Consider the following 72,089-nt stretch of genomic DNA (forward strand, 5'->3'; position numbering starts at 1 on the left):
TTTTTTTTTCTCTTTAAAAACATGGTGCTATAAAAATAAGAGAGAAGAAAAGAGTGGGCATATACCTTAACTAATTTTTAGCCTCTCTATAGAAAGGTTGTCGTATCCGAAGTCCTTCACATTTTTATTTCCACATTAATTCAAGAAATTGTCTCTCTATGTTAATATAGGCATGATTTTTAGGAATAATATTTTATCGGAGCAATTGTCATGGGTAGGTGAACCGTGAACACCTTAATACTTATAGTTCGGCCAATAAATTAATGTACATAAATGATGCTTTTAATAAAAAGGTTCATTATATCCATTATTAAATATAATGAATATTATAAATATCCATCAATCAATAAATAAATAAATGAATACTAGTACTAAACTTGTCAAATTCATGATGAAGTCCACAAATTTTTAGGGTATCAATCACGTGAAATTATGCCATGAGAAAAAAAAAAGTGTAAACAAGGAGTACTAAAATTTAAAGTAGACAACAATATTTAATAATGTTGAGAGCGCATGTATAAATTCGAAATTTGAAAATATTATAACGTCCCTCCAAACCTAAATATGCGAAATACAAAAAAGTCAATTATTGAATTTTGGGGTAATGATCAAATAAATTATTTATAGATAGACTCCAACAAATAACTAAAAACCAAACCCTGAAATGTGTAAATCGTCATCCAAACAGTGGCGCGTGCTGTGTAGGAAACATTGTGGGCCCCATCCACTAACAGTTTACGATTTGTGACAATTATTTTATTTTGTAAGTAAATTTAAATTTCAAACTCATTTTATTCTTACAGGACCAAACTTCAACGGTCAGGCAATCCTTAAATCTAATCAAATTTCAGATAATTACAAGTCGGTTTCTCGGTCTTGAACAAATTGGAAGCATCTTCATTAGACTTCGCTTTCACGGAAACAACAGATTGTGAGTGTGTTTTATGCGGGAAGCTTGTCGGTTGCAGACTGCCTTTTCGACTTTGATTTGGTGGTTTCATGACTTCTGAGTTTTTTAGAGCAATGCAATCTCGGTTTTTGTGAGTGAGACGAGGAAAAATGCTGTCTTTATCGACAGCGCGGAGCTCATTGGAGGAAATGCTGGACTCTCTCCGCCGAGAAGAAGAGACCCAGACGCCCAGGGACTTGCCGCCGCCGCTGCCTCCCAGGCCAAAGCCGACGTCTCGTGCTCGCCTTCCGTCGGCCAAGAGGCCGTTGCCTACGAGTAAAGAAGAAATGGAAGTGGAAGATGGGGAGAAATGCAATGGACACGTGGCACCGGGATCTGTCTCGGATGATGCCAAAGGGCGTCCCATCAATAAGGTAGACGATTTTGATCCAATTTGTTTCTGGTTGCTGATATTCTTTAATGCAAAAGGAAATTGAAGACTTTGGGTTTTATATGATGCAACAAATAAGCAGATGTTTTGATTATATTCTTAGACTTATTTTTTTTTACAATTGTGTTGGCATGCTTGAATTTCATCTTGATGCTTGCTGGTGACTACTTTCATGGCATAATTTGGTAAGATTTGGCATTTTTATCTTGCCCAAATGCTCAGCATTTTTCAGTTTACAACTAGAATTTTCCTCTCAGCTACTCATTGTTAGTGGTGATGTATGATTTTAGAAGCTTCGTGTTTGGTGTCGGCGACATGATGACCGCTGGGAATCCGGTCAGATAAAATCAAACCTGGGGGAGAAAGCTTTGGTTCTGCTAACGGACGGAAGTGTTAGTTCATTTGCTCTTTCATCTCTTCACTGCTTTTGTTGAATTTTTCACTCATTGCTTTATCACTATAGGCTGTGACAGTTCCCACACAAGACCTTCTACCAGCCAATCCGCTAATACTTGACGAAGTTGATGATCTTGCACAACTAAGTTATTTGAACGAGCCTTCTGTTCTCCACAATCTTCAGTGTAGATATTCACAAGATAATATATATGTAATTCTCTATTTGAAATCCTTTTCGTTTTATTTGTTTATAAAGATTGCCTCGAACCTAAACAATTTTCTTGTCTTTGCTTTACGTAGAGTAAGGCAGGCCCTGTATTACTATCGGTCAATCCGTTTAAAAATGTCCAGCTATATGGGGATGATATAGTTACTGCTTACAGAAAGAAGCTTTTGGACAGTCCTCATGTTTATGCTATTGCTGATGCAGCATACAATGCAATGATAGCAGGTGCTATATAAAACCTTAAATACTCGAGAAAAATACTTGCCTTGTTAACATTGGTTTGGCAAGTTGCTAATGTTCACTTTCCGTTTTGCTAACTTTTTTATATTTGCAGATGAAGTAAATCAGTCTATAGTTATCAGGTTAGCTGCAGTTTTTGTAACGATCTTCTTCCTTTGCTTGCTCCATGCTGTAGCTTTGTTTCTAATAGTTTTTGTTTGATTAACTTTATAGTGGAGAAAGTGGCTCTGGAAAGACTGAGACGGCTAAGATTGCAATGCAGTATTTGGCAGCTCTTGGTGGAGGTGGTGCTGGAATAGAATCTAAAGTCGTGCAAACAAGCTGTATACTGGAGGCTTTTGGTAATGCCAAAACAGCCAGGAACAACAACTCCAGCCGATTTGTGAGTTCTCTCTGAATTTCTTTCTTACTAGTACTTGAAAGGGTTCATGTGCTAGTGTTTTGCAATCAATGTAGGAAAACCTTGTTTGGTAACATCCCATATCCGTGCAGGGAAAATTAATTGAAATAAACTTCAATGCTGCTGGGACAATATGTGGTGCTAAAATACAGACCTGTAAGCATGCTTTTAATGATCGAGTTGAACGTTGAAAAGATATTATTTTTGTCTATTCTTAGTCATATTTTTCTGATGTGGCTTTGCTATTTTGCGCATGCCCAATGTCAAATTCTTCGATTCTGAACAGTCCTCCTTGAAAAGGTCAGTATGCTTATCAAATCATTGAGTTTGTTCCCTAGTCTGCATATTTACAATGGACTGGAATTGACATTATTCCATGTTGGTTGGACCAGTCAAGAGTTGTTCAGTTGTCCGAAGGAGAGCGGTCCTATCACATTTTTTATCAGCTCTGCTCTGGTGTGCCTTCTGGTCTCCGAGGTTCGTACTCAGATTTTCCCCAAACTTCAGTTTTAGACCTTTGTCTGTTACTTTTTCTCCTATGAGAAAAGTACAAATATTTTTGGACTTGGTGATGCACAACTCATTGCACTTTTTCCTGAATAAAAAATTCATTTATTGCCTAGAACACATTTATAAGTTTTCTGGAAATATTATGACCGGAAGCCATGGTTATTTTTTCAGGTAGGCTGAGGTTAAGAAGTGCTTCTGAATACAAATATCTCAATCAGAGTGACTGTTTGCAGATTCCCAACATTGATGATGCACAGAAGTTTCATCATCTTATGGTAAATGACTGGTCTTGCTTGCATATGTGCTGTATATTGATTAGCTACTCCCATTTGTTTTTTGTCTAACATTGTTGCCTTAGAACTTTCTAATCTATTCAGTATATTCCTTATCTGAGCATAATTTATTAATTCCGGCATATGTTTTCTCTCCTTAGGGAGCCTTAGATTCTATCAGAATATGTAAAGAAGACCAGGAACATGCCTTCGAGATGATTGCTGCAGTTTTGTGGCTTGGAAACATATCATTTCTTGTAACTGACAATCAAAAGCACATTGAGGTTGTTTCTGATGAAGGTATCTGCATGTTCTAATTCATTTTCCTAATCCTCTTTTATTAGTCATCATCTTTTCAAAACTTCGGTTTTTGTTATATATTTTCCAATATATGTAGGGAGTAAAAAGCTAGGGGTGCACCTAGATGCAAAAGACATTCTACAACATCAAGATAAGGTTTATGATTATCTTTTGACTTAACAATCTGAATTAATTTCCCTATCTACAGCTGTTACAAATGCTGCTGCCTTGATGGGCTGTAGTGAGCAAGACTTGATACTTACAATGTCAACCCGGAGAGTACGAGCTGGAAAGGATGAGGTCACCAAATCTTTGACACTTGAACAGGTTCATAATTTTGAAGATCAATAGTTACTTGCATAATTTACATGATGATTTGATTGCAAAACCATCACTCTTATGATATGTTGATTTTCCCTCATATTTAGGCAATTGACACAAGAGATGCATTAGCAATGTTTATTTATGTGAGCTTGTTCGACTGGCTTGTGGAGCAGATGAACTTGTCACTTTCCACGGGGAAAGATAATATGGGGCGTTCAATAAGCATTCTTGATATGTATGGATTTGAGTCACTTAAGGTATGCAATGGTTGATATTTTCCTCAACATATATTATGGTGCAATATGTACCACTTTAAATAATGTGTTTTTACTAACCCACTTTAAGTAATCTTACTTGGAGTCTTTGATTGCTTTTTTGCACCAGAAGAATAGCTTTGAACAGTTTTGCATCAATTATGCTGACGAGCGGCTCCAGCACCATTTCAATCAACATCTCTTCAAACTTGAGCAAGAAGTAAGCATCATACATAAAAGTACTTCATACATTTATTTTCTTCTGTCTTTACTTCACAAAATAGAGCCTGCAAGGATTACAATTTGTGAATTTATAAGTGAATTCTTCTGCCTTAATTATCTGAGTGATAAATCAACTTATTGCTGACTGTTTTGATTGCAATTTTGTTAATGGTGCTGGTGAAACATATTTACACTTACAGGAGTATGAGTTAGATGGAATTGACTGGAAAAGGGTAGATTTTGAAGACAACCAAGATTGTGTGGATCTTTTTGAGAAGGTACTCAGCGTTCTTATTGTTGTACAGGTTTTCCTTTTCAATGCAACATTTTGATTGGCGTAGTTCTGTTTATTGTTGCTTGAACAGACACCTATTGGATTCATATCTATATTGGATGAATTATCAAATCTTCCCAAAGCTACCGATTTAACATTTGCCGCTAAACTTAAGCATCACTTCAGTACTAACCGTTGGTTTAAAGGAGAAAGAGGTGGAACATTCAGCATTCGGCATCATGCCGGGGAGGTTAGTTTACTTGTCATTGTACTTTTGAGGAATGTCTGTACACAGCCAATAATTTAGCTAGAGCAAGTGAACCTCAAGTAGATTTAGACTTTGACTGTTGTTGTTCTGCGGTAGTACCTGTCCATCATCGATCTTACTATGTTAGTAATCAATTACTAGTAGATTTGGAACTACAAATAGTGTTCATGTATGATAGAAACTATCAATTTTTACCATTTGATTCTGACTTTTTGTATCGTTTCGGAACATTTATTGATCCGTACATGCTAGTTGTGCTAGTTATGTACAATTGTTTGAGACCATAGTGTGGGTGTCTTTGTGACTTGTGATAGATAATCCTTGTCATAGTGATGGAAAACTCTTGCTGATCTGTTACACATGCCACTTGATTCTGAATATAGAAATTGTTAACATTTATGTTAAATAAAGTTTATTCTTGCTTAATTATATTGATGTGAGCTTTGTACCATAGGTTCTTTACGAGACGGGAAAATTCTTGGAAAAGAATCGGGATCCTATACATTCTGAAATTATTGAGCTACTCTCATCCTGCACTGGACGACTTCCTCAATTTTTTGCTGCTCTACTTAAGCAATCCAAGAACCTGAGCAGTGCATCGACACAGTCAGGGATGTCAGTGTGTAAGAAGCAAAGTGTTGCCACTAAATTCAAGGTGATAAGGCTTGTTCTTTCTTTCAGTCTTCTAGCAATCTCATCATAATCCTGACACATTATGAAAAAAGGAAATAAAATAGGAGAAATTGATGGTATTCTATCAAAGCATGATGTTTTGCCTTTTATTAAAACAGTGGTTTTCAGTTTAATATGATCTCTTATATTTGTACTAATTAGAAACATGTACTTCTCACCATATATGCTCTGCTAAATTTATTGTTACTTTTGCACTGTACTGCAGGGGCAGCTGTTCAAATTAATACAACATCTAGACAGCACAAAACAACATTTTATTCGTTGCATAAGACCAAATAACAAGCAGATTCCTGGTGCATTTGAAAAAGACATTGCCCTGGAGCAGCTTCGTAGCTGTGGGATTCGGCAAGTTGTCAGGATTTCAAAGTCTGGATATCCGGTGCGGATTAGTCATCAAGAGTTTATACGAAGGTGAAGCATCGAATCTTAATTTCCATTCACTCTGTGATTACTGTGTAGTGTTTTGAAGACATGCTGGTGTGAATTTCAGGTATGTGTCCCTACTCGGGGAACCTAAGGATTGTCAAGATCCGTTGAGTTTGTCAATTGCCATTCTGCAGAAGTTTGGGATCGTGCCAGAGATGTACCAAGTTGGTTATACAAAGTTATACTTTCGAAAAAGTCAGGTGATTTTGTCTGTGCTTTTAGTATCTGTTGCACTTCATTGGCTGTTTGTCTTCAGTATTACATCGACAACGCAGCATTTCTGTGCATTGCTTCCGGAACCTGATCATCATTTTGTATTAAATTTCCTGATATTCTGCTGTGGTGGTGGAACAACAGATTGATGTCTTGGAAGATGTTAGAAAACAAGTTATCCAAGGTACTCTTGAGGTGCAGAAGTGTTTCAGTGGGCACCACGCTTGCCAGGATTTCCGTAAACTCAAGGAAGAAGTAGTGACATTGCAATCATGTAAGGCCAGCACCTACTGCTAGTTCCATTTATTGAATCATCATCTCACTTGTACCCTTGGTGATGATCAAATGTATGCAGATATTCGCGGTGAAATTGCTAGAAAGGAGTATGGTGCGTTACTCGGGTCCCAAAAGCAGGTTATCCGTGGGGGATCAGAGGAGCAGTTTATGGCAATTGCACGAATACAGTCTGGTAAACTTCTGTTTTAGGAATAGCTGATGCGTTACAATCTGGTGCCCTCCTAATACAGTTAATTGGCTTGTGCAGTAATTCGTGGATGGTTGGCCCGTAAACAATTTAATCACCTCCGGAACTCTAAACAGTCATATGTTGAAGAGCTACGGAAGCGTGTGTTGGTGGCAGAAGCGACAGTTGGACAGAAGGAAACAGAAAATATGGCTTTAAGAGAGCAGGTGGTGCAATATGAAGCGCGATGGTCCGAATATGAATCCAAGATGAAATCCATGGAGGAGATGTGGCAAAAGCAAATAACATCTCTACAAGTGAGTTTGTTTAGCAAGTTATTTACACGTAGATTGGTTGACATAATATTCGTTTCGTTCAAACGGAAAAACTATTAGTCCAATGAAGCAACGGGAAATGAAGGTTGAATTTAGTATTCAGGGCCTGTTTATTTTGGGGCCATATTAAGTATATAAATGAGTTTTTGAATGATTCCCCTTTTATATCAATCAATAGAAATTGATAAGCCTGCACTATTTCTTGGCAGATGAGCTTGGCTGCAGCCAAGAAGAGTCTTATTGCTGAAAATGCTACAAAGCCAGCAAGAAGGCTCGATGAAGCGCAGTCGCCTCAATTTTATGAATCCGAGGACACATCTAGAACTCACACGCCGGGTGGTAGCTCCCCAGTCAGACGCGCCAACAATGGCGTCGATGAGTTGCCTTCTCGAGACACGAACGCAAGCCTGAACCCTGTGAGCCATCTCACCCAAGAGTTCGAGGAGAGAAGCCGTGCATTCAATGATGCAGTTGTGGAGGTCAAGTCAGACCAGTCGCCTATACACGCGATAGAGGAATTCCGGAGGCTGAGAGACAGGTTCGAAGCGTGGAAGAAGGACTACAAGGCGAGGTTGAAGGAAGCAAAGGCGAAAGTGTACAAGCTGGGGAGAATCGAAGCAGAGAAACACAGAATGAAATGGTGGGGGAGGAAAAGTAAGAGATGAAGCACCCATGCATCTGTATATATCCAATTTTGTTGATGCATTGTAAGTCTAAATCTCTCTCTCTTCTATTCTTGTATAGTATTAGCAATTTAATTAATGTTTACTTTCTCCTTATGTTGAAATAATGGAATAGAACTAAACATTAATGCACTCAAATACATATTAATGTACAACACATTATATCTATACATTATATGCTTGATTATGATCCTGGGACAAATTTGGTGGCGTAGACCCAAGCATTGTTAGCAACAGGGTTGTCGAGATGATCCAGAAGGTTCTCGAGAGGTCCTTTTCCTGTGACGATAGCTTGCACGAAGAATCCGAACATGGAGAACATGGCTAGCCTTCCGTTCTTGATCTCCTTGACCTTCAGCTCGGCAAAGGTGACTGGGTCGTCGGCCAGGCCGAGCGGGTCGAAGTACTGGCCACCGGGGTAGAGGTCGTTGCCCTCTCCAACCCCGTCAAGGCCGTTGATTCTGAATCCCTCCACGAGTCCCATGAGTACAACCTGGAACCCAAGAATTGCCAGAATGCTCTGAGCATGGACCAGATTCGGGTTGCCTAAATAGTCTAGCCCGCCCTCGGAGAAGATTTGTGCACCGGCCTTGAACCACACTGGCTCCTTGAACTTCACACTCACCCATCTTTGAAGAACCTCCGGTGTGATGCATCCTAGAGCTCCAAGCATGGCCCATCTTCCATGAATAACCTATAGCATGGGTTTCTCAAGATTAACTTTGGAAACGATACAGGTTTTAATTCTAAATTAGTAAAGTAAGAGAGAAGAATAGAAAAAGTAGTGGAATTAGTGTTACTGCATTGAGGAGCCCATTTTCTAAAATGGAAAGTTACTATTTTTAGAAAATGGACCAAAAAAGGGAAGAATTTCTGTTTTTAGGAAACAAAGAAGTAAGTAAAGATAGTGTGATGGGTAAAGACTACCTCAAGCGCCCTGTTCTTGACGAAGGCCTCGGGATCGGCAGACAAACCGGCAGTGTCCCATCCGTAGTCACCGGGGAATTCTCCGTTGAGGTAGGAAGGAGTCTGAGCTGAGAAGGGTCCCAAGTACTTGACACGGTCCGGTCCGTACCACAAGTCATTACCCTGTTGGACACAATCATATCATCATTAGCAACAAAGCAAATGCATAAGTTTATTATAATAACATTGTTGTGATTATTACCATGGTGTATTTGGCATTGCCCATTGAGACAGCATCTCTAAGAGGATTGGCATTTTTGGTTTGGCCCAAGAATGGGGTTGCTTTCACAAGGGTAGTGGAGCTAGCCATTGATGCCATTTATTTGAGATTATTTTTGTCTGTGCTTGGAGCTGAAGTTGGAGGTTGCTTTTATGTAAAGAGAGAGAGTGTGTGGAGAGATGAGTGGTGAAGATTGTATGTGAAAAAATGTGGCTGGTGGGAGTTCAAGTGGAAAACCCAGCCAATCGCATGCCCATTAAGGATTTCATGTATCTTGGCATCATATCCTCTCTATCCGAAATTTATTTATTGAAATAGGAGTTTGTTTATTCATTGCCATCTCGCATAATAATTCCTAATTCATAAATGTGGCAAACTTTTGAGCATCTGCAACGGTCGAGGAGAAAAAAATACATGTCTTGTCCCGCCGAGACAGGATGCGGGGAAGACGGCGAGACGCGTTTCAAGTGTCTTCACTCAAATATGATTACCGATTTTTTCTTTTTGTATGTTTCATTTATTTTATCGTCTAATTTATTCCAAAATCATTCATATATACCTTATTCATCACATAATTTTTTACATCAAAAAAATTCTCACACTCAATTTTCTCTTTAATTTCCATTCTCAATTCAAGTGTGATTGACGCTGAGTAAATAGCTCGGTTGATTGTTTTAGCGGAGCAACATAGTAAAGGGTATTACGAGAAGTTGAGAACCTTACTGCTCCTCCTCTTGCATAAAGAAGTCGCCGCTACATCCATCGTGGACAGAAAGAAGCCGCCCAAATTAGGCTCATTCGAGATTATTTTTTCGAGCAACCACAATGGGGAGATGAATACTTTCGAGTATATTTCAGCATGTGCCGAGAATGATTTTTGCTCATCGTAAATACGTTGGCGGCCAGTAACGAGAATTTAATATATTAAGATACCATAGAGTGGACAAATTTCTCGGTGGAAGATTGAAAATGGTCAACCTTGGTTGCTCGTGCTCTTGTCGTGGAATCCTTGATTTTCTTTAGTTTTTCTCTCTAAAGTTTAGTGTCTCTAAATCTCTAATAATGATCTTGGGAGTCTTTTTATAATTGAGAGATTGAGTGAATTTTAGCTTGAATTTGCATTTTTTTTTTGGGCATAAAATCTCACCCATTTAGTGGTCAATTGAGTTTGCAGTGTCAAACCCATTGGTCCTTTGGCTTTGCTCTGTAGGATACGACATGCCTAGCGAATCGCTTACTTGGTTTTGGACATATTCTTGATTTCTCATAGTTTGCTGAGTTGGCAGAGCCAAATCCAATGATCCACTAGTTCAGTTCTGGTCGATCGGTGATTCGGTGCCATTTGAGACTTTGAGTGGTTCAATAAGTTCGTGTGATGAACCCAGTGGTCCGCTTGCTTCGTTCAATGCTATTTTAGTCGCTTTTTTTTTAAACTTTAATCTTTGTCCTTTTTTTTTCTTTTTCCTTGAGCAACCAAAACACCTGCAAAATGAGTCTATTATCTTTAAAAAAAAAATTAATTCATATTGCAATTGCTTTCACGAATGATTTTATGTGACTCTTATTATGGACATATCGAAATGATTAAATGTGACCCTTATTATGGGACGAATGGAGTATGTTAAAAGATGAGGCTGAATTTGAGTAAAACTGCATTGTAACTTTTGGGGTTAGAATCTAAAAAAACTAACATGACAGTTGAAAAATGAGTTTGTAGCTAAATTCTGAGACCAACTGCTTTAATGTTAGGAATTTTGTTCAAAAATAGCATCTATTGATAAAATAAATACTCTCTTCGTTCATGAAAAAATATCTCATTTTGCTATTTTTGGATGCTCTCGATTTAAAGTCTCATTTTTTTTTAATTTTTATTTTAGGTAAATGGATACCGTCATTCCATTAACTTATTACATTTATATTTTATTATAAAATTAATATATAAAAATAGAATTTATATTTAATTAACTTATTTTTATTTTTTTTAATAAAGTTAAATAATTTTTTAAAACTCGTGTTGAGTGAGAATGATATTATAAATGATGGATGAAAGGTGTACTGGTAAACGAACAGATGTTTTAAATAAAAGTATAAAAGTTCTGGGTAGTATGGTGAAGGTGGTGAGATTTATATGATTAATAGCATATGGTTAAGATTCCACTGTCACACCACCCACCTTCCCTTTTCAAACTATTAACGTGTCACCCACTTCCACCATCAACTAATCGTGATACACTAATTTTTCTAAATAAATTAAAACAAAATTGATCACAATCGACCATACCAGGTCCAGCACATCAACAGAATTTATCCATAATTACTTTGATGATCAATCCGAATAAATTTCACCTAAGAATCGAATATTTCCACAATCCATATTAAATGCAAATATTTCATTCGTAACATATTTTTTCAATAATTACTATCACCCTCACTAAATTAATACAATATGCATTAATAAAAATAAAAATATTATCAAAATTTAACGACATTTGAAATTATAGCAATGTTTATAGCTAACAAAAGTAATTAAATTTAAATACGGCTAGCCGTAATCCCCACATTTGTCTCGCCACCTCTCTATTTCTCGTTCATCTCCACCTCCATATTCCTACGACTCTTTCCCTTCCCTTCAGTTTCCCCCAAAACCCAAAACACCAATCCCTAAAAAAAAAAAAAAAAAAAAAATTGGTTTCGATCGGGGACGACATTATACACAATGGCGCCCCGTCTCCTGAGCTGTTTCCGGCGCCGATCCGATCACGATCGCGACAGCGAGAAGGCGGCGACGGTGGACGTGGCGGCGGAGGAGCAGCGCAGAGGCGGTGCGGTGCTGGTGGAGCTTTTCTCGTCGCAGGGGTGCGCGAGCTCGCCGGAGGCGGAGCTGCTGTTCTCGCGGCTGGGGCGGGGCGACTTCGCGGTGGAGGCGCCGCTGATTCTGCTGGCGTATCACGTCGACATTTGGGATTATATGGGGTGGAAGGATCCCTTCGGATCGAGCCAATGGACCGTGCGCCAAAAGGCCTACGTGGAGTCCCTTCACCTCGACACGATGTTCACCCCCCAAATCGTTGTTCAGGGTCACGCGCAGTGTATCGCCAATGATGAGGAGGCTATGCTCTCCTGCATCGCCTCTGCCCCAAGATTCCCTGCTCCAACCTTCCAGGTTTGAAATTCAATTCAATCGCAGTCAATTCTACCTCTCAAGAATCCCATTGTTATTGTCAACCTTGCTCTATTGATATGAATTACTCTATTAATTATGATTAAGATCAAATAGTATCAAGCATCAAACTACACTCTTCCACTTCAATTTAGGTATTCCGTCCATTTCACTAATTTTGGATTGACATTTGATCACTAATCTTCATTATCAGAAGGTGTTTCATTAATTGTATATTAGAGGATATTAATTGTGCCCTAAATCTAGAAATTTGTCATTTTAATATTCCCTCGTCTCTCACTAATTGACACGTTTAATTTGGCACATATTTTAAGAAATATATTGGAAAGCGAGTGGAAAAAGTTAGTGAGATGTGAATCTTACTTATATTGCTACTTCGTCCCAAAATATGAGTGACATGGTGTGGGCACATATTTTAAGAAATGTAAATAAAATTGAGTTGAAGTTAATATGAGTGACATGGTGTGGGCATATATTTTAAGAAATGTAAATAAAATAGAGTTGAATATAAGTTAGTGGCCTATGAGTCCCACTTATTTATATTAGTTGTATAATAAAATGTGAGTGAAATAAGTTGGTAGAGTGTGAAACCTACTTACCATTTTTGTTAAAATTGAAATGTGACTCTTATTGTGGGACAGACCGAAATAGTAAAATGTGAATCTTATTATGGGACGAAAGTAGTACATTTATAAAAATGTGAGTGAATTGAATTAGTCATGGAATGTAGGGTTCTTACCAAAAGTAGTACGGTACTTAAAAAGTAAGGTGTCAATTAATCGGGGATAGATGAAAAAGTAAATTGGTGTCAATTAATGGAGGACGGAGGGTTTATGTATTTGAATATGGTTTAGTGTTAAGTCATGGTGATGATGCAATGAATTAACAACTTCAGGCGAGTTTCGAGAAGCCAACACTGGAGACATTGCAAGTGACACTAACAGGGGCTCTGCGATCAAAGGTGGATCATGAAGGTGTGAATGTCATGGTTGCTCTCTACGAGTCCGGCATGGTCACCGACTGCTACGAGGGCGTCAACAAGGGCCGCGTCCTCGCCAACGACTACATCGTCCGACGCCTCGACAAGCTCTGCTCCGTCAAAGACATATCCGCCAGGAAAACTCTCGCGGGGACCCTCAATTTTTCTCTTTGGGAAGGCTTCAATGCTGCCAAATGTGGGCTTGCCCTATTCGTCGAAGCCCCGTCTCATCGCATTCTTGGCTCGCAGAGATTTAAGTTGCCGGAGAAGCTTTGAGATTTACCTTTTTTTTTTGGATTATTGCGAGATTGTCGATTCTAAATGATGAAATGAAATGCACGCACAGATATGTGTAATGTATGTTCTTGGATTGAGAGTTGGTATTGTATTTTGCAAAGACAATATCTATCTATGCCAAGCTTTGTGGGGTGCTGTTTGTCTAGGGTTTTGCATGGATGGTGGTTAGATTGCTTTCATACTATTAGTTTCTAACTCTATTTTTATCTTATTTTTCCTAAATACAGGAACAAGTTTAAAGATATGTATTTCCATCTTTTGGGAGTGGTTATTCTAACTATTCCTTATTTGGTTAATTTCTATACAAAATGATTGCAAAATTTCCAAAGTATTGCTTCATAAGAAAGAGGTTTTTTATAATGTCGTTTGGGAGTGGGAGAGGAAAGAAGAAGACATACATTACACATTATACGCTACAACATTTATTTTTCAAGAAGATTTAGGATTAATGTAAGGCTTTATGTTTATATAACAATTCGTGCTTATTGCGTAAGAATGGAAATTTTAATTTCTGCCAACACTAGAAGATATTTACATGAAACAAACACAGGGACCAAACCTATTACATACATTTTATCTCACATACAATTACATAGCCATTATTTTACTTTTACCCTACGCATTGAGAACTTCCTCAGTCGTGCACAACTTCCACCGGACAGAAAAATCGATCAGACATCAAATGAAAATTAGCAAAAATCACATCGAGTCTACTGCTTCAACTTGCTGCCTAGCAAGATATTTCTCCCTTCGTTCTTTCTGAGAGAGATAGATGAGCAGAAGAGTTAGAAGGGATTCTACAGCCTTGTGATACATGGAACTTTTTTTTCATGGTGATATGGCAACATAAGTATACAATAACAACTCACCCATTCGTCTATAACAAGACCTTCGCCTATCACTTTTGGACCTGCATCTGCTGGGGGCTTTTTGCGGGTCTCTGTTGCAGCATCAGCCTCAGCCAATTGGCGCTTTAGCTTATCAAGTGCCTATATCATGCATAATGTCATGGTCTTAAACAACGGAAAGATAACAAGGCTTTCATTTATTAATGCTTACAGGATTGGGGCGCTCTGGATCTAGGAAAACCACCTGCATCACACGCTCAACTATCACTTCATCCCTTTGCTCTTCAAACTGCACAAAAATCTCAAATTGCAAGTTAAAAAGATCTAGGATTTGCCAATGCTACAGATTAAACTGAACTTATGCAAATAAATTGAGAAAACTAGCCAAATATGAGACGAGGGGGTTTCTAATGCACTAGACAGTTAGTGATACTCCTAAGTGCAATATTATAACCCTACTAGATAAAAGAATACATTTGCATTTTATGGTCTCTCATCTGTTAAACCTAAGTGCTTAGCTAAATTAACCTTCCAGACAAACTGCACCACCTCTGATTGAAAGATTTGGATTTATGGTTCAATGTATGTATATGGTTGTTTGCATGAATTCGTGTTGTAATGAAATCTCTAATCATGTAAGTTGTAACTTGTAACACCCAATTCCACTTTGAGTTTTTTAATCACCATGGACCATGATGTAAACTGGAGTCCTTTGAAGTTTGAACTCCATCCCTTAAAATTAAATCTTCACAATGAAACACAATATTAGTACTACATCACAAAATGTAATGATACCCATAGTACTACATCACAAAATGTAATGATACCCATAGTACTACATCACAAAATGTAATGATACTATAAGACTTACCAGTTCAGGCACATAATCTATTCCTTGTTTCACCTTAAGACTCATGATTTTGAACTTAACTTTGCGCTTCTGATTCTTTTCATTGTTTTCAGGAAGCTCCATAAACTTGAATACTGCCACGGAAAATTTATCTTAGATACAAGTATCAAGTTGCACAAGGAAACCATAAGAAAGCTTTTCTGCTCTTTCAATTCCAATTGAAATTGATATTGTCCACCTATATAGCAATGAAGGACCACAAAAGTTACCAGTAGCTATTAGGCCTTCTCCAGGAGCAAGGATGCCTCCAGGCGGTCGCATATAACAACTTTTCGGTGCAGTAGTTTGAAACTAATGGAGAAAAAAGAGTTTGTCAAGCCACTTTTACATCATTAGATCACACACAGATATTGCATATCATTGACATTCAGAGGCCAACACGAACACGATGAGTATGCGATGCCAACGAACAATAAAGTAAATACGAGTATTGAAGGTTCGATAATCTTATTTCAGACGAAATGAACTAAATAACTAAGCAATATGCAAGCCGTATCTCATCCAACAATAGCACAATCGACACTAAATTTTACGGAATTTCAAGTAAAATTGGAATGATCAAAACCAGGCCAAAATTACCTTGAAAGCAACGTGAGACTTGCTGGAATTCTTAATCCGAACAGCGCTCCTCCCCTGCTTCCCCGGTTCGTCTTCAGCATTCAAATTAGTTCAATTAGAGTTAAACAGAGAGAGAATAACGGAAACCGCGAATCAATCAATCAAATCAAAACAAAATTCTCATTCAAAATCAAACTTGAGAAGTGAAACAGAGTCAACCGCAACTCACAGGGGAAGTAAAGTTTGCTGGAAGGATCGAGGCGGAGCCTCCGCCGCCCAGGGATGAGCGATCTGGCGACAGAGGAGACCGTAGAGGAGGAGCGGGCGTTGGCCGAGGCGACGCCGTTTTGGTGACTATTATGATGATTCTGCGACTGAGGTTGAAGATTCTGAGTGGAAGATGGAGAAGGAGGAGACGCCGATGAGCGCCAGAGAGGGCAAATCAGCCACTTGTTGTGGCGACGGTCAGCTATCGCCATTCGCGACAAAAACCACCGCAATTCGCCAACGGATTACGTTTCGAGTTCCGATTTTGGGGTGTGGAATATTAGTTGACTCAATTGCAGAGTTGTGTTTGTTTGTAGAAAAGTCAATACAATGAGAGCATTTATATATTATACGCGTCTCAATATTGTTTCAATTTAATTTCTATAATCAAGCCAATTATGCTAAAAGTCGTTTAATCATTCGCAACATTTTAAGAAGTCTTAAGATTATATAAATGTTGATAAAGATTCAACTAACTCTCTTTTCTAAATATACCTATTTTTCTGAAATTATAATATAACAATAATCTATCGTATGAGACCATTATCAGCTTATCACCATGTGGGATCTTAACTTTGATATTTAAATTTTAAGCGATGTCTAATTGTGATGCATTTATTATGGAGTATTAATTTTTAACTAAGAATAAAACTTTTGGGCAGTGGTTATGAGATTTGTCACTTTGGCATTAAATAGTGTGCACAAAATAACTATTTTTAGAATAATTTGTTGAATTCACTTGATGGTCGGAATTTAATAATTTCTGATCTAATAATGCTAGTTGCATTTAAATTAGCATCCGATCAAAAAACACACAGCTACAAGTATTTATATTTTTAGGTGAAATAGTGACATTGATATAGTACTACAAAGAGATGAAATAGAAATGAGTGTATTTTTGAGGTGGACGCGCAAGTTCGGACGTCAAATGCGTGTTCAAAAACGTTTTATTGAGAGTTGGCATCCGCTCAGACTCACGCGTTTGTTTTTTTAGCCGCAATTATTTTTAAATACGATTAAATTGAAATTTCCTACAATCCAAGAGGCTTGAAATATTTGGCTTTTTATGGTGTGTGTTATGAGTTATGACTTTTATTAAAGTGAAAACAGTAGCTTGATTTTGTTACATACTTTTTATGGTGTATACTCCTTAGAGTATCCACGATAGAAATAGATCAGCCATTGGTCAGCTATTCTTTCTTTCTGTCACGTCAGCAGCACTAAAAATTCACCTGTCACATTAGATTTAGGTCAGCCATAGGCCAGCCGCAATAAAAATAATTAAAAAAAAACTACATTTACGGAATTAAATTTACGATTAAATTGCGGAATTAAATTTACGAGACATATACGGGAAAATTCATTAATTGCATTAAAAAAATTACATTCATTTAAAAAAATAAATTACAAAATAAAGAAAAAAAACTATCGGCGTGCAGTCTTCCGTGCCCACAACTCTTCAATTATATCCTTTTAGAGTTGAATATGAGCATCCACTTGGCGCATGTCGGCATATTCCTTGAGGCGGCCGACTTCATCGAGAGGTATCCCATGTCGTACGCTAGGGGTGGCCGTTCCGTGGCTTGGATCGGCTTCATCGTCATTGGCCCAACTAGTCAGTTGTACGCCTTCGTCTTCGACGATCATGTTGTGCATGATAATGCAGACGTACATTATTTGGGAAACGCATTTGACATCCCACAAACGCGTTGGATCCTTAATTGCCGCCCATCGAAACTGGAGCACACCAAATGCGCGCTCCACATCCTTGCGCGCCGACTCCTATCGTTCCGCAAAGTAGGCCTTCTTGTCATCTGCCGCGTGCCTGATTGTCTTCACAAAGACAGGCCACCTAGGGTATATCTCATCCGCCAAGTAGTAGCCCATATCATGCCGGTTGCCGTTGGCCACAAATGAGACGGCTGGACCGATGCCCTGACACTTCTCGTTGAAGAGGGGCGACGAGTTGAGAACGTTGAGGTCGTTGTTCGACCCGGCTACCCCAAAATACGCATACCAGATCCACAACCGGTAATCAGCTACGGCCTCGAGGATCATTGTGGGATTCTTTGACTTGTAGCCGGTCGTGTAGGTCCCCTTCCAGGCAGTCGGACAGTTCTTCCACTCCCAATGCATACAATCTATGCTGCCTAACATCTCGGGGAACCCATGCTGCTCCTCGTGCATCTGCATCAGATTCTGACAATCTTAGGGGGTAGGGCTTCGAAGGTACTCCTCACCGAAAATTTGAATCACGCCCTGACAGAAAAACTTCAGACATTGCAGAGAAGTCGTCTCACCGATGTGGAGGTACTCATCCCACATGTCTGTCGCGCCTCCGTAGGCCAACTGCCTGATTGCCGCCGTGCACTTTTGGATAGGGGTGTGGCCGGGTCTGCATGCCGCATCGTGCCTGAAGCAGAAATAAAGATATCGACGCTCCAAAGCGTAAACGATACGCATAAACAACCCCCTGCACATTCTAAAACGCCGCCTGAACATGGTTACTAGAAACCGCGGGTCCGGAGCGAAGTAGTCGTCATATAGGCGCTGATGTGCAGCTACGTGATCCCGATCAATCACTGCTCGGCGGTGGACAACCAGTGGAGGGCGAGGTACCGCCTGCTGTTCCACCCTTCGCATGTACCGCTCCATCTCGCGGTTCATGTAGGCCTCCATAGCTGTTGGAGATTTAGGGATTACAAGAAGGAATACCAGAAGAACTGAACGAAAATTACAACGGAAAATTTGAAACTAATGAACCGTAAAAGGAAATAGCCGAGTCGAGGAGGCCTCTTTCCGCAAGACGAGATACGCCCCGGTAGTGCTCTTCGGATTGGCGTTTCGTCCCCAAAGATAAAACGGCTACGTCTCTGATGAAGCAGCACCGCTATCAGCAGAGCTCCGGCGAACTGGATGGAGGAGAGGGCAGAGCTTCGACAGAAGAACAATGCAGAGGGAGAAGAGAGTGTATGATGCAGAGTGTATTCTAGTTTTCTGATGTAGAGAATGCTAGAATGGCTAGCCTATTTATAGGCTCAGTCCACTGCAGGGGGTCAACGACCATAATGGCCGTCATTAATGGTAGACCGTAACGATCGTCGGTTACGAGCTGTAACGTTCGGGCGTTACGTGCTCAGAGCTAGAGAGGCTAAGTCTAGAAGCTTCTAGATTCATTCACGATGTGGACTATCACGTGTCAGCCACGTTGGCTTACCGCGTCATACTGACGAGGTGGCATCCCGCTTGGCTCGCTGACGTGGAAACGGTGGTGGTCTAAAAAGAACTAGACCCACTAGACTTGGGCTAAGCCCGCAACTAGGCCCAAGCACCAAGCCCACGACCAGGCCCAAAGAACAGCCCAAAGACCACCCAAAGACCAATTGTCAAGATCCAAGTCCAAGGACAAGGACAAGGACAAGGACAAGGGCACGGGCACGGGCACGGTACGGACCAATTGCCAAGATCCAAGTCCAAGTCCAAGGACAAGGACAAGGGCACGGGCACGGGCACGAGCACGAGCACGGGCGCCGGCGCGGGCTCGGGCTCGCGGCACGCGGCTCGCGGCGGGGCGGGCGGCGCGCGCGTGTGGGCTCTCACAGCCCATCTTAGTCCACTATAATTATTACATGTAATAATCCTTCTTATTAAATACTAGTTTAATAAGGTTGAAACTTTCAATGTGGGATAATTAACTCTCTTAATTATTCCCTAATCTCCTCTCATAGCTCATTAAGTTTGCAATTTTTGCACAACTTTAAATAATTATTTCTCACTCACCGGGAATCGGATTTGAGAAAATAAATATACCACGGTCATCTACTCCGAACGTAGATCGACGCTATATCATTTAATTTTACAAAATTAAATGTCTCGTTGAAATTATAATTGGTTAAAGTCCATTGACCGGGCATAGATTCCAACAATCCCCCACATGAGTGGAAATAGCCAAATGCAAATGCATGCAGACACAAGCTCAACCCTCGAGAGGTATATAAGCATAAGGATAGGTAGCTTTTAGCTTTGAACCTTCCATAGTCAACGCCATCGGATACACAGGCGGCCTAGTAGCGCGATGCTTTGAACTAGTCCCCCACGGCGTGCACCGAGACAATGGTGTTAACACTTAAACACCTCAACCTCATCCGTTCTCACGTTTTGTGTCCTTTGCGGCCTTGGACACCACTTTGGATTCATAAGTGTGTAATTTGAAGCGGCCACACTTCACACTTACATATGTGATTTCTACTCAAGTATCTTGCCCTACTCGGTCTCTTTGAGAACTCAATCTCCTTGAGATCCTTAGAAATCATTAAAAGTCATAGACTTATCCTCACCACAAGGCAAGTTTTCAAACACTCTCTTGCTCTCTAGGGAATAGATATCGATGAGTGTTTCTCACGAACTCTCATAGCTTAGTTTTCCCATTGAACCAAGTTCTTGGGATCTCCAGTCATCATGGTTGGGTTACCACTATGACAATTCTTTAGTTTGTGGATTTCAAACCCATTCCCTCTAGCAACTTATTCATCTGATCACGGTTTAACCCTTTGGTTAGCGGATCCGCTAGATTATCTATTGACTTCACATAGTCAATGGTAATCACGCCTGTTGTGATCAAATGTCTTACGGTATTATGTCGTCGACGAATGTGTCGAGACTTACCGTTATAGAAGCCATTATTTGCCCTCCCGATAGCGGCTTGGCTATCACAGTGAATCAACACTGGAGGCACTGGCTTGCACCAACCTGGAATATCCTCAAGGAAGTTCTTAAGCCATTCGGCTTCTTCCCCAGCTTTATCTAAAGCTATGAATTCTGATTCCATAGTTGAACGGGCTATACATGTCTGTTTCGTGGATTTCCACGAGACAGCACCACCCCCAATAGTAAAGACGTATCCACTTGTTGAAAGTGAGTCCTTATTGTCGGATATCCAATTCGCATCACAGTACCCTTCAAGTACCGGGGGGTATCTCGAAAAGTGTAGCCCATGATTTTGAGTATGTTTTAGATATCTCAAAACCCTTACCAGAGCTCTCCAATGCTCTTTGCTTGGATTACTCGTGTAGCGACTCAACTTGTTCACGGCACAGGCAATGTCCGGTCGAGTGCAATTAGTTAAGTACATAATGCACCCAATGACCCGTGCATATTCTTCTTGTGCAACGGGTTCGCCCTTGTTTTTGCTCAAGTGAACATTGAGTTCAATTGGAGTCTTAATCGGCGCGCCATCATAGGCATTGAATTTCTTCAATATTTTCTCAACATAATGAGATTGGGTTAAGATGATTCCATCGGATGTTCTTAGAATTTTCATTCCAAGAATTACATCGGCTAGACCCATGTCTTTCATGTCAAAGTTTCTCTTTAACATGACTTTTGTCTCGTTAATCACTTGAGTGGTACTCCCCATGATTAACATGTCATCAACGTAGAGACACACTATAACGTACCCATTATTAGTGCTCTTAATATAGACACATTTGTCACACTCGTTGATTTTAAACCCATTTGATAACATCACATTATCAAACTTCAAGTGTCATTGCAACGGCGCTTGTTTTAATCCATAGAGGGACTTAACCAGTTTGCATACCTTCTTCTCTTGTCCGGGCACTACAAACCCTTCGGGTTGTTCCATATAGATTTCATCCTCTAGTTCACCATTTAGAAACGCAGTCTTAACATCCATTTGATGAATCTCAAGATTGTGCAATGCAGCAATCGCGAGAAGCACTCGGATAGATGTAATCCTCGTTACAGGTGAATAGGTATCGAAGAAGTCATGTCCTTCCTTTTGTTTAAAACCCTTTACAACCAAACGGGCTTTATACTTATCCACTGTTCCATCGGCCTTAAATTTTCTTTTAAGCGCCCATTTGCACCCTAAAGGTTTGGCACCTTCGGGCAAATCAACCAACACCCAAGTGTGGTTTAGCAAAATTGAATCAATTTCACTTTGAACAGCTTCTCTCCAATGTAACCCGCCTGGGCCACCGAATGCTACTTTTATTGACGTTGGCTCTTCATCCAACATAAAAGCGATGTAGTCAGGACCAAACGTTTTTGGTGTTCTGACCCTACTACCACGTCTTAGTACTGCATCACTTGGATCATGCCTCACTCGCTTGCGCGATTTAGGCTCTTCATCCGCGGATTTAGAACTAGTGGCCTCATCTTCAATTCTTATCTCAGAATTGATTGGGACTTCTTCTTTGTCCTTGCAAGGAAATGTATTTTCGAGAAATACGGCATTCCTTGACTCGATTGTTGTTCCTACTGTAATAGTCGATATTTCAGACTTGTGAACAACAAATCTATATGCACTACTGTTAAGTGCATATCCAATGAAGATACAATCGACTGTTTTAGGGCCAATTGTAACTTCTTTGGGCGGGGGAACCATCACCTTGGCCAAACACCCCCACACTTTGAGGTATTTGTAGGATGGTTTCCTACCTTTCCACAATTCATAAGGAGTGATATCTTTTCCTTTGAGTGGAATTTTGTTTAGGATATAGTTGGCTGTCAAAATAGCCTCCCCCCACATGTTCTGGGGTAATCCTGAACTTAGTAGTAACGCATTCATCATCTCTTTTAGAGTTCGATTTTTGCGTTCCGCTACACCATTAGATTGTGGTGAGTATGGAGCAGTTGTTTGATGAATTATACCACTTGCGTTGCATAACTCCTCAAACGGGGCTACATACTCGCCTCCTCTATCACTTCGAATCGCTTTGATTTTACAACCAAGTTGATTCTCAACTTCGTTCTTATAATTTTTGAACGCTTCGATTGCTTCATCTTTACTTCTTAAAAGATAAATATAGCAATATCTTGTGCAATCATCTATAAAAGTGATAAAGTACTTTTTACCACCTCTAGTTTGCACCATCTTTAAATCACATACATCTGTGTGAATTAATTCAAGGGGTTTTGTTTTTCGTTCAACTGAGTGAAACGGTAACTTAGTCATTTTTGCCTCAAGACATATTTCACATTTGTCTTGGGTATCTACTTCAATTGCCTTTAGTAAATCTAAATTTACTAATCTTTTTACGGCTTTTGAATTTACATGTCCCAATCTACAATGCCACAAATTTGAAGACTCGGTCAAATAAGAGGAAGTAGATGCTTTATTATTATTGTTAGCCAAAGGCTTTGGAACAAGGCGCGTAGCCACACTAAGCTTGAAAAGTCCGTCGGTTATATAACCTTTTCCGAGGGACTTCCCAAACTTGTACAAGACAAACCTATCAGACTCGAATACAAGTTTAAACCCCTTATTAACTAGTATTGATCCTGACACTAGGTTCTTGCGGATGTCCGGGACATGTAGTACATCCTTCAATGTGATCGTGACTCCAGATGTCATCATGAGTATCACATTGCCAATGCCGAGGACCTCGGACGATGCTTGATTCCCCATGTTGATCTTCCTCCCTTCAACAGCAGTGTAGGAGGCAAACTTGCTCCTATCGGAGCAAACATGAGCAGTGGCGCCGGTGTCGATGTACCAACCGCCCTTGTTGTCAACAATGTTGACTTCTTCAGTGACCACGGCAACGAGGTCATCTTCATTCCAGTCCTTGAAGTCTTTCTCAACGACGTGGGCTGCCGGCTTCTTCTTCTTGCTGCGGCAGTCTTTGGCAAAGTGGCCAACTTTGCCACACTTGTAGCACTCGCCTTCAAATTTCTTTGCAGGCTGCTTTCCCTTCCCTTTGTCTTTCTGATTTGGGCGGGAGCGTTTGTTGGAGGGTCCGCCCAGCTCCAACAAGTTGGCTTTGGCGTCAAGTGGGCTAAAGCCCTTAGCCTTTTGATCGATCTTGCGCACATCCGCTTCAATGCGCAGCTTCACGATCAAGTCTTCAAGACTCATCTTCTTTCGCTTGTGCTTGAGATAGTGCTTGAAGTCCTTCCAACTAGGAGGAAGCTTCTCAATGAGTATGCACCGCACAAAGTTGTCGGGCAAATTCATCCCTTCAGCCAGGAGTCCGTGGATGATCATTTGGAACTCTTGAACTTGTTCCATGACCGGTCTAGAGTCGACCATTTTGTAGTCCATGAACTTGGATACTACAACATGTTCCGTACCGGCAGCATTGTCTACACTATACTTCTTTTCTAGGCTTTCCCACATCTCTTTTGATGTGGTTATAAGGGAGTATACATTGTACAAACTATCATCTAATGCACTTAGAATAAAATTTTTACAAAGATAATCTCCTTTGCGCCATGCTTCATAGTCCGCCATGACCTCAACACTTGTCTCTTGATCACTTGGCGCAGGCGGCTCGTTCTCCGTGAGGAAGTTGGCGATGCCCAATGTTGTCAAGTAGAACAACATCTTTTGGTACCACCTCTTGAAGTCAGCTCCTCCAAACTTAGGTGGTTTTTCGGCGGGTGGCATCATTCTTGGTGCCAAAGGTGCCGCACTTGGTCCTTGGAAGGAACCAATTCCGTTGCCCCCGAAGGAGCCAACAACATGGTTGGGCATAGAGCCCCCACCATTCATGTTGGGCGTAGAGCCCGCCATGGTCGTACCAGATCCGAAGGAACCGGTACCCGTGTTGGACCCGAAGGCCCCAACACTCGATCCATTGAAGGATCCGAAGGAACCACTAAAAGTGGAACCAACCGACCCACTAGAGGATGATCCAACAGTGGGCCCAAAGGGGTTCGTAAACCCCCATGACAAGGTAGACGAAGAGGTGAACCCAGGGGTAGGGACCATTGTGGGGATTGGTCCGGTGTTCGCCATGGTGGAGGAGATGATGGCGGCGGTGGTGGCCGGATTGGTGGCAGCGGCGGTGTTGGATTCAGTCGACATCTCCAGCAAAGGTGATTATAGTTTCGAAAGGTTTAGGTTCAGTTTTAGGTCCAGATCCCTTCAAAAGCAAGTTATCTCGTCTTGCGATTGTTGGAGATTTAGGGATTACAAGAAGGAATACAAGAAGAACTGAAACGAAAATTACAACGGAAAATTCGAAACTAATGAACCGTAAAAGGAAATAGCCGAGTCGAGGAGGCCTCTTTCCGCAAGACGAGATACGCCCTGGTAGTGCTCTTTGGATTGGCGTTTCGTCCCCAAAGATAAAACGGCTACGTCTCTGATGAAGCAGCACCGCTATCAGCAGAGCTCCGGCGAACTGGATGGAGGAGAGGGCAGAGCTTCGACAGAAGAACAATGCAGAGGGAGAATAGAGTGTATGATGCAGAGTGTATTCTAGTTTTCTGATGTAGAGAATGCTAGAATGACTAGCCTATTTATAGGCTCAGTCCACTGCAGGGGGTCAACGGCCATAATGGCCGTCATTAATGGTAGACCGTAACGGTCGTCGGTTACGAGCTGTAACGTTCGGGCGTTACGTGCTCAGAGCTAGAGAGGCTGAGTCTAGAAGCTTCTAGATTCATTCACGACGTGGACTATCACGTGTCAGCCACGTTGGCTTACCGCGTCATACTGACGTGGAAACGGTGGTGGTCTAAAAAGAACTAGACCCACTAGACTTGGGCTAAGCCCGCAACTAGGCCCAAGCACCAAGCCCACGACCAGACCCAAAGAACAGCCCAAAGACCACCCAAAGACCAATTGCCAAGATCCAAGGACAAGGACAAGGACAAGGGCACGGGCACGAGCACGAGCACGGGCGCGGGCGCTGGCGCGGGCTCGGGCTCGCGGCTCGCGGCACGCGGCTCGCGGCGGGGCGGGCGGCGCGCGCGTGCGCGCGCGTGTGGGCTCTTACAGCCCATCTTAGTCCACTATAATTATTACATGTAATAATCCTTTTTATTAAATAGTACTAGTTTAATAAGGTTGAAACTTTCAATGTGTGATAATTAACTCTCTTAATTATTCCCTAATCTCCTCTCATAGCTCATTAAGTTTGCAATTTTTGCACAACTTTAAATAATTATTTCTCATTCACCGGGAATTGGATTTGAGAAAATAAATATACCACGGTCATCTACTCCGAACGTAGATCGACGCTATATCATTTAATTTTACAAAATTAAATGTCTCGTTGAAATTATAATTGGTCAAAGTCCATTGACCGGGCATAGATTCCAATAATAGCCTCGTTCATCTGCCGTTCGTACTCCTCAGCATCCCCACCACTACCACACCACCACCGCTACCACCCGCGTTACTCATCCCTCGATGTTGCTCTTGTACAGAAATTTAGAGAGAGAGAAAACTCGTTAAAACAAGTGGTGCAAATGAAAATGAAACTAAAATCGCGTATATATAGATTTTCAAAAAAAATATTTAAAAAAAAAAACGAAAATTGGCGTTGGCCGATCGGCACGCCACAATGGCGGCCAGCGCCCTCTAATCGGCTAGCCCACACCGATTTTTACGCCGATTCGCCGCTGGCCGACTGCAATGGTTCGGCTAGCGACGCGAATCGGCTAGCCGACCGTGGATGCTCTTAAATTGAAAATAGAGGCTTGATTTTGTTACATCTCTTAACAGTGAAAGGTTTTTTTTTCCCCCAAAATATCCCTCCTACAGTCCTACTAATAGATAGAACTAATTTTGCATATCAATGGTCATCGCGCTAAATGGTAGTAGAAAATTGACAAAATGATTTGCTCAAATATTCCAAAAATATATCCAGAGGCACGTTAAACTGAAAATTGTCCCTCAAAATTTAACCATGAATGATCATACATAGGTCATCAAATTTAACTAGTGGATGGTCCAAATTAGGTGGCAGAATCTCTATTTTAATATATATTCAAGCGGAGAGGTAAAATTGAAAATGAAACAACACGGAATATATGTATTTGAATATTGATTGTGAATATGTTGATTGTATGTTATAGATATTTTGATTCTAAGTTATGGTTGTGTTGACTGTATTAATTTTACATCAAACTTCACAATCAATATAGTGTAGAAAATTGACAAAATGATTTGCTCAAATATTACAAAAATATATCCAGAGGCACGTTAAACTGAAAATTGTCCCTCAAAATCCATTTAGAATATATTGAAATTTCAATCTGAATATGTTATAAAGCCAATCAGCATATATTAGATATCCAGTTAGCATATAGTAGAAACTGAATCAGTATGTATTAGAAATTCCACCAACATATATTACAAAATCAATCAATATATTAGTCTCTGTGTCCAATAATAGATGACAAGAAATTTTAGTAGATATATTTTGTGTGTTAAATGGAGAGAAGAAATAATATATTAATTTAATGTGAGAGGAAATTTTTTTCAATATAAAAAGTATAACATGTTTTATGGGAAAAAAAAAAATGTGACATCTATTATGGGACAGTGGAAATATATTACAAACTTAATTAGCATATTGTAAAACCTCAATGAATATCGAGGAAGAGTAATAGGAATATATTTATTAGTAGTTTTCCACTTTTCCTTATATAAATGGCACGTGATGTTAGAGTTTGTATAAAGTAAAAAAACATGTTTTGGAATGAATGTACATGTAATAAACTCTTTACTTATTTTTAATCATATTTATGAGAATGAATATTTTTTTTCAATGTGTTTTGCATAGGATATGCAAAATGAGTCTAAGGCTTCTGCATACTTGACAAGTGAGCGGCGTTCATAGTAGGCAGCTTGTCGGTTCTTGTAGAAGGAAAACAATTTCACAACTTTTGACCATCTATCGTGAAAGGTTGCGACGTCAGTCAATATTTCCTTACCTTAGAAAATGATAACGTTAATGTGGTATAGCACTGAATGATTTCAACTATGAGATAAGTTTTTTATGCTATTTACTGAAAGACAAGATCTTGGTCGATCGTTTCTTAACCATTGTTGACATAACATTGTACAATAAAATTTGAGAACTACTTTGACTCATCAAATAGTGAGGATCTTTCGTTACCCAAGAATCTTGATATGGGTAGTGATCATTATTATCTAGGAGGTGCTAGTAGTGTTATTGCAATGCAACATGTGCTAGGAGAGTACAGATTGATAATATCCTCAAGAGGTGTTTAGGAGAAGTTTTATTCTGAACCTGGCCAATATGGAATTTATTTCATGAATAAAAAGGAATTTCTAAACAGGGTCACTCTTGGGAAAATATATGTAGATAGCAGACTCGAATATTATATGGATATTTCTATCTTCAACACGGAAAATGATATATTTAAAGAGGAAATGCCAAATTACTCATAAATTTGGTTTGGAGGGGCAGTCAGTATTATATATTTAATGGATGATACTAATATTTAAGTTTGAGCTTAAATTAAATCAAGGAACCAGCTAAATTGTGGCCCAAGTCCAGTCCATCCTAGATTCCCTGATCTGACCAACAAATGACTTCATATAAAAGGGGACAAGCCTAAAAAAAAAGAGAGAGAGAGTTGAGCGCATGATCACGCCTCTCTCTCTCTCCCTCCCTGAGATTTTTTAAAATTTCTAGGGTTTTTCCCTAGGTTTCTCTGTCTTCAATTCTTGTCCGGAGCTTGAGGAATTGATAAATTTTGCCGGCTCGAAGGTCAATTTTGAGTCGAGGGAACAGATCAGAAGACCCATGATTGAGATCAAGTTTATACGACAAAATTAAAGTAATGACTGAATTCAGTTCATGAACTCTACGGCACGTTGTATATGATTAAATGCATGAATTGATTTATTATATGAGCAAACAATCATCTAGAATAGATATTCCGCTGCGATTCCGACAAATAATACATTGTATGAGAAACCCAAGCATAATACAATATATTAAAAATTCTATGGGAATACATCAATTTACACGATTACTAAATGTTACACCTGATAAGAGTGTGGAATTCTTATATTTATTCGTTTATTTTTGGCTTATTGATTTTATATTCTTGTTCTTATTTTTCATTTTTTCAAAAATTCATTTTCACTTAATCTTGAATTGGATTTGCACTGTGCTTATTCCCACCATCAATCACCGATCAACAAAATTATAAATAGGTTGTATTACATATTTAAGATAATAGGTAAATTTAGTGAGAATGAATATATCGTGAAAAATGAGAAATGTAGTATAAAATTCGTGAACAAGCACGTAAATAATCGAATAAGAGATAAATAAATAAATAAATAAGTAGTACTAGTAAGGAACTAAGAATTGAACCTAAATGCTGCAATCATTCAGTAATATGTCGACCAAAAATTTATATATATGATCGAAATCGATGAAATAATTACATACAATGGTATCTATCGTAGTGATGTGTATGTTTTACATCAACTTGAAAGTATCCATTATTAGAAATAGCGACATATGAAAATATTAAAAAAAATAAGATAAGAGACTTTAAGAATTCCACAAACTACTTTCCTTTACATAGGCCACATCGTGCAGATCTTCTTCTCGGAATAAATTTAATTCAACTATATTATTATTGCATTCTATTTGGCAATTAATAAACTTTAATTACTAATTAATACTAAAAACATTTAATTAAACTATAATTCATTGTGAATTTCTAATTAACTAGCTGCTCGTGTGGACTGTCGTTTTATGTTAGCATCATACAAAGTACTCGTTCGATGATTGTAGAATCCACCATCAACACATAATACTTCCTTCATTCCTTCATCTCTCTATAGTAGAGGCGTTTCATTTTGAGCATTCATTTTGAAAAATTATACTCCCTCCGTCCCAGAAAGATTGTCTCAGTTCATTTTTTTGCACTTATTTTGCAAAAAAAATAATAAATAGGTAAAGTTGAAAGAGAGTAAAATAAGAGAAAGAATAATGTAGGTAAGACCATTCTCTACATTATTCTCTCTTTTACTTCACTTTCTCTTACTTTAACTATTTATTATTATTTTTGCAAAATAAGTATGAAAAAAAGAAATGGGACAATTTTTCTGGGACGGAAGGAGTACATAAACAGTTAAAGTGAAGAGAGAATAAAGTAAAAGATATATTGATAAAAGTTATATCTATAATATTTTAGCTTTTATTTTACTTTCTCTCTATTTTAACTATTTATTATACTCATTTTTCTAAAACGCGTTATGAAAATGAAATGAATCTACTGCGTCGGAACGGAGGAGTAGTATTTGGTTCTAAGAAAATGTCAATTATTGCAGATGAGGCTTTCTAAATAAATGACTAAAAGTAGTATTTAATTTGTGGATGAGGCTAATTTAAGTATGGTGAAAAGATATTGGTCGGTTAGTTAGTTGGTGTGAGTTAGTTAGGTGGTAGGAATTAATTAGGTATTTAATGAAATTCGACAGCTGATACACTTATTCATTGCTTGGTTAGTCAAATAATAATATGGCGCGGCTTTGTAGTAGTAGTATTTGATAAATGGCCAACTTAGTTGGTAAAATTGAAATATTGAATAAAACTTTTGTTCCTACTCAATGACACAATGACGAAAATATTCAATTCTTTTATCTACTGCTATAATTATGAAAGAGGACAACATATAATTTATTGGGACACACTTCCATACGCGTAAGAGTGAGAAATTACATTATTGCAATGACATTGATTAGAAACCATTTATTGGGCCTGATAAGACGGGCTGATATATTTTTGTGTTGGGTTTTAGTAGGCTAAAAACTTAAGTTTAGATTGAGAGTGTAGATTTATAGTGTAGTACTCCTAGAGACGAAATCAAATACGAATTCTATATATTGTACTACAAAGGTTGGGTGAGGTCCACTGACCCTCCAGAATCTTGCATCCGACTGGGTGAATTTGGCCAAGTTGTCCACCTGGCCGGGTGGGTCATGCCGATTCTAGTTTTTACTCATTTTAAGCCCAATTTTTGATCTTTTATGTTTATTTCTCATTCTTAGTATAAATAGACTTTTGTGCCTCAATTGTAATAGTATTAGTTTAGATGAATGATATTTGTAAGACTATTTTGAGCAAACTCTCTCCTTTTGGGATTTATCCAGATGAAAGATATTTTGTTAACGTGTAAGTAGCTCTAATAATACACTAAAACCTAAAATGAGATAGGTAATTAGCTTTAGTTGTATGCCAGAATCAATCTCATTTTTTATTTTTGAGGAAAAAAATAACTATTTTTAGGTTTACACTAAACCTAAACCAAAAACTTTTTCAAATTTTGAGGAAAAAGAACATAATATAGAGAAAATTCGTTTAAATTTGAGTTTAGTGTAAATAGTTGAAGTAAAATCATATTTGACGTGACATTTACTAAAATAAATTTGAATTTTTAGTTTAAATGATCGGAGACGTTCTTAGAGATGGAAAATAAACTCAAAATAGAACTACGGATTGAAAAATTGCAGAAAAGAAAGAGAGAAACTATTAATGATCTGAACGAATGCATAGACAACATATTAGACTTATCATCTGGCTTAGTGAAATCAGAGAGATGGTGGATATTAATTTATACTATCTGAAAACAAGCTTGGGCTAACTTGTTTTTAGTGGACCAGCAACTGAAGCCCATAAATTGAGAGCCACAATTTGGGGAATATATTGGACATTGAATTATTGGACATTTCTTTGGAATATATTTTGAGATATTTATATATTATGTGTCTAGAGGAGATACACGAGCCCAACCGTGACCAAGAGGAGATACACGAGCCCACCCGTGACCAAGAGGAGATACACGAGCCCACCAAGGAACCACAGGGCGAGGCGCCCACGAAGGTTGGTCCAATAGCAACAGCTGGGCCTAGCCGAGCAAACCCCAGGCCCAAAGGTCAAGTCCGCCCTCTCGAAACGCTATCAAGATTATGTTCCCCGCTAGTCTAGTTTATTTTATTTTGTCTATTTATTTAAATGCAATGAAGAGTCAAACATAATTTATAGGCTCTCTTTTGGGTTTTCTTGATTGATTATTTCTCAAACAATAAAAGAGACGAACCAGTCCTAGGGTCGGTCTTTAGCTTTAGAAATAGTAGATACTTTTGATATTTTTTTGCCAATCAATCAATACAAGTTACCCTTTATTACTTCACGCGTTTCAATTTTGCCGCTAAATCCTAACCAACGAAACCCTAGAACCGATTGACGGGATATCTGCAACGTCCGACCCTCGATTGCCGAGCTCTCACGGCACGATCACCCCAATAGGAGTAGTATCTTATCATATTTCATAATTTTTTCTTAATGAACAACATAATATTTTTAGTATACTGTTTATAATTTTACAATATTACATAATTTAAATTAACCCACTCCTAATAGCACAAGGATATAGTATGTTTTTTGGCGACAAGTAGAGGAATTTTGTGTGCTTAGTTTAAGTTATGGCTCTACACGTGCTTCTATTTGTGTGATTCTAATTGCCACCCTATTCTGTCCCGATTCGTCGGATGAATCGAGGCATGTTCGTTGTCTACTCAGTTTCCCCGAAAATTGCTTACACTTTTGTAAAGTAATAGTAGTAGTATAATGTATTGCGTTAATTATTGTTTATAATATGAGTATTCTATATTATATATTTGAGCCTTTGAGCATGACTTCTCAACAATTTTTAATTTATAATCTCGATACTGATTTATAGTATTTTGTTTGAACCAAACTTTAATTAAATTTTACTCCCTCAATTTTCCATTTATTGACAACGTTTGACTAGACATGGATTTTAAGAAATGTAGTGAAAACTGTGTGAAAAAAATTAGCAACGGGTGGATTCTACTTTAATATATTAATTTTATAATAAAATGTGATTGAAATGACAGGTGGATTCTACTTTAATATATTAATTTTATAATAAAATGTGATTGAAATGAGTTAGTGAAATATAAATTTTATTACTAAAGTTTAAAAATAATACTAATATATATAAGAGTGTCAATTAATTAAAAACAGAAAAAAAAAAAAAAAAATATTGGTGTAAGATAATGGGGATAGAAGTACTTATCTTGATAACAATTGGCGTTGAGTAAAATGTTGAATTTTAGATTGTCCAACTCAACAGAAAATGTCGTTCATGTCCACATCATTACATACAATTGTCATCAATATTCTTGTATGATGATTCACATATTTTAAGATGAAAATTATATGTTTATCGTTCATTTTGATGTAAAAAATGATTGATCCTTATTTTAATGAAGGGGAATGTAAAACATGATTGATCCTCATTTTAATCGAACGGAAAGATATTATTTAATTAGATTGTGATATTTTCTTTAACAATGTTAAGTATTTTAAACGATGTTATTTTTTGTTAAGTCTAAAAACGAAAAATCACTTTTATCTTGCTTATCAACCAAGTCATCTGTTTAGGTTAAGAGGCGAAAAAAATAATTGAGTTGAAATCGAAATTGTTCTCAAAGTTTAATTAGGACATAAACAAGAAATAAATCGAAGTTTTGACTATAAATTAAAAAACCTGTAAATTCAGATTATACAGTATAAAAAAATTTAAATTAAAGTTGATGAAATTCTGGTTAGAGTCGAAAAAATTAATTGAGTTGAAATTGAAATTGTTCCCAAATTTGTCGAATCCATCCATCAAATTACCGATGAGAGTTGTTTTTGTGAGATACTCCTTTCGTTCGTTATTAATAGAAGCATTCGTTGTTAATAGAGGCAATCTATTTGATTTCGTTCGTTATTAATAGAAGCATTCGTTGTTAATAGAGGAAATCTATTTGACATGGAGTTTAAAAGTGCGTTAAATGGTCAGTAAGAAAAAATAAGAAAGAATAAAGTAAGAAAATGAGAAGAAAATGAAAGGAAGAATTACTTTTTTTCGCCAAAATTAAAAATGACTCAATTAATTAAAAATTTCACAAAATAGAGAAACAACTGTATATAGAAGGAGTACATTATATGTTTTGAGAATCTCACATCATTCGTAATATGAAATCAATAATAGTAACATTTAATTGTTGTGTAACAATCACGCATTACATTTTCACTGATTAGGATTATCATTACCGAAATTCATAAAAAAAAAAAAAAAAGTAAAATAATCCAAAGCAGCTATTAATAATTCTATAATTCTAAACAAAGCCAAAAATCGCAAAACCCTCGCCGTCGCAACCACCGATCAGAATCTGACGGTGGTCGGACCCCAGCAGCTCAGATCCATCACCTTTTTCACGCGCTGCTCTCTCCTCTCCGCCCTCTCCTGAAGCCCCAACATATTCCCCGCCGGCGCACGAGAGCCAGAGGGCGCCCCCGCCGCCGAGGCCGGCGAAACAACGTGCTTATGATAGTAGGTCTGCACTCTGGATTTAGCGCGCTGCTCGACGGATCTGATCACGTAATTCCATCTGCAAACGCCTAATTGATCTTTCAGAGCCTCCACCGCTCCGATGCTCGCCGCAATCGCCCAGCCACCTCTTGTTGCTGAACTCATTTGATTTCTCTGTTAATCGATTTAATAATTGAGAGATTTCAAGGGAATTCGAGAATTGCAATTGAATTACTGTGAGGTGTGTGGTGTGGCGTATATATAGGCTCAACGAAGTTGGGGATTTACTGTGAAGCCCAAAATTTGGAATTAATTAAAAATAGGGGTATATTTAATGAAAGCAAAGCAGCTGTTTTACGTTATTTTTCTGTGTATTTGTTGCCCACGGTTTTAGACTACCTTTTTTTACCACAAGTTTACCAAATCGCTTGTTTTTATTTCAAAACAAGCTGATTCACTATGATCATTAATTAATTCATAAATTCTGTTTAATTTATTCTTTGAATATATAAATATATTTAGGTTAGGCATCCCTAAATTTTTATAAGCCATTTAAAATAATCGTTCAACATATTAATTTACAAATTGCAGGACTAAAAAGATTGTAATTGGCACAAGGATGTTTTTACTTAATTTTGAAATTAAAACAGTTAAGTCGATCTCATTTCTAAATTAAATAAATTCACAATTTAAAATTATTTGAACCTTTTAAATATACATTATATATTTATATGGTAGCAATATTATTTTATTAAAGCCACGCGGCTCGATACTGCAATACCATGAACTGCATCCACGGTCTATTTAAGCTTGTTTACTGCAATACAAACTCTAAATTTTGCACAAACTACAAATTATAATCTGGATCGCTAGAATATATCAACCGATGATGAAATAATAGTAGTAATAAAAAATGTCAACACAGTGTCAAGTTGATACTGTTGACATTTTTGTTGCTATTATTACGTCATCTGTTGATATTTTCTAACAGTCCAGATCATAATTTGAACTTTGTACAATATACATAATTGCATTTTATCACTACTCTATAGATTATTGTAGATATTTATATAGAAAGAAAATTTACCTAATAGAATGTCATGAGTATTATCTTCTCTCTCCACTTAACATATAAAATATTACTATCTCTTAAAATCTAGTGTTATTACCTAAGTGTATCATCTACTCCCTTCGTAGTATAGTAGTGGAATCATTTTGTCATTTTAGTAAAAATCAAAACGTATCTTTTCACTTACTTTACTCGCTTTTATTTTATTATCCCTTTATTTCTCTATCTTTTCATTTTCTATTTTATACTTAAATTTATTTAACTCACTTAAATTTATTTAACTCACTTGATATAATTTTTTATTAAATTGCATGCTAAGAAAATGCTTCCACTATCGGAAACGAAGAAAGTAGTATGTATGAAAATCAATAAACATTAATTATTAAAGAGAAGCTGTTGCATGTAATTCAGACCGCACAGATGTCCTCTGCATGTATTTTCAGTTCAGACCGCATAACGGCACTTTTTGTATTACAATCAACTATGGTTAAGTCCTAAGTGTCAGTCTTGGAAGTTGAGGTAAAGTCTCAAATTTGGAACAGTAGTAGGATATTCTTAGACGCCTCTCCTGGGAATCTATTACTAGTATAATAAATTGCAAATATATATCACTTAATTAATTGATTATTGTTTCGATAGATTTAACTAGTTTTGCACTTATATTTTGATTATTTAATTTTTAAATAGCAATGCATTTTTCCAATTTACACGCAGAGTAAATAATACTCCTTCCATCCTTTAAAAATCGACAAATGTGTATATAGCATGAATTTTAATGTAAAATTAGTATAGGAAGAGACTTATATAAAAAAATAAGACAGAGGAAGAAAAAGGCAGTGAATATAGTGTTAGTGGACTGTTGGGCCCACATTATTAGTGGTATACGTTTGTTCAAAACTTTCCTTATTTAGATTTCGTCTACTTTTGTCACACCCAATCCCCTCTGACATAACTACTTATGATAAATAAATTCAAATTGTAAAATAAGTAATCCACGTGGCAAATAAAACACACATATTATATAATTTCAAAACCTAAAATTTATCAAGTACATATTTCAAAACCTTCTAAAAGGTAGTGAGACCCTCTCACCACTCTATATACTATACACTTATTTACATGCAAAAATGACGAGGAGGAGAAGATTGTCCAAAATGTGTCAGCTACCGACCCCGATAGCACGTGGAGTTTGTATAACACCCAATAACTGAAACATCACTGATATCTTATTCCTGAAAAATATTAGTGGTTTATATGAGCCACAACTCAATGTATATAAACCTTACCTTTAATTTCACACACAAATATCAAGCACATTCTTTCACCAAAATATATCACCAGAAATAATAAATGTCATAATCAATTTAATATTCATATGCATATGTCTCCATTCTTTTTATTATTCTGTGACAAATCAAGTTTGATATCTGCCCGAAATTTCCATTATATATGACCCGAAGGTCCCTTTTAATTATTTGACCTTTCCACGAAGGCCCCTCTTTGCACATTTTCTTTGACCCTTAGGTCCTTTATCATTGAATATGACCCGTAGAACCCAGGGCAAGACTGTCACATACCCAGATTTCATTTCAAAATTAAATAAATTCATAAGTACAATTTAAAATTAGTTGAACACCTCCTAAAATCTCGTGCCAATCCCCAAATATGACATCTACTTTGGGACGGAGGGAGTACTTAATTTACTTAACTCAATTAATATATTTTTTGCGTACTAAAAAAATGCTTCCACTATCGAGAACGAAGAAAGTACTCCCTCCGTCCCATAAAAGACACGCTTTCCTTTGTAGTTTGTCCCATAAAAGATGTCATATTTTCCTTTTTGAAAAAAGTTCTCTCTCACATAAATATAAAAATTATATTTTCTCTCTCCATTTAACAAACAAAATAAAACCTCTTAAAATTTCATTCCATCCCACAAATATGACATTTTTTGTGGGACGAAGGGAGTAGTATATATGAAAATCAATAAATACATTAATTATTAAAGAGAAGTTGTTGCATGTAATTCAGACCGCACAGATGTCCTCTGCATGTATTTTCAGTTCAGACTGCATAACGGCATCTTCGGGGGACGGCCCAAAATGAAAAAATTTGCCTATTTTTTGTGGATGTGGGGAGTAAGAGATAAAAGAACTACATCCCTGCTAAGATGAAAAATTTATTACTCGCATAGGATTTTAGGAGTTGTTGGTTAATAGGTTTAATTGAAGAGAGTAAAGGTGGATGTAAGTATTAAATGGAGAGAGAAAGAGAGTTGAATATTTAATTGGGAGAGAAAAAGTGGTAGAATGTATTAGTTGGAGAGAGAAAGTTTTAAAAATAGAAATGTGTCATCTTATTTGGGACAAACTAAAAATGAAAGTGTGTCATCTTAGGTGGGACAAATGGAGTAGTAATTTTTAAATAACAATATATTTTTCCAATTTAAACACAGAGCAAACATAATAAGATAGCGTACACAACTATTTACACTAAACTCAAACTCAATTTACTTCAATAATTTACACAGTTGAAACTCATTTTAAATGTCACATCAAATTGTAACTTTACTCCAACCATTTTCACTGAACTGAAACTTAAAAGAAGATTCCCTATTTATCTTTTTTTTTACTTATAAAATATGAAAACGTGCTTTAAGTTTATTTTTGTATAAACCTAAACATAAGTATATTTTACTTAAAAATAAAAAATGAAATTCATTTTGGAGTAATGTTAATCTATTCCATTTGGGGTTTTATTTGAATTAATGTTTATGTGGAAAAATAATGTGATTGTTTCCTTGAACTGTAATATAAATTCATAAACTAGCCTTTTCTTTATTTTTGTTGATCCTAGAGGGTTGTTAACATCGATCTAGATTCTATTGTTCTTGTTAGATACTACATTATTTATGCAGATATAGACGATTGTAAGATAAGATCCCTAAAACATGAATATTCTTGTCGCTCACGTATTCACTCGTATTTTGTAGATTTACATTCAATTATTGTTGTAGTACTAGATATGCTGTTTTACTCGTCATGATACCTATACCTAACCGTGATTATGATTCTACGTTAACGTAATACTCGTCCAAATGCGGATGTAGAAAAATAATTAATAAAGACTACGTGTACAAAGTTTTATTTAACAATACTTTTAACATGATTCATATAATTGATATGTATATTTTTTGCGTAACAATTTAAATAAAATCTATACAATCTATACTATCATTAAAAGCTGGATTTTTTTGGGGGGAAATCAAAGGGAATTCCCCCCTGTTTTCAAATTTGCGATTTGGAGAGAATTTTGCAAATGCCATCTGCCAACTCACACTTCCAAGCTTTGATCAATAGTTAAAATGACCCCACCATCTTCATGCATTAAAACCATCAGATAATAGCATCATTTTTAATTGTAAAGCTGACTAAACATCACATCATCTATATATATACAAATACATTTTGTATGCATACGAAACACATAGCATAACAAGGTTTTCCCACCCAAATATAAAGTAGGTTTTGCCTCCAAAAGAAAACGTGGGTTTTCCCTCCCAAAAATAATGTAGGTTTTCCCCCCTCCAAAATGGAGGGGTTTTTTGGAGCTAAAAAAGGGGGGAAATCTGTTCATTCTAGAGCAAAAAAATTTTGAAATTTGAAATTTAAAACCCAAGATTATTTAGAAAGTTGTTCTATAAATATCAGTTGCAACAACACACATTCATAAATTACAGGTTCTTCTCTCTCTCTCTCTACGATTTACTTTCATATCTTTCTTCATCTTTATATTTTTTTTTATTTCAATATTTTATTGCTTATCTTGACCATTTATATTTTGTAGATATTTAAGGTATGAGAATATTATCTAACATTTTTTATTTATATTTTGCAGATATTTAAGGTATGTGAATATTATCTAATATTTTTCTTTTTTACATAGCTTAACTCCTACTTTAATTTGCATAGCTTTCCTTTCATTATTTTTTTGTTTGTTATTTCCTTTTATTGATGTATTTATATATTATTGCACATACATAGCACAATACAGAATAGAGGCAATCCTCTTGCATCTTCTTCTCACACTGCACAAAGAAAAAACAAGGGAAAATTCAAAACGAGAAGAAGGTAGCAGCAATACAGGTACATTTTATGTGGTTGTATTAACAAAATATTAATACCTTTAATCGTTACTTTCTGAGAGTTTTTTGTTCTTTCTAAACGCAGATTATCCAAATAGCAGGACGGTCCAACTGGTTAATTTAAAGATAGAGTCTGTATCAAAAAGGACAGCTGCTCAAGGAGAGAATAACATGGTCAATTATTTCTGCAATATCAACTTCTGAATGCAGAAACCAGATGAATAAACATCATAGAAAGACAGAAGGTGAAGACTTATTTTAGGAAATGCAAATAAATAATAATAGATGAAGAATGGGAAGAAGACAACATCATTACAGGTTAATTATTTTTACCGCAATACATTAATTAGTAAATTTTAAGACATATTTACTGTGCATTGCAGCTACTGACAAGAACTGCAAAAGAAGAGCAAACCCAGAAAGATAGGAGAAGAAAAGATGAAGAAAGACAATGAAGATCCACAAAAGAAAAGGCATTAAACAAGAGAGAAGATGAAGAAGAGACGTATTTTCTGTGCATTACAGCTACTAACAAGAACTGCAAAAGAAGAGCAACTCAAAAAGATAAGAGAAGAGAAGATGAAGAAAGACAATGAAGATCCACAAAACAAAAGGCTTTAGACTAAAGAGTAGATGAAGAAGAGACGTATCAAATGTAAAAAATGAATTTCGCGTTTTAATATATCTCAATTTAATGAGATTTTATCAATAAAGATTACCATTCTTTGAAGAAAGTTTATCATGACATGAACTCCATTACTATTCTAATTGTGTAGTTACAGAAACAATATAAAAAAATCCAGAAGTAATTCGGTGGGAGAATTAAGGAATGCTTTAATATTTTTACCCAGCAGTAAATAACAAAAACTCTAATACTATAAACTGACTGTTGTGTTTAATCAATCACATCACTCGAGTCTGAAAGCAAAGACATCAATTAGAGAGAGAAATTGCAAACCTCACTACACTTGTGGATAAATAGTAAAATTGGTATGTAATAGAAATCTAGATAAAAATTTATAAGAAAGTAAAAACAAAAAAATAAGGACAACTTTAAAAATTAAGGGTTTCATCATACTGCACTTAAAATCTTAAATACACATCATTAGGTTTATAAAAAATGAAACGTACTTTAGAAAAAGTTTCACCCGAAACATGGAGAGTAGACAAAGGTACATTCAAAGTAAAATTTTATTAGTCGAGAAAATAAAAGTTACGTTGCAGAAAATATAGGTGACATACATACCACGTGTGAAACAAATTGGTAAATAGATATGCCCCAACTCACCTCACAAACTCTGCTACCATATCTCCACAACAAACACAGAACACAATATCAGTCCTACGCATACAACAAAAATAAATTTAGATAAAATCACATAATCGAATACTTTAGAATTCTCAAAAGTAATGATACATAGGCAGATCCGTAAGTTTCCCGAAAGAAATTTTGAGTAATAATAGTTGGGAGAAAAACCATTAGTTTGTTGGTATTTCAAAATTTCATGAAATTAAATTACAAGGATTGATAATAAGCAATAAGTGATGTATAATCTATCAATATCACAATATGAAATCAAAATGAAAAGACAATAAAGGAAATTGGTCATTTCATAAAGTAAATATTTTTCCATGCAAAAATTGCACAAGAGAAATGACTACAACAACCATCACTGATTAAGGATAAAACCCTCACAATAATCTTTCTAGAAAAGCAATATTTTCACCTTTCCGAGAAAACAAATAACCAGTGGTATATAGGCTCCTCCATCAAATGATTATGGTCCGACCATTGTTCTGAAAAATAAAGATTTTGTGGAGGATTGAGGAGGCAGAGGATGATATTTTGGAAGAAAAAAAATAAAAGATTGAAAAATAAAAATTTTGTGGAGGATTGAGAGTAGTAGGCGCGTGATGTTTTGTAAAAGATGTAAGAGTGTACTTAAAAAAGAACAATAAATAATCTCATGTTTAATTGTTCCAAGATTGTTCCAAGATTTTGGAAATGACTAATAATCTCATGTTTAAATGTTTAATTGTCCCAAGATTTGAAAATGACTAATTTGGTATAGACAAAAGTTGGAATTTAATTAAGATGTGACTACTTTTTATATATTTGCATTTAAAAGTTAAAAATTGCAGCGAAATTTGTCGAAGACTTATTTAAATTCGTTACAGGTGCTTGATTTAGTAAAACTTTAAGCACTGCATCACAATCCTTGTGCTCTACAACACAAAAGCTGAATAGATTATCAAATTAGTCAAATTTACTTTAATAAAAATAATATAAAAAAACGAATATTGGAAAGATTATATATGTAGCAAATTACATGTAATATGTGACATTTCAAGGCTAGCTGTTGGAATCACTATTACTCCACGATCTAAAAATTGTTTTGATGAATTATTTTATATTTTCTCTTCTAACCTTTTTTTTTGACAGATTTTTATCGTATACATATTCTTAAATCTATACTTCTGACGTAGTATTCTTAATAAAAGGTTTCCAAAATTACTCCAAAAAAGTTTCCACCAAAGATTACTACATATAAAAGATATTAATTGTTATACATATTAATTGTGATACTATGATATAGCTTGTACTTTATTAGAGGACAATAACAATATTATTAATTGTTATATGTCATAACATTTTTATCAAAAATAATATTAATTTATAAAATATAATATAATTAATATAATATTATATTCTAATGTGATTAATTATTAGGAATTTGATTGATATAAATTCAAATTGATTTTTTATTCGAATGTAAAGATGAATTGAATATCAATTTCTTTAACATAACATTAGATAAACTCTTCGGTTATCATATTCAATTAAATCTAAATTGAGTATTTGATTTCATAATGTTTTGTCTAATTTTTTGTGTATTTCTCTTTATACACAACTAAAAGGTGAATAATGAAATGTTTTAACAGCATAATCCCAAAATGAATAAATTTTAGAAAATGATGCAAGTTTCAGCGACTTTAATTTTCTCATTACGTCTTAACTTTATCAAACCCTCTATGCAGTGAACTTATAGCAAATGTGAAACAATATAAATGAAGTCAAATGTTACATAGCAATACGAAAAAAATACAACTTTGCTTTAAATAATAGTATAAATCAATTTAAATTTTATATAAGAATACTAAAATTCATCTTCCTAATAATATTATAATCATGTTAATTATTTATTTTTGTGGAATAAAAATCAATCTTAATACTACATAGTGATATCAAAATTTAATGTTATTAACAATACTTAATTATATACTTATTCAACTAATAAAATAGTGCATTGTGTTGGGCCTAGGATTGAAAATATGAACAATATTTCATTTGACGGATGGAGTGTATAACGAATCGATTCTAAAGTTCAGAGGTATCAATAATACAAGATTATGTACTTATTTGATTACTATAAATATCGTCAGTTGTGCATCACGGCGGGGTTGAAGTGCAAATCCAACACTCCAAGGGTTTAGTAATCCATGAGGTTAGGGTATAGTACCGACTCAATAAAATAGCGTTCACTAAGTGATCAAAGTTAATTTCATCTCCAAAGGGTTTAGTAATCCATAGGGCAAGGTTGTAGTTGCGACTTAGTAACATAGTTTACAATTTAACAACATTGTGTAATATATATTTTTTGCTATGCAATATTGTATATGAAATATAAAATATTAACTATAAAGATTTAAAATATTAAATAGATGAGTTAAGAACATGTGACTTTTTTAGCGATGTTGTATCGTAATATTTCAAAAATTAAAATTTAATGAAATTCAAATCACTTTATTAGGTATTGCAGCATTTTATTATTATTTTGATTTGAGTGGATTTGGAGTGTTGGAATAGTGCATGGGATTAATTTAATTTTTTTTAGGAGATAGAAGGTTTTATCAATTATTTAGTTAAAACGTATATTGATATTTATTTTATTTTGTACGATTTGTGATATTTATTTTGTATGATATGTGATATTATATTATTGCAATATTTTAAATATATTTTAATTCTTAAGTTAATGTTAATTTTTATTAAATATGAAACAAAATAAATTTTATTAAATAGAGATGGGAAATAAGGTAGTAGTATTGCAGAATGAGAAAATTAGGTTTGAATTAGTAGTAGAATATAATTAGTGGGCTAGGCTAATTAAATAATAATATATGTATTTGTTTTTAGACTTGTGATAGACTAATTAATTAATCATAAATGTATCATTTTCTATTATTATGTGGAGTATTTATTTTGTTTTAGGAGTATGACAATAGTAGTTGAATAGTAGTTGATTACTATGTAAAGAAAGTTTAAGTTTATAATAAAATGACAAAAAAATTGACATATAGATAAAAAAAAAAAGACATAAAGTTGACATGTACAAGAAAAGATATTGAAAGTTGATGTGACAAAAAAGACAAACAGAAGTACCATCATGCATTTTCATCCACTTATTTCTCATAACTATTGCTACATATCAACTTTTAAATATAGAGACAAAACTAACTATACCTAACAACGTTTTCCCCCCAAAAAATGAGCATGACTTTTATATAACAAGGATTTCCCTCCTAAAAAAAGAGCAGATTTTTTCCCAAAAAAAGGAACAAATTTTTCCCTCCAAAATAATGGGAGGAATTTTCTTCCTAAAAAAAGAGCAGGTTTTCCCTCCAAAGCAATGTGAGGAAAATTTGATCATTTTTCAAAGCTAAAAATTTAAAATTTGAATTTTAAGAGCCAAAACTCAACTAGAAGTTGCTCTATAAATATTCATTCCAATAATAAACATTTCTCAATTTTAGAATCAAGGATAGTGAATATTTTTCTGAATTTTAAAAATTAAGTTAAAATGTACTATATGAAAAATAATTAGGATCTAGATCAATGGCAGTTCATAAATAAATCCAAAAATAACAAATTCATTTAGATTCAGGTTTCCATTAGTTATATTTCTTTTTAATATTTAAATAATCAAACCTTTGTAAGAATTATTAACATATATTTATAAATATTTATTTTAAAAACTAACATTAAAGATAAATTAGTATGATTATACTTTAATATTGTATGACAATAGTAGTAGTTGATTACTGCATAAAGAAAGTTGAAGTGTGTGATAAAATGACAAAAAGATAAAAAAAAAAATAGACATAAAGTTGACATGTGTAAAAAAAGAGATTGAAAATTGATGTGACAAAAAAGATAAACACAAATACCATCATGGATCTCATTCACCTTCTTTATAATTTGAACAAGTAAGAATATGAAGAATACTTTAATTGCAGTGTTCCTATGTAGGAGTAAAAGGGAAGAAAAGTGCTTAGGAATAGAGTTGAATGAACAAATAAATCTGCAACATATGGTGGAATAATCAAGCAATAAACTAACATAAATCAATAGATAATCCAATTGGTTATGAAAAAATTGGGTATGCAAGTTAATGTTTAAGAAAATAATTTAAGAATAACATTTTAATTAGTAAATCAGTTCATGAGTCCATCGAGAGGAACATGAAAGACATATTACCGTACGTACAGTAAAAAATACACCAGCAACGATATATACTGTACATATAGTCTAAAAGATACGTATAGTTTAAAAAAAATACACCAAGAATGGTTTTCAAAACAAATGTAAATAATATAATATTATTATATTTCAGAATTATCAAAACATTTTTTCCATATACATCAACAAATACTACTCATCAAAGATGGTGTATAAAAAAGTCAACAAAATTAATGTCATATTCCTAATGGCATATCACAAGTATATCAATGATGCATATTCCAAAAAGTTTTCTCTATTCTCAATGCATTTTCCTATTCCCATTTTACATTGCAGAGTCTATAATGACCAATTGGCTCAATATATTTGCATTTTATTTCTCACCATTATATATTTATTTTTATAATAGTAATATTACATGAAATATTAATTTAGGGTTTATATGACCGCTCTTGGGAATGACAATTTTTTTTAATTTAATCGGAATTGAAAATCAAGGGGCAATCACAGTACAACGGCGCTCTAATTTGAATGAACTCTTTGCGTTTATTAATCTCATTTATACATGATTAAAAATAATAAAATTTACTACCATAATTTATTATGCTAACAAAATAAGTTATAAGTCATACATTTATGGGTAAATTTTTTGTATATATATAACTATAAAACAAGAAAAAAGAAGTCTTATCCCTAAAATCGATATAACTATTAAAGAATTGTTATAGTATAATTTTTTTCCTTGACTTGAAAAATGAAAAGTAATGCAATATGATCAGATTTTTTGTGTATAATATTATCATATTATGATATCAATATACGCGTGTGTGTGTGTATATATATATATATATATGGTAGTAGTATATGGCAATCCAATTAATCCAATGAAACAAACACATAAATCTTGAAAAAGAAATTAAACAAATGAAAATAATTATATTTATTGAAATCCTAAACTTGGTGCCTAGCTCTTGTTGCAGGCTTATCCAAAACATAGAAGTAAATTTTGGGTCACGGTCTGATGTGATCGTCACCGGTATTCCATGTAACCGTATGATCTCTTGCACATAGATCTGAGCTAACTTGTCCGATCCGTAAGTGATACGAACTGGTACAAAGTGGGCGCTCTTGGTGAGGCGATCTATAATCACCCAAATAGCAGTATTCCCTCGTTGTGACTTTGGCAATCCTGTCACGAAATCCATTGCAATGTGCTCCCATTTCCACTCGGGAATTTCCAGGGGTTGCAATTTCCCATAGGGTCGTTGATGTAGAGCCTTCACTTGTTGACATGCTAGGCACCTTTCTACAAACGACGCTATGCTCCTCTTCATGCCATCCCACCAAAAATGCTTCTTCATATCTTGATACATTTTCGTACCTCCTGGGTGGGCGATGTAGGGTGTCTCATGCGCTTCGCTCATGATCTCATCTCTGAGAGCCTCGTCATTGGGCACGCATAATCTCCCTTCAAAAGTGAGGGCGTTATCCGCTTCTTCGCGGTAACTCACCTCTTTTCCCGTCCTCACCTTAAGTCGAATTTTCTCTAATGCTTCATCACTCCTTTGAGCTTCAACAATTCTGGCCCTTAAGTCTGGTTCAATCACTAGAGTGGCGATCCTACTTTCCACCGTCTCTGGTGCTCTCACTACCTCCAATCGCATTTTAGCGAATTCCCGTACGAGTTCCTCACGTTGTGTAAGGAAGGTGGCCACCTGGGGTGTAGTTTTCCTGCTCAAGGCATCTGCCACTACATTCGCCTTGCCTGGGTGGTAATTTATACCATAGTCATAATCCTTGACTAATTCGAGCCATCTGCGTTGTCGCATATTTAAATCCTTCTGCTCGAAAAAGTACTTAAGGCTCTTGTGGTCCGTGAAGATCTCACATCGAACTCCGTAGAGGTGATGTCTCCAAATCTTCAGGGCATGTACTACTGCTGCTAGTTCCAGATCATGAGTGGGGTAATTTAGCTCGTGTGGCCTGAGTTGGCGTGACGCGTATGCGATCACCTTGCCATTCTGCATCAATACGCATCCAAGTCCGACTTTTGAAGCATCGGTGTACACTACATAGCCTGCTTCTGGTGCTGGCACGGCTAGGACTGGTGCGGTGGTCAACTTTTCTTTTAATAGTTGGAAGCTCGCTTCGCACTCCGGCGTCCAATTGACCTTAGCTCCTTTCTTGAGCTGCTGAGTCAATGGTCTGGCTATTTTAGAAAATCCTTCAATGAACCTCCGATAATATCCAGCCAAACCTAAGAAACTTCGAATTTCACTAGGTGTTGTCGGTGACTGCCAACGTTGCACTGCTTCCACCTTTGCAGGGTCCACTCGGATCCCTTCTGCCGTTACTATGTGTCCAAGGAAATTCACCTCGTTAAGCCAGAACTCACACTTGCTAAACTTAGCATAGAGCTTTTCGGCTCTCAACGTCTCTAAGGTGGTTCTCAGATGTTCCTCGTGTTCCTTCTCTTTCTTCGAGTAGATGAGTACATCATCTATAAAGACTAGGACGAACTTGTCCAAGTATGGGTGGAACACGCGTTTCATTAAGTCCATGAACACTGCCGGGGCATTTGTGAGCCCGAAAGGCATTACAGTGAATTCGTAATGGCCATATCTGGTGCGGAATGCTGTCTTGGGTACATCGTCATGTCGGACCTTCAGTTGGTGATAGCCTGATCTCAAGTCCATTTTTGAGAATACACCGGCCCCTCGAAGTTGGTCAAAAAGGTCATCAATCCTCGGTAGAGGATACTTGTTCTTGAGCGTCAGCTTGTTCAACTCTCGGTAGTCGATACACATTCTCAGTGTTCCGTCCTTCTTCTTTACGAAGAGCACTGGTGCGCCCCATGGTGACACACTGGGTCGGATGAAGCCTAGGTCTAGTAGTTCCTGTAACTGTATCTTGAGTTCTTCTAACTCTTTAGGCGCCATTCTGTATGGTGCCTTCGATACTGGGGCCGATCCGGGTTCGAGATCGATTGTGAATTCTAATTGCCTGTCTGGCGGCAATCCAGGTAGTGCGTCTGGGAAGACATCTGAAAATTCTCGTACCACTGCTATATCTTCAATCTTATGGTCCTCTTTCTCTTCTCCATTCAGGTAAACGAGGTATGCAGGGTATCCTTTCCTTATCATAGTGGTTGCTTGTAGTGCAGAAATTATGGACTTTCGTCGTCTCATGGAGATTCCGTGGAAGATTGTGGGTTCCTTTCCTGGGTATTGCAGCGAGATTTGCCTTTCCTTACAAAGAATGGTAGCGTAGTTTTCGGCAAACCAATCCATTCCCAATATGATGTCGACGCTCCACATCAACATCACATGCAAATTATGAGCCACTAACTTAAGGTTTCCCATAGTGAACTCTACGTTTGAGCAAGTTCGTGTGATGTCTATAAGGCCTCCTACGGGTGAGGACACCCTCATCTTATGTTCGATTGCATCAGTAGGTAGTTCTAAAGTATCCACGCAAGGTGCTGATATGAACTAGTGTGATGCACCAGTATCAAACAAAATGGCAATAGGTATGTTGAGAAAAGTCCCCATACCTGCCAGATTGCCCTGTTCCTGGTTCCCTTGCTCCATCTTAGGCTGCTTCTGTCTCAGTGCAAAAGCTCTGGCCTGAGTGGGAAGCCTCTGCCGTAACTGCCGCTGGTGTTGTGGAACTTGGGGTAGGGCCGCTTTTCCTTTCGGCTCAGCTTGAAGTGCTCGCAGTTGCGGACGCTGCCCCTGATAGTTCTGTCTCCCTCTTACTCCAGCATTCTTATCCGGGCATTCTCTAGAGAAATGTCCACCCTTGCCACAGTATTCTTGTTCAAGCATCCCCTGGAAAAATGTGCTTCTGCCATGATTAAAGCACCTATATGTCCTAACTCTGTACTCCCCGTGGTGGTTTATTGACCACTTAGCACAGGGAGCGGCCTTAGGTCGGTACTCAACCCTCTTATTGAGATCGGTTTGTCTACCCCATTCTGCGGTGGTTTTGGGGTAAGCTATTGCTTCTTACTCTCATTTGAAGTTCGTTTTCCATTTTCTCGATCGTTCCTTCCTTTCGTTGATTTTATTTCGCCACACTTCGGACGATTTTCCTCTTGTCGAAGACATCCGTTCACTAAAATGTAATCTATGACAGTGCTCATATTTTGACTAGACTTCGTTTCCTAACGATGATCTTGATCTCCATTTCTTGTGTCTCTCTTAGTTCACTTCGTTATTTGCCCGGCAATCACTGAATTGCTTAGTTAAATAAGTCTTGCGCGACGAAGAGTCATTAGGTCTATACGTATATAAGACTCGTTTACAGTTCTCTTTTTGTGTCCTATTACCTGCGTAAATAGCGTAACATTCCATCCCTTAGTAGCTCATTACAGGTGGCGCACAGGTGCGAATAGTCAACTTTTCATGTTGTTATTTATACCGTCGCTTCTGGTTGGCGTATTGCTTCTGCATGTATGTCAGTCATCTGTATCTATACGGAATTAAGGTTATGCCTTCCATGAGAGTCTTGTATTAAGAACTCGACGATTTATCGATCAGTCTTAACTTGGATAGGATCTGAAATTGCGTAGAAGAAGCATGGTTGAAAATTTTTTTAATCAAGCTGCGACAATTTATTTTGAAGGCAAACACTGAGGTCAATTGAACTTATCATGACCAATCAGAGAACTACGTGGTTCGAATGGTCTTAGGTAAACCCATGAGATTGTGAACTCACTTCTGATGGAAGCTTGGAATAACATGAGATGGATCATGAAAATAGGATGAAGTTGAATTATCTCTCAATTTCAATAGTGGGCTACCATATAGGATATTTCAATTGTCGGCTCAAATTGAAAAGATCTGAACATTAAGGATGATGGTTTCAACATGTCAAAGCCCGAGTTTATCAGTCATGGAAGAGTTTAGAAATACAGGCAATTGCCACGAATCAATGTTTATCATGGTTTAACGACATCCTAATGTGATATTGTGGAATCAAGTCAATGGGTTCGCAAGTTTGGTTAGAGGCAACCAAGGTGAAAGAAACTTTTTGGAACGATCAAATAGGTCCAATACATCAAGGGATATGCAATACACTAGCCTTAACTCAGTGTTTCAGAAAGAAACCATGAGCTAGAAACAATGCATGTAGTGGAACTGGGCAAAACAAATTCACCCATATAAGAACGAAATAGTCACAATATGGTTGCCAAATAAGGGGGTGAACAAAAGTTCCACTTTTTGTGCCATTCTCTGAGGAGAAATGTCTGAACAATAAGCAACTTAAGGATGAAGTTATGTCGTGAGAGTTAAAGAAACCAAGATATTGATCTTATAAATGATGGGGCGTAGAAGACAACAACCCACAAAGATAATTGAGAACATATGAGTTCTTCTGAATTTAGGATTTGAAAGTGAGTCACCACTTTCGTTGAAGAAAAATGATAGCGACTTATTACTTGTAAAAATACGACTCAAACCAAGGTCTAAAATAGACAAGGGCATTTGTTAAGGAGGTTCACAATCCAAGCAAGTACTGTTGATTTTAATCGTCTACTGTGACTACGAAGGTGACACTCCTCTATTCGTCCCTCCAGAGTCTGAGCATGATAGGATCGTTATAGAAAATCCTAAGTTCTAAATTGAGATTCATCGCATTAAAACAACTAGTATTACAGTTGGGGGTGAAATCTCCGTAATTTTCTTAGCAAGTCATGAAATCTCATAGCTCTCGCGTGCCCTCGACTTGTTATAAAGAGGCATTCCTATGATGCATCACCACTTGTGACTTAAAAATGAGAGATTGGAATATTTTATTAGCTTGCTTGGTACGATCGTAGTTATAGGGACACACCGCTTAGCATATCTCCATGTCTCAAATTCCAAATCGTATGCCACTTATTTTCGTATTCTCAGTGTTCTTATCGTTCATGGAAAGCGATAGGGAATTGTAATCATTAAGTTAAGTTCGAGTTCGAACCAAAATCTTCGCTTGTCCCATCACTCGGGAAAGTGATGTTATAATTTTCAACTTACAACTAAGTTCAAAAGTGCTAGTATATACTTCCTTGGTACTCTATGTTGGCATGTACTAGTCATGGTCTCACACCTCACGTTTTTTTTTTGAGCATGTATAACAATATAGCATGTTGGCATCTAATGCATATAATCAAATTTTGCATAACAAGCTTAGTATCTAAGTAACTGAAAGAGATACAATATTCCCCTTTGAAATTTGAAATAATTTTTCAAAAATTCTCATATCTGAAATATTTTGAAAGAGATACGAGTTTACCTCATTGTTGCGGTTGAACGTGACGAGTCGAGGTGTTAGGATTCTTTAAGTTTTAACATTTTAGTCATATTCTAATCTAGTACTATCATTCTAGAAAAAGTCTTGAAAGAAGGTTCTTGGGTCCAGAGCGAAAGAACGGTGCTCTGATACCACTCTGTCACGACCACAACTCCCTAGTGCTAGTGAGCGTAGCTATTTCGCGACTAAACGATTCTCAATAATCAAGGGGCAACATAAAAAGGATGAAATCACTCAAATCAAAAGTATCAAAGGCATATGGGTACATAGTCAAAACGTGATCAGAGTATCAAGACTAAGTTCAAAGCTTGCTAGTACATAATTCTAGGTTTTTGCAGCGGAAGAGTCCAAGACAAAATAGCACGTATGAAGACATGCTACTTTGGCCTACCTAACTACTTATTTAATATGCTTGTCCCAACACCTTCGCCTGCTCGTCCACGTTCAACCTGCACATTTGAAAAAAAACATGCAGGGCTGAGTATTTGATATACTCAGTGGGCACATTGCCAAAAATGGTTCTATCTTTAATTGTCAATGCCATAGTTGAGTGATCACGGGGTTTTACTTAACAGACCCGAGTCACTAAAATACTTTTCCTTTAGTAAAGGTTTTGATTGCAAAATCACGTAACATAGATATACCATATCTGAACCTTGTGTGAACCGGGAATGTGGCCACATTCCACGACGGTCACTGGACCGGCCAACCCCTTTTGTTAGCTCACGGTCCCCTTATGTGTACACTAGTCCGAGTAGGGTTTGCGGCCCTACTGGGACCCGAATTTGATTTAACTTAAATTGGCATAGCCAAGCAGATAGGTAATCATAAAACAAAACATGGCATGACAACATACTTGAGCAAAGAATCACATTTTCATACTAAAAACACATTTTAAAAGAATGCCCACCTCAAAAGCTAAAGCTCCTTCCGAAATTTCCTTAACTTGGTCTTAGATGACGTTCGAAGACGTCCCTTTAGGAAATAAAATGATACTTAATTAGATTTTGAGATATCCGTTAAGCTTAAACATGAATGCATCCTAAGTGCGTGATCATTTTATTCTTCCTCTAATTTTTCTAGAAGAGTTCTAGAATTCATGAATATTAATTAAATCAGTAGATTTAATTAAATTGGGAAAAATTATTCGCTTAACTTGAGGGTGTTTCCTCCTAAGCCATTCATTTAAGTACTAAAAATTTGGCTCGAGGTCTATTCATCGTTAAAGCATCACAATTTCATAAAATTAATCATTTGAGCTCTCATTCTAAATTCCGGAAAGAAAATTCAGACTTATCCTCGTGGAAATAAATTGTGAACCATTAATTATTAAATCCATAATATAGTAAGGCCCATGATTTAATTAGATTCCTCACACCTACTTTAATTTAATTAGTGGCCCAAATAAAAAAAATGCTTACACCACTAGCCCATCTCATTAACTAATATGAGGCCCAAAACAAAAGAAATAAGGAGAGGCCCAAATCTAACCATAACCCATCGACCTCTCCCTCTCTCTCCCTCATTTTCCCAACCGAAACCCTAAGCGGAGAGAAGTGTGGCGGCGCCTCCTCGTCGCCCACCGCTAGATGCTCCGGTCGGCGCCTCCCTTGCGCCGCCGGAGAATCTGATGTCCTCCCCCCACAAACCCTCGGTCTCACTCTCTTTCAAGAACGAAAACCCCAAAAATTGATTCTCTAAATCAAAACTCAAATCTCTACACATCCCATCTCTCCGCCGTCGACCGCTCTTCTCCGGCGAATTCTTTCTCAAATCTGAAATTCCTAGACCGGAGAGCCGAAAGGCAGCGCCTCCCTCCTTCTTGCCGCGACGCAGCGCTCCAGGCTGCTCTTCCTCGTGTAGCGCTCGAGGTGGCTGCTGTCCGAGAGCTTGGAAGCTGCTCGTCGCTGCCTCCCGTCGCCGTCGCCGACGTCTCCAACTGCAGCCGGCGCCGCTCGGTCCGCTTCTCAGACCAGCGCTGCTGCCGCCTCTCCCATCCTCCTCTCCTCCGTCGAGTTCGCGTCGTCCTGACGGATTTCCGGAGCTCCTTTGCTCGCGGTCGGCCACAGCCTCCGTCGCCGCCGGTTCGTCGCCGGACAGTCCTTCGGTTGTCGGCCTAAAGCTAAGTCTTCTGTCATAAAGCCTATTTCCCTTTTTGTTTACTTCGATTCTTATTAAGTGTGAGCTAGTTTCTGGTCTTAAACGTGAGTTTCAAAAAGAGGCAAAAAGTGAAACTGCTGGGCAAAAATAAAAAAAGGGCTTAAGCCTATTGTTCTTGTGCTTGCTCTAATGTGTGAAGTGGACTAAAATTCTGCAACTTGCATTCATGATTCATAAGCGTAGGGGTGAGGGTTAGCTATGGGGTTGCTACTGTGTTTAGATAAGAGCAGTAGCTTAATGTTCCCTTGTTTCATTATGATGTAAGATTGTTAAGTGATGGTATTCTACATGAATGATATGAACTAATATTTGGAAGAAAAAGATGGAAGTGTATTACCTCTTGGAAGTAGCTACTGCTTTCTATTGATCCCCTGCTCTTAACACTCAAACTATCTCACTTTCCAACTTGCTATTTTCACTCACAAATTCTGATTGAAGTGTTTGGGGTGAAGAAATGAGGCTAAGTGGAGACACACATATTTATGGGGCGAAAAGTTGGGTCAAGAATTTGTTAGCTGCAAAAATCTGGAACTCCTTGATTCTGACCAAGATTTGAATTGGCCTCTTGTTTGTATATGTAGGGAGAGCAAGAGGTTGTTCGGCTTGGGCTGATTTTGTGTACCTTAGGGGAGTTAATGAGGCTGACCTTGTTTGGTTTATTGCCCAGCATATCTCTTGTTCTTGATCCCCAAAGCAGCCTTTTACTTGACACATTTTGGTGCTACTTGGAGTACTAGAGTTTGACTAATTAATTTAACTTGTTCTCACATGCTCTCATAGTACTTTGGTTCATAACTCCCATTGTTTGCTTGTGGCTGGTGAGAAACAGGTGCTGCATTAGGGTGGAGGATTTGCAGGCTTGACTTTTCCCCTTTTGGTAAGTCTTTGGTCCTCCATAGCAAAAGAAAGGTTGTTTCTTCCCTTCTAATAGTAGTCCCTTAATTACTCTTTGTTCCTTAGCCATTAAAACTTGTTTTTATCTTGCAGGTGAGAGTGAAATCTCGGCTACTACCTGGCTGCACCGCGAGCGGGCCTGGGTTCGTGGTCTGGGCCGACGGGTCTGCTCGAAACGGGCCCTAATTTGGGCCTGGAGAAAAGGCCCGAAGTGCACTCCAAAGTTTATTTTCCTTTCCTTGTTTTCTTTCATAGAGGACTTTGATCCATGTAATCTATTTTATTAGTTGTTCATTTTATTGAACACGAAATACCATTCGAAACACTTTATTTTTCCGAAGTGTATCTTTAGTCTGTTTTAACTCGCTCACTTACTTCTTTAGCTTTTACTTTGCAACTAAAAAGATTAAGTTTCATTAAAGGCTCGAGTTCCACTAAAACTTCACGAAAAGAGAGGACGTTACATTTCTAGTTCCACATTAATATATCGAAAGCAAACTAATGGTGCGGGTATTACAATTATCAAAACATTTTTTCCATATACATCAACAAATACTACTCATCAAAGATGGTGTATAAAAAAGTCAACAAAATTAATGTCATATTCCTAATGGCATATCACAAGTATATCAATGATGCATATTCCAAAAAGTTTTCTCTATTCTCAATGCATTTTCCTATTCCCATTTTACATTGCAGAGTCTATAATGACCAATTGGCTCAATATATTTGCATTTTATTTCTCACCATTATATATTTATTTTTATAATAGTAATATTACATGAAATATTAATTTAGGGTTTATATGACCGCTCTTGGGAATGACAATTTTTTTTAATTTAATCGGAATTGAAAATCAAGGGGCAATCACAGTACAACGGCGCTCTAATTTGAATGAACTCTTTGCGTTTATTAATCTCATTTATACATGATTAAAAATAATAAAATTTACTACCATAATTTATTATGCTAACAAAATAAGTTATAAGTCATACATTTATGGGTAAATTTTTTGTATATATATAACTATAAAACAAGAAAAAAGAAGTCTTATCCCTAAAATCGATATACACTATTAAAGAATTGTTATAGTATAACTTTTTTCCTTGACTTGAAAAATGAAAAGTAATGCAATATGATCAGATTTTTTGTGTATAATATTATCATATTATGATATCAATATACATGTGTGTGTGTATATATATATATATATATAGTAGTAGTATATGGCAATCCAATTAATCCAATGAAACAAACACATAAATCTTGAAAAAGAAATTAAACAAATGAAAATAATTATATTTATTGAAATCCTAAACTTAAATCATAGAAAAGAACATGAAAATAATTATTTATTGAAGCCACAGACTGAAATCTTGGAAATAAATTTTAATTAAAAGAAATTTAAAACTTGAAACCAATAGCATTAATTCATAGTTGTCATTGTATCGTCCTCTTCCACTCTCTCTAGCAACAATTATGATACTAGCCAAATTTTCAATCTTGAGAAAAGTAATCTCATCAATATGATGTGATGTGATGTGTCCCATCAATGTGGATGTAGTCTAATAAAAGACTACATATTTATGTCCACTAAATTTGTATTCTTGGTTTATTAACATAATCTCAAGGTATATCCTAGGATAATATTATTTTCAATGTTGGTTTATTAACATAAGTATCTTAGGATGATATTATTTTATTGTATAAAAATCCATAAATATTACAGTAGATATTTCCCTATTGGGCATTTGTTTTATGTTTAAATTGAGTCGGAAATATTAAATCTTCAATTGGATTTAAGATCAAATTCAAATTAACAATCGTATAGTTGAAACCAGGATAAATTGAAACTCCCAGTTGTTTAATTAAATTTAATATCAATCGAGTTAAATTATATTTTATGTGTTAAGAGGTGAGAGGAAAGTAAGAGAGAGAGAATAAAATAAAGATAAAGGTGTTTCCATTTTAAATAATGAGTCATCTTAGTTGGGACAAACCAAAAAGAAAAGTGGGTCATCTTCAATGGGATGGAGAGAGTATTAAACAAACTACCAACTAAATTACAAACTTTTAGGTTAAAAATTAGATTATTAGTTTTCCCATCATAATATAATAAAAATAATTAAAAAGTTAATAGTGAAAAATAAGTAAACATTTATATTCGTTTAAATATTAGATCTCTTACTTTTAACTAGAAATATGGTACCGTTTTATTATTATATTTCCATCTCCTTATGTACATTTAGCATGACTAAATTTTAAGAAGGAAATGCTTAGTAAATTTGGATATCATACATATCAATAAATCAAATATCTCATTCGATGCGCTAATAACTTCACAATATTACCCTTTTTATTTAATCATTGTTTTTTTTAAATTTCTCTTCTATAATCCGATTTTAACATTTCTTTTCCAGAGTTATTCTTTTATTAATTTTTTTCAGTAATTATTTTAAACTGATTTATGATTAAACTTTAATTTTTTTTAAAAATCTTTTACTGTTATATGATACTAAAGTTGAAGTCAATAATAACTTACCGTTGTGATACTATATATTTTCATATTATATTTTAATATTATCAATTTATATTAAAAATATAAAGTGTATTTTAATATAATTTCATAAATCAATTTTACCAATTATTGTTTTTTGAACTATAGTAGCGTGTACAACAATTTAAACACGGTATGATAATTAGTTTCAACTTATATTTTATTATAAAAATTATACAGTAAAATCTTAAAATAGAGTAATTTTTTTGAAAAAAACATGCAATTTCTAATTCATCGCCGCCATCTCCCACTCTCTTAGAAAAATCAAATTATAACATTAATTGTAAATAACATTTTGTAAAAGTAATATATTTTTCCAATTACAAGGTTGATATAATCTAATAATAATAGCAATTAATATTATCATTGTTAACATGGATTGCAATATGTGATAGTATAATATTAATAGTTACTCTCACCACTCTTCCATTCTTTGACCAATACTTAAAATAACTCCACCATCTTCATACATTAAAACCAGCAAATAATAGTACTATCATTTTTAGTTGTAAAGCTGATTAAACATCACATCATTTATATATATACAATATATTTTGTATGCATATGAAACCCATGGCATACAAGGCTTCTCCCATTCAAATAAAAAGTAAATTTCCCTAAAAAAAAAAGAACGTGGATTTTTCTTCCCAAAAATAATATGGTTTTCCCCCTCTAAAATGGAGGGATTTCTTGGAACTAAAAAAAGGGAAAACCTGTGTAACATCCCTAACCCAACATATATAAATACACCATTCGATAGCCATAGAGAGAACATTTAATATATTTGTAACATCCCTACCTCAACATATATAAATACACCATTCGATAGCCACAGAGAGAACATTTAATATATTTTAAGAGATTAATATAATAAATCAGTTGTATATGTTAATAATAATTTTGAATATTTAATTAGTTGTTAATTTAAATGTCGTAGGGTATGTATAAACATATATGATGTGATTTCTTTGTATTCTATACATAAGCCATTTTAACATATACACATACACGTGGAGTTCTAAAAATGAAATAAGTTCCACGTAGTAAATCTAGATGAATATTTTATTATAATAAATATAATGTAATTTATATAATTGTGTTGCACACATATTACTATTTAGAAGTGCCACTAATCTACTTAGCAGGCATGTATATCAATTGTTTAATTTATTTTATGAACAAAATGTCTCTCTCTCTGTATATATATATGGAGAGTCGGTGGATATATATATGAACAACAAGTACTTTGATTCTTTTAGTTACCGACATATTTAGTAGAGAACGAAAACAAAAGAAGAAAATGAGAAAGATCGAGTGTCCTGAAACGAGAAGCAGAATCAAATATTTGGATAGATTATTTTCGTATTCAGGTGTGTATAAATCACACTTTTAATTTTACATATTTTATATGATTGTATACTACTCCCTTCGTTCGCCATTAAGAGTCTCATTCATGGACGACACGAATTTTAAGAAATATTATAAAAATTGAGTGAAAAAAAGTTAGTGGAATGAGAGTCCCACTTGTATATATTAGTTGTAAATGAAATGTGAGTATAATGAGTTAGTGAAGGTGGGACCCTATTACCATTTAGGGTAAAAATAAACCGCGACTCATATTTGCGGACGGACTAAAATGGAAAAACGGGACTTCTATTTGCGGACGGAGGAAGTATATGTTAATTGGTGTGAATATTTTAGTTATATGACGTGAGTCTAAAATGGTTGTGTTATTTGATATTGATGGTATAATATGATGTGTATATCTGATTTGTGCAATAGATATGTTTATCTATAGTATTGGAATTAATTGATGGAATATATGGATATGTAATTGGTGCAATGGATATGTTTGGAGTATGATATTAGAATCATTCGAAACATTTGATTAAAGAGGATATGTGACAGTCATGCCCTGGGTCTGATATCAATGGCAATGGATCTACGGGTCATATATACAATGACAATGGACCTACGGATCAGATATGCAATGGCAATGGACCTTCGGGTCATGTATACGTATACAATGGCAATGGACCTACGGGTCATATATATAATGGCAATGGACCTACGGGTCATATATACAATGGCAATGGACCTTCGGGTCATATATATGTATTTTATGGCAATGGACCTACGGGTCATATATACAATGACAATAGACCTACGGTTCAGATATACAATGACAATGGACCTCCGGGTCATATACAAAGCTTCTTAAATAAGCTATATAATTGACGTCATTTTTGGACTTTTTTTGATTTTATGCAAAGCTTCTTAAAGAAGCTATATAATTATATTGACGTCACTTTTGGATTTTTTATTATATTTGATTGTTTGTAAATCAATCAGCCAATCAAGATTTTATTTTGTACACTGGACAATTTACTTTTTGAATCATATATGTATAGAACCCAAAATAATACCCATACTCATATTGTAAGATATGCCCAATATTCATCCAACTCTAACTATACCTTCTTTTACGATTTATCAGTGACTATCTAATCACACTATTATAGATTTATTTTTATTAAATTTTTATAATAATATTATTACATGAAATATTTATTATTGCATAATAAAAATTGATAAAAATCTTAATAAGTGATAGACTAAAGTTGAATAAAATATACACATAAACAATATAAATTACAATATTTTGAAATATGACATTGAAAATAAATAATTGGTACTCAAAACATAAGATTAAAATTAGTAATAGTAATTAGTAATTTGAGATGAAAACATAAGATGAAAATTAGAAATAGTAATTAGTAATAGTAAATTAGTAATAGTATAATTGGTACTCAGAATAAGATTTAATTATAGTAATTTACAGTAAATTAAACAAATTTCCTTTTATTAAACAAATTTGTTTAATTTATTGCCAATATTTGTTTAATGTATAGCAAAACAAATTTGTGGCGTGAAAGATGTAGAAATAACTAAGAAAGAGAGGCGCCGCTAGAGGAATTGAAAAGTGCTATTGGGAGGAATTGAAAAATGTCGTTAGACCCTAAAAGTGAATTTGGGTTAAGCTAATATGTTTTGGACCAAAAATAATTAGGATTAAGTAAATCCTACTTTGAATTAATAAATGATAATTTAAAATTTAATCTATGGCGGTGTAGGAATATTAGTTTTAGTAAATTAAAGGTATTAGTTTTAGTAAATTTTAATTATAGCCATGTAGGAATATTATTTTTAGTAAATAGTTTTAGTAAAATTTTAATTATGACCATGTAGGTGTATTAGTTTTAAAATTTTAATTATGGCCATGTAGGTGTATTAGTTTTAAAATTTTAATTATGACCATGTAGGAGTATTAGTTTTAGTAAATTTTATCACCCACTCAAGATGACACATTTTCCTTTTTAGTTTGTCCCAAATAAAATGAAACTTTTCTCTTTTTTTTAAAACCTTTCCTTCTTCAATTAATATACTTAACCACGTTTCTCATTCCAATTAAAATATCGAGCTCTTTTTCTCTCTTCATTTAAATCATTAACTGTTTATTTTTGTGGAATAGAAATCAATCTTAATACTATATAGTGATATCAAAATTTAGCGTTATTAACAATACTTAATTATATACTTATTTAATTAATAAAAGAGTGCATCGCGCTGGGATTGAATATATGGATAATATTTCATTAGACGGATGGAGCATATAACGATTCGATTCTTAAAGTTCACATCAATCAATAATACATGATCATGTACTTATTTGACTACTAAAAATATCGTCAGTTGCGCATCGCGCCGGGGCTGAAGTGTAAATGCAACACTCCAAGGGTTTAGTAGTACATGAGGTTAGGGAGTTAGGGTATAATACTGACTCAATAAAATAACGTTCGCTAAGTAAGCGAAGTTAAATCTATCTCCAAAGGGTTTAGTAATCCGGTTGTAGTACCGACTTAGTAACATAGTTTACAATTTAACAACATTGTACAATATATTTTTTTCTATGTAATACTATATATGAAATATAAAAATATTAACTATATAGATTTAAAATATTAAATAGATGAGCTAAGAACATGTGTTTCTCGCATTTTCAAAAATTATATTTTTTTTTTACCATCCATCATAAGAAAATACTAATTTTTAGTAATTATTCAATATATCAGACTATTAATTAATAGATTATTTAAAATATCATTAACTATACCTACAATTAATTGCCTAAATTGTATTGTATAGTTGTAATAGGCTTCAATAAGATCCTTAAATTATGGTTTTCATATATTTATTTATTCTAACCTTTAATAAGCCCAAATCAAATTATTTGATATTAATTTCTAATTTCCCTAAAGTTTAATAGCACTCTTTATTTTATTGTAACCTAGAGTTATTATTAGTGTGACCATGATCATTAATAGCACTCTTTATTTTATTATAAATTATTGTCATTATCTTTTATAATTATATATGGAACTTCCATTCGGGTAATCATGAACTTTAAAATTTGAAATTGAATTTCTCTCATTCGATTTTTAAAATTAAAAAAATCTAAATAATAGATTAATCGATCATATTTCCGATATGATTTTTAGGAGTATATCAAAATTACCCCAAGAATAGAGTATTGATTTTGTTCTTATAATATAATTGGCAATAGTCTAAAATATGTTTAAATATTTACGCCTATAATCATTATTTTATATTTATCCATGAGTATTGACTTTGTTCGTCGATCCATGAATTTTTAATTAGAAATTAAAATTAAATTGGTAACCTTGAATTTCCAAAATTAGAAAAACAATATAATCGAATGATTTAATCAACTATATTTTAAATATGATTTCAATATGATTTGTTTATCGATTATTTTTTTATATTTATTATATAAGTAAAAACGGGTGGTAATATGAAACACGATCGAGCATGTAATCTACAATAATTATTTTTTTATATTCATCCCAAAATACTATCTTTTGTATTAGTGACAAGTGTCAGAGAAAAGAAAAAGAAGTATAATACTGATATTAGCAGTGAATAGAGCTAAGAACTCTAAGATTTACTCTATCTTTTACAGTTTCTTTTTATGTCTCTATAATCTTAATGTTCATCTTTAAGATAATGATTATCTTTAACTGATCCTTTTGTATTACTTAATAGTATTAATAATTAAGCAGTACTATAAAATTAATTAGCAAATTACGTGATTAAAAAATATATATAATTAAATAAATATAAATGGAAAATATTTCTAAAATTATCCCTACAAAACGTTGTCAACCTTACAATTTACTATGTAATCTTTCGTTTCAAAATTGAGAAAATAGTGTATATATGGAGTATATTATTCTATAGTTTTATGGATTATATATTAAATTACTTAATTTGTCACTAATTAACATTACTAGCATTAAAAGATATGACAAGATAGTCTCTCTATTTAATTTAATTTTCAAATTATATAAAAAGGAAATGATTTCCAATATTTAGTTGAGTTTTTCATCTTTTGGGCTTGATGGAATTAATAAAAGAAAAATATAGCATTTTGTTTATAATTGATTCATTGCAAATTAAATAAGTCACTATTTACATTATATGCCTTCAATATTTTATATTAAATCAGTCATAATTTTCATTATACCAAATTTCAAATTATATCAACCACATCATATGCATTCCATATTCTTTTATTTGTTGTAATCAACATAATTATTCCATATCTCCATATTTCATACTATACACATTCCACTATCAAGTCAATGTACTGCATTTAATATTTCATATTATACACATTCCAAACATAAAAGAAATTAAAGAAATTGAAATTTTAAAAATTAAAGAATCAAAATCAAAATTACATATTTTAACGGGATTCGACTGTAGTCATACATTTATATTACATATTTCATCGTGATATATCAAAGTAATATTAATCGTTAATTACTTATATTCAATTCGTTGTACTTTGTATATTAATAGTAATTTTCCTATATTGTAAAGTTTCAAAGTGACTAAATCATTTATTTTTATGACAAAAAAGTAATAGTAGTACTGCTCATAATATTTATAAAACTAGATATCATTAATATTTAAAGAATAGTACTACTCTAAATTTGGAAGAAATATTTTGGAAAGGTGTCATTAAGAAAATTAAAAAAACGGAAGAATGGGTAGAGATTAATAAAATTGTATCACTGATGTATTATCGTAGTAGTTTTGTGTTGCAGTGAATGTCAATGTCATAATATGATACATGCAAAAATATTACTATGCTAAACAAATTGCAATAAAAATGATAATCTATTTCGAAATAAATTTTTTATCATATGTTTATGATTAACAAATGCATACCATTTTTTATTGTTCTTCTAGGGGAAATACTCTGAAGAATTTTCGCATATCAACGTCGAAATATACATCTTTTGTTGATTTAATCATCCGTTGCCAAAGAGAAAGTTTGGAAAATGTAATTGTTGTAAGACCTGAGAGAAGATTTGGGGTAGTAATTGATTTTGTGTAATTGTAGTAGTTATTGCTTTTATAGATTTGTAGGTGAATATTATTCTTAAGTTTTGTACTCAGTTTGTACTAACTTAGTTGGTACATAACTTTTTGATATGAAATCTTAAAATAATCTCCTTAGTCTTAACTAGAGAGAGTATGTTTTTCTTATAAATTTATAAGAAAATATATATTCTTAAATATTGTATTCATAAATATTGTACTCCCTTTGTCCAAATTAAGTTGGTACAAAACTTTTGGGCACTGAGTGTGTTAAAATAATTTCCTTTATTCATATCTCGCAAGAATTATATGATTTACTATGAATTTCTTCAGCTGCGCAACGCGCTGGGGATATCTTAAAATAATCTCCTTAGTCTTAACTAGAGAGAGTATGTTTTTCTTATAAATTTATAAGAAAATATGTATTCTTAAATATTGTATTCTGAAATATTGTACTCCCTTTGTTACAATTAAGTTGGTACAAAACATTTGGGCATAGAGTGTGTTAAATAATTTCCTTTATTCATATCTCGCACAAATTATATGATTTACTACTAATTTTCTCAGCTGCGCAACGCGCGGGGGATATACTAGCCCTTTTTGATTTTTTTAAAATATGGATTTTAAAATGACATAGATTTTTACAACATTTTATTAATCATTTATCGAAAATAAATTTTTCAGGTTAAAAGAGATTCTAATAATCTATTCTACAACTTTTAAAAGGGACTCTTCATAAATAAGGGAAAGTCATCTTATCACTATAACTATGATGTGTTCATTTTTTTTAAATATTTAAATACACTTCAATGATTGTTAATTGACTAGGAGATAACACTATTTTAAAGGTGATAAAACTTACAATCAAACAGACATCACATCAAGTTTTGAATATAGAGACAAATTAAATTATACATGACAAAGTTATACACAAAATTAATATTACTAGCATTAAAAATATGACGAGATAGTCTCTCTGTTTAATTTAACTTTCTAATTATATAAAAAGGAAATGGTTTCCAATATTTAGTTGAGCTTTTCACCGTTTGGGCTTGATCGAATTAATAAAAGAAAAATACAGCATTTTGTATTATAATTGATTCATTGTAAATTAAATAAGTCATGATTTACATTATACGTCTTCCATAATTTACATTAAATCAACCATAATTTACATTATACGAAATTTCAAATTATATCAGCCACATCATACGCATTCCATATTCTTTAATTTTTTGTAATCTGGAGTAAAATTCCACGTCATACGCATTCCATATTTTTTTTATTCCACCTCATACGCATTCCATGTTCTTAGCAAACAAACAAATTCAAGAAATCTGGAGTAAAATTTGTGGCATGGAAGAGGTAGAAATAACTAAGAAAGAGAGGCGCCGCTGGGAGGAATTGAAAAGTGCCGTTGGGAGGAATTGAAAAATGCCGTTGGATTATATAGTGAATAATGCAGCCCTAAAAGTGAATTTGGGCGCTAATATGTTTTGGGCCAAAAATAATCAAGGCTTAACTAAAACCTACCTGAATTAATAAATGATAATTTTAATTTTAATTTATAGCTGTGTAGGAGTATTAGTTTTAGTAAATTTTAGTTATAGTCGTGTAGGAATATTAGTTTTAGTAAATGGAAGGTATTAGTTTTAGTAAAATTTTAATTATGGTCATGTATGTGTATTAGTTTTAAACTTTTAATTATGGCCGTGTAGAAGTATTAGTTTTTGTAAATTTTATCACCCACTTTTAATAAAGTAGTGCATCGTGCTGGGATTGGATATAATATATCATTAGACGGATGGAGAATATAACGATTCGATTCTAAAGTTCACATGTATCAATAAGACATTATGTACTTATTTGATTGCTAAAAATATCGTCAGTTTCGCATCGCGCCTGGCTTGAAGTGTAAATCCAACACTCCAAGGGTTTAGTAGCCCATGAGGTTAGGGTATAGTACTGACTCAATAAAATAGCGTTCGCTAAGTGGTCAAAGTTAAATCCATCTCCAAAGGGTTTAGTAATCCATATGGCTAGGTTGTAGTACCGACTTAGTAACATAGTTTACAATTTAACAACATTGTGCAACATACTTTTTTTCTATGTAATATTCTATATGAAATATAAAATATTAACTATATAAATTTAAAATATTAAATAGATGAGTTAAGAACATGTGCTTCTCGCATTTTCAAAAATTATATTTTCTTTTTACCATCCATCATAAGAAAATACTAATTTTTAGTAATTATTCAATATATCATACTATTAGTCAATAGATTATTTAAAATATCAATAACTATACCTACAATTAATTACCTAAATTTCATTGTGTAGTTGTAATGGGCTTCAATAAGATCTTTAAATTATGGCTTTCATCTATTTATTTATTCAACCTTTAATAAGCCCAAATCAAATTATTCGATATAAACTTCTAATTTCCCTAAAGTTTAATAGCACTCTTTACATTAAATATTTATTATTGCATACTAAAAACTAATATTTTTATGTAACTTTATTTTGTGTTGAAGTGAAGAGAATAAAGTAAGAGAGAGAGAATAAAGTAGAGATAAAAGTATTTTCATTTTTAGCGTTGTCTACTCGATTAATGTCATATTCCTAATTGCAAATCACACGTATATCAATGATGCATATTCCAAAAAGTTTTCTCTATTCTCAATGCATTTTCCTATTCCCAATTCACATTGCACAGGCTATAATGGCAAATGATGGACTGGCTCAACGAATGTTTGCATTTTATTTCTCACCATTATATATATTAATTTTTAATAATAATAATAATAATAATAATAATAATGTTACGTGAAATATTTATTATTGCATAATAAAAATTGATATTTTTATATAATTTTATTTTGTGTGTGAAGTGGAGAGAGTAAAGTAAGAGAATAAAATAGACATATGAATTTGGGCTAGGCTAACATGTTTTGGGCCAAAAATAATTAAGGATTAACTAAACCCTACTTGAATTAATAAATGATAATTTAAAATTTAATTTGTGGTCGTGTAGGAGTATTAGTTTTAGTAAATTGAAGGTATTAGTTTTAGTAAAGTTTTAATTATGGCCATGTAGGTGTATTAGTTTTAAAATTTTAATTGTGGCAGTGTAGGAGTATTAGTTTTAACAAATTTTATCATCTACTTAAGATGACACATTTTTCTTTTTAGTTTGCTCCAAATAAGATGACACTTTTCTCTTTTTTGAAAACTTTACTTCTTCAATTAATACACTTAACCACGTTTCTCATTCCAATTAAAATATCGAGCTCTTTTTCTCTATTCATTAAAATAGTGCATCGTGCTGGGATTGAACATATGGACAATATTTCATTAGATGGATGGGGCATATAATGATTCGATTCTAAAGTTCACATATATCAATAATACATGATATGTACTTATTTGATTACTAAAAATATCGCCAGTTGCGCATCGCGCCGGGGCTGAAGTGTAAATCCAACACTCCAAGGGTTTAGTAGTACATGAGGTTAGGGTATAGTACCGACTCAATAAAATAGCGTTCGCTATGTGATCGAAGTTAAATCCATCTCTAAAGGGTTTAGTAATCCATAGGGCTAGGTTGTAGTACCGACTTAGTAACATAGTTTACAATTTAACAACATTGTGCAATATACCTTTTTTCTATGTAACATTCTATATGAGATATAAAATATTAACTATATTAAATAGATGAGTTAAGAACATGTGCTTCTCACGTTTTCAAAAATTATATTTTCTTTTTACCATTCACCATAAGAAAATGCTAATTTTTAGTAATTATTCAATATATCAGACTATTAGTCAATATATTATTTAAAATATCAATAACTATACCTATAATTAATTACCTAAATTTCATTGTATAGTTGTAATGGGCTTCAATGAGATCCTTAAATTATGGCTTTCATCTATTTAATTATTCAACCTTTAATAAGCCCGAATCAAATTATTCGATATTAACTTCTAAGTTCCCTAAAGTTTAATAGCACTCTTTATTTTATTATACCCTATAGTTATTATTAGGGTGACCATCATCATTAATAGATCTCTTTATTTTATTATAAACTATAGTCATTATTTTTTATAATTATATATGGATTTTGGTTCCATTCGGAGCTTTAAATTTGAAATTGAATTTCTTTCGATTTTTAAAATCAAAAAATCGAAATGATAGATTAATCGATCATATTTCTGATATGATTTTTAGTATGTCAAAATTATCCCAAGAATAGAGTATTGATTTGCTCTAATTATATAATTGGCAATAGTCTAAAATATGTTTAAATATGTACCCCTATAATCATATAGTATTTATCAATGAGTATTGACTTTGTTCGTTGAGCCATGAATATTTAATTAAAAATTAAAATTAAATTGGTAACCTTGAATTTCCAAAATTAGAAAAACAATATAATTGAATGATTTAATCAACTATGTTTTAAATATGATTTCAATGTGATCTGTTTGCTGATTAATTTTTTTTTATATTTATTATATAAATAAAAAACTGGTGGTAATCTAAAATTTAATCGGGCATGTAATCTATAATAATTGTTTTTTATATTCATCCTTTAGTAGGTATTGTATTGTATTGTATTGTTTAAACTCAAAAAAATTATGGTGTAAACTCAATTTTTTTTATTATACAATATGAAACTTATTATATTGAATGAAGGTATGAAGTTTCTACGGTTAACAAGTATTATACTAAAGCTTTGGATAGGAGTATGTGTGATATTATGTGAATTTGCTATAAATTAAGTATGCGCCATTTGAATAGGAGTTTGCATGTATTGTGTTTGGTGGTGATTTTGACAAATATTACACGTTATTCTTTGGGTTGTCGGTAGGATATTGTCAATGTTACTATTAATACTACTTCATAATTATAAATAGTTAATTAAAAATACGGAAGAATGTGAAGGGATTAATAAAATTGTATCATTGATATAATATCGTAGTAATTTTGTGTTGCAGTGAATGTTAATGTCATAATAATTAATATGATACATGCAAAAATATTAAAATGCTAAACAAATTGCAATAAAAATGATAATCTATTTCGAAAGAAATTTTTTATCATATGTTTATGATTATAAAATGCATACCATTTTTTATTGTTCTTCTATGGGAAATACTCTGAAGAATTTTGGCATATCAGCGTCGATGTATACATCTTTTGTTGATTTAATCATTCATTGACAAAGAGAAAGTTTGGAAAATGGAAATGGTGTAAGACTTGAGAGAAGATTCGGAGTAGTAATTGATTTTGTGTAATTGTAGTAGTTATTACTTTTATAGATTGGTAGGTGAATATTTATTCTTAGTATAGCATTCTGTTTGTACAAATTTAGTTGGTACATAACTTTTTTGTATGAAATACCTAAAATAATCTCCTTAATCTTATCTAGAGAGAGTATGTTTTTCTTATAAATTTATAAGAAAATATGTATTCTTAAATATTGTATTCTTCAATATTGTACCCCCTTTTCTATCAGTAAATTACTTTTAACTGTCAAATATGTAAAATATCATGTATTAGTAATTAAATAATATTATAATTAGATGAATATGTAATTTGCTAATATGATAATTAGATGAATACGTAACTAATTAATATTATTATAAATAGATGAAAAGTTATTAACTATTACTCGTGCATCGTTCAAGTATAATGTTGCATTTGATGTTGTTGTGATTTTTGTTTTCTATGTTTTGCCGAATCTATCTCCTAATTTGCATGTTGTTTTATAATTTTTCGCAATAATTTTTGAGGGTTTGTTGGAAAGATTTGTTTTATCAATTAACATAGAAAAAATTGTAGTTTGTGTTTGCAAATTATATAATAATATGATTTTGTATTTTTAATATTATAACTGGTAGTATTAATATGAAGTACAGTATGGATAAATATAAATTAGTGTACAAAATCATATGAATATCGCGTGTTTTTCTATTGAAATTGTTGGTATGATTTATTTTTAGTATTTCTATATATATTTTGTTTTAGAGTACTGAAGATTGTGAATAATTTAAGGTTTTATATTAATTTTCTTAGAAATAAATATTTGTCATTTTATAAAGAGTGAATGTTGTATTTGTAGAGGGATTTTGTTTTTCTTATTGATTTATAAGAAAATATCTATTCATAAATATTGTATTCTCAAATATTGTACTCCCTCCCTTTGTTTCAACTAATTTAGTACCAAATTATGAATACATATTTGGACGTTGTATACAAAAGATTTGACACGGAATATCGTCAGCAGCGCAACGCGCTGGGGATGTACTAGTAAATATATAAAGCCACAGTATTTTTGGAGAAATTTTGGGGGGAAATCAGTTAGATTTCGCTCATTTATAATACTCCATATCCAATCAATCTGTTAACCAATGGTTAGAAGAATTACTTAACAAAAACTGCTTTTACATGTTTTGACCAATAGTTAATAGTACTAATGCATGTTATCAATAATTCAAACAAATTAAATCAGTTTGCAAATTATGAATTTTCTTTATATTTTTTAATTTATGTATAGAAAATAAGTAGACAACTTACATACAAATTATCTATAAATATTAGTTCCAATGATTCTCTCTTTACCATCTTACAGTTTTTTTCTCTCTCTACGACTCTACCTTTTGGTGGATAACAGTGGGTTGATGGAAGCTTGGAGGAAAGCTTACTTTGAGCCTGTGTTGGCCTCCTTCGCCGTCTCGGAGCAAGATCAAGCATGGTGAGTTTGCCTCATTCTTATAAATTAAATAGTAGTGTTGTTTTTGGTTGCTGTAGTGGTATTTGAATGAATGAACTAAATCTACCATAAAAAAAAAAAATTTGTTGATGCAGTGAGATTTGGAGAAGTGAGACGAATAAAAGTTCTGTATAGCGTAACCACTTCTTCACCATTGCTTTAGTACAGTACTCCTATATTGCAAGGAAGAGAGAGAATGAGAGATATATACAATGAGATATAGGCGGCGCAGAGAGTTGGGATTAAGTTTAGGGGTTATTTTAGTTATAATCCATATATTATGTATTTCCATGGGACAATAATTAGTAGATATTGAGCTTTTAGCGGAGATTGGGCCGCAGAAGTTTATACATAGAGTATTGTTCAAAATACGCAACTTAAGGGTTGTTCGATTATGGCACCCCCTCAATGCTAATAAAGCACCATTCATTTTTTCCACTCAATGTCATTTCTTTCTTTAATTTTAATATAATATAATTTTTTTAAGCCCTAAAATTCCAACGAGCATCATTTATGCGGCAAAATCATTAACCATGTAAAACGATAAAATGGGATGAAATTTTAAATCTGATTTATTAAAATTGTGAAAAGGTAAATGATTTAGTCAAATTTAAGCACGGCATCTCAAGCCTTCTGCTCTTCAACGCTGACTAGAATGCCATATTATTAAATTATTTAACAAAAATAAAATAGAAAGCAAATGATGAAACATCTAATTACACGTAACATACGACATTTAAAAGCTATTGGAAATTTGGAATTACTATTTCCTATTCCTCCACAATTTAACTATTCTTTTGATATACTATTATTTTCTCTTCCTACTTAATCTATTTTCGGCAGATTTTATTTTATATCCTTTTTACTCCAAAAAATTTTCCACCAAAATTTACATTTGTACTGCTTATAAAAAGAGATGAGAGTTTTGAGGGATTTAAATACCCCAAAATTCATATCCACCAAATGATTTCCACATTACAAATTTATTTTGTTTAATTTTATTTTATAAAAGATGAAAAGACCGAAAAGATTGAAAACCTTAATTTGCAGACATTGAGGATTGTGCAAAGAGTGCAAGTTGCTTCCCATTTTGTTTAATTGATTGGATTGCACTATATTAAAAGTAAGTTTTTTTTTTAAAATATTTATATAGAAAATGAAAATTTCTTTAAGGACGAATCTGTATATACACGTGGGTTAAAAATATATCTTTTTGATAAATGCAATTCTTTAAAGTCAAATTCACCAATCAATAATTAATGCATTTGACAGTTACATTAAGTTAAAATCCTATTCTTTTGTAAAGTAAATAAATTTAGAAGAAAGATTTCAACAATCATTAAATACTAATGTAGTATAATATTACTAGGTACTAATATATACATTTTCCTCCCAAATTAATGAGCTCATATGTTTAAATTGTGAGATAGTACATATTACTATAAAACTTGAAACGAAGTACTTATATCATAAATTATAAAAGAATTTCACTTCAAATGAAGATTGGAGTAGTGTGTAAATGACAAATTTAAAAAAAGGTGTGTAAAATGCAAATCAGCTTCTCATTTGTAAAAAAGGTTATGAAGGCTATATTCCTAAAAGAAGTGAGTAAAATGCAAGTTAGAAGCAATGATGCAGTAGTACTATTATTTACCTAATAGGGAAAATGAAAATTCTCTTCTGGCATTGAAACTCACTCTGCTTTGATCTGATTGATTAGATATAATAACATTAAATAAATGGGATATTCTTGAATCATATAAATAATATATTAAATAATATATAAAGGGATATAGGCATTCAATATCATAGAACTTTTAAAAAGTTGGGTTTTTCCTATGAATTTTGAAATTGACAAATAATATCATGAACTTTACCCCGAGTTTGTTATTTCCCACCAATAAAAAAATTTCCATAAATAATAGTATGATACATATTTTTTTCATAATTTTTCGACTACAATTTTGAAAGCTTCAAGTTTTTCAATCTTTGAAGAT

General features: G+C 34.4%; 5 protein-coding genes and 2 long non-coding RNA genes across 13 annotated transcripts; 3 read left to right on the forward strand and 4 right to left on the reverse strand.

Annotated features, from left to right (window-relative positions):
• Window positions 1-810: 810 nt before the first annotated feature.
• On the forward strand, window positions 811-10,458 carry LOC125196970 (myosin-2-like). 5 transcript variants are annotated; one of them, XR_016128936.1, is made up of 24 exons: window positions 811-1,323; window positions 1,631-1,732; window positions 1,804-1,947; window positions 2,037-2,187; window positions 2,297-2,324; window positions 2,416-2,584; window positions 2,695-2,758; window positions 2,889-2,902; window positions 2,995-3,079; window positions 3,284-3,387; window positions 3,546-3,684; window positions 3,893-4,011; window positions 4,113-4,265; window positions 4,393-4,482; window positions 4,685-4,762; window positions 4,850-5,008; window positions 5,481-5,681; window positions 5,925-6,130; window positions 6,210-6,345; window positions 6,503-6,632; window positions 6,714-6,827; window positions 6,903-7,138; window positions 7,366-9,531; window positions 9,663-10,458. XR_016128936.1 is itself a non-coding variant. In XM_048095643.2 (23 exons), exons 1-23 carry the CDS (start codon window positions 1,060-1,062, stop codon window positions 7,819-7,821), a joined length of 3,342 nt encoding a protein of 1,113 aa, XP_047951600.1. In that variant the 5' UTR covers window positions 811-1,059; the 3' UTR covers window positions 7,822-10,458. The 5 variants fall into 5 exon arrangements, 2 of the variants coding, with proteins under 2 accessions (XP_047951600.1, XP_047951601.1); XR_016128937.1 differs by having other exon boundaries at window positions 9,686-10,458; XR_016128935.1 differs by having other exon boundaries at window positions 9,704-10,458.
• LOC125196972 (chlorophyll a-b binding protein 13, chloroplastic-like) lies at window positions 7,952-9,145 on the reverse strand. Its single transcript, XM_048095648.2, has 3 exons — window positions 9,008-9,145; window positions 8,767-8,928; window positions 7,952-8,533 (listed from the first exon to the last, which is right to left on the reverse strand). The coding sequence occupies exons 1-3, from the start codon at window positions 9,122-9,124 to the stop codon at window positions 8,024-8,026; spliced, it is 789 nt and encodes a 262-aa protein (XP_047951605.1). The 5' UTR covers window positions 9,125-9,145; the 3' UTR covers window positions 7,952-8,023.
• Window positions 10,459-11,569: 1,111 nt separating the features above from the next.
• Window positions 11,570-13,627, forward strand: LOC125194357 (uncharacterized). Its single transcript, XM_048092532.2, has 2 exons — window positions 11,570-12,188; window positions 13,102-13,627. Exons 1-2 carry the CDS (start codon window positions 11,742-11,744, stop codon window positions 13,459-13,461), a joined length of 807 nt encoding a protein of 268 aa, XP_047948489.1. The 5' UTR covers window positions 11,570-11,741; the 3' UTR covers window positions 13,462-13,627.
• A 337-nt stretch (window positions 13,628-13,964) lies between these two features.
• LOC125194358 (vesicle-associated protein 4-1-like) lies at window positions 13,965-16,393 on the reverse strand. The gene is made up of 7 exons (XM_048092533.2): window positions 16,028-16,393; window positions 15,820-15,890; window positions 15,450-15,531; window positions 15,202-15,314; window positions 14,542-14,619; window positions 14,352-14,471; window positions 13,965-14,241 (listed from the first exon to the last, which is right to left on the reverse strand). The coding sequence occupies exons 1-7, from the start codon at window positions 16,275-16,277 to the stop codon at window positions 14,182-14,184; spliced, it is 774 nt and encodes a 257-aa protein (XP_047948490.1). The 5' UTR covers window positions 16,278-16,393; the 3' UTR covers window positions 13,965-14,181.
• A 17,660-nt stretch (window positions 16,394-34,053) lies between these two features.
• Window positions 34,054-34,365, reverse strand: LOC125195039 (uncharacterized). The gene has a single exon (XM_048093244.1). The coding sequence runs from the start codon at window positions 34,363-34,365 to the stop codon at window positions 34,054-34,056; it is 312 nt and encodes a 103-aa protein (XP_047949201.1).
• Window positions 34,366-38,949: 4,584 nt separating this feature from the next.
• On the reverse strand, window positions 38,950-52,692 carry LOC125222289 (uncharacterized). 3 transcript variants are annotated; one of them, XR_016129082.1, is made up of 5 exons: window positions 52,142-52,692; window positions 41,141-41,210; window positions 40,702-40,755; window positions 39,453-39,564; window positions 38,950-39,356 (listed from the first exon to the last, which is right to left on the reverse strand). It is a non-coding gene; the product is annotated as an uncharacterized LOC125222289 (long non-coding RNA). The 3 variants fall into 3 exon arrangements; XR_016129080.1 differs by lacking the exon at window positions 41,141-41,210 and having other exon boundaries at window positions 39,453-39,546; XR_016129081.1 differs by lacking the exon at window positions 41,141-41,210.
• Window positions 52,693-52,773: 81 nt separating this feature from the next.
• Window positions 52,774-54,625, forward strand: LOC148928534 (uncharacterized). Its single transcript, XR_016129079.1, has 2 exons — window positions 52,774-54,268; window positions 54,379-54,625. It is a non-coding gene; the product is annotated as an uncharacterized LOC148928534 (long non-coding RNA).
• The last annotated feature ends 17,464 nt before the right edge of the window (window positions 54,626-72,089 follow it).

The sequence above is a fragment of the Salvia hispanica genome, chromosome 4 (assembly GCF_029641045.1).
Source record: "Salvia hispanica isolate PSC_SH4W2 chromosome 4, Shi_PSC_v1, whole genome shotgun sequence".
Taxonomy (NCBI): domain Eukaryota; kingdom Viridiplantae; phylum Streptophyta; class Magnoliopsida; order Lamiales; family Lamiaceae; genus Salvia; species Salvia hispanica.

Coding starts and splice junctions, on each gene's coding strand:
- LOC125196970 (XM_048095643.2), top strand. CDS start 1,060: ATGCTGTCTTTATCGACAGCGCGGAGCTCATTGGAGGAAATGCTGGAC. Junction 1,324..1,630: donor AAGGGCGTCCCATCAATAAG/GTAGACGATTTT, acceptor GTATGATTTTAG/AAGCTTCGTGTTTGGTGTCG. Junction 1,733..1,803: donor TTCTGCTAACGGACGGAAGT/GTTAGTTCATTT, acceptor TTATCACTATAG/GCTGTGACAGTTCCCACACA.
- LOC125196972 (XM_048095648.2), bottom strand. CDS start 9,124: ATGGCATCAATGGCTAGCTCCACTACCCTTGTGAAAGCAACCCCATTC. Junction 8,929..9,007: donor GCAATGCCAAATACACCATG/GTAATAATCACA, acceptor TGTGTCCAACAG/GGTAATGACTTGTGGTACGG. Junction 8,534..8,766: donor TCAAGAACAGGGCGCTTGAG/GTAGTCTTTACC, acceptor CCCATGCTATAG/GTTATTCATGGAAGATGGGC.
- LOC125194357 (XM_048092532.2), top strand. CDS start 11,742: ATGGCGCCCCGTCTCCTGAGCTGTTTCCGGCGCCGATCCGATCACGAT. Junction 12,189..13,101: donor TCCCTGCTCCAACCTTCCAG/GTTTGAAATTCA, acceptor TAACAACTTCAG/GCGAGTTTCGAGAAGCCAAC.
- LOC125194358 (XM_048092533.2), bottom strand. CDS start 16,277: ATGGCGATAGCTGACCGTCGCCACAACAAGTGGCTGATTTGCCCTCTC. Junction 15,891..16,027: donor CAGCAAACTTTACTTCCCCT/GTGAGTTGCGGT, acceptor TGAATGCTGAAG/ACGAACCGGGGAAGCAGGGG. Junction 15,315..15,449: donor AGAAGGCCTAATAGCTACTG/GTAACTTTTGTG, acceptor TTTCCGTGGCAG/TATTCAAGTTTATGGAGCTT.
- LOC125195039 (XM_048093244.1), bottom strand. CDS start 34,365: ATGAGTTCAGCAACAAGAGGTGGCTGGGCGATTGCGGCGAGCATCGGA.